The 71,544-nt window shown below is 46.3% G+C and overlaps 3 protein-coding genes across 3 annotated transcripts; all 3 read right to left on the bottom strand.

The window, feature by feature from the left end:
* Positions 1-15,646: 15,646 nt before the first annotated feature.
* Positions 15,647-17,943, bottom strand: LOC306752798 (thymosin beta-12). The gene is made up of 3 exons (XM_079236604.1): positions 17,853-17,943; positions 16,674-16,786; positions 15,647-16,531 (listed from the first exon to the last, which is right to left on the bottom strand). Exons 2-3 carry the CDS (start codon positions 16,771-16,773, stop codon positions 16,500-16,502), a joined length of 132 nt encoding a protein of 43 aa, XP_079092730.1. The 5' UTR covers positions 16,774-16,786; positions 17,853-17,943; the 3' UTR covers positions 15,647-16,499.
* A 1,046-nt stretch (positions 17,944-18,989) lies between these two features.
* Positions 18,990-26,214, bottom strand: LOC306753075 (ribose-phosphate pyrophosphokinase 2). The gene is made up of 7 exons (XM_079236909.1): positions 26,062-26,214; positions 22,732-22,915; positions 21,364-21,462; positions 20,914-21,038; positions 20,492-20,665; positions 20,196-20,355; positions 18,990-20,049 (listed from the first exon to the last, which is right to left on the bottom strand). The coding sequence occupies exons 1-7, from the start codon at positions 26,181-26,183 to the stop codon at positions 19,957-19,959; spliced, it is 957 nt and encodes a 318-aa protein (XP_079093035.1). The 5' UTR covers positions 26,184-26,214; the 3' UTR covers positions 18,990-19,956.
* A 5,196-nt stretch (positions 26,215-31,410) lies between these two features.
* On the bottom strand, positions 31,411-70,540 carry LOC306752888 (histone deacetylase 4-like; the record flags this gene model as incomplete). The annotated part of the gene is made up of 26 exons (XM_079236717.1): positions 31,411-31,542; positions 32,973-33,117; positions 33,200-33,284; positions 33,577-33,710; positions 33,863-33,981; positions 34,183-34,280; positions 34,669-34,788; positions 34,892-34,979; positions 35,212-35,267; positions 35,754-35,861; positions 35,994-36,040; positions 36,147-36,249; positions 36,419-36,552; positions 37,584-37,779; positions 38,244-38,477; positions 40,078-40,301; positions 41,972-42,164; positions 42,254-42,388; positions 42,864-42,973; positions 43,108-43,236; positions 47,890-48,008; positions 49,556-49,679; positions 50,960-51,110; positions 54,136-54,470; positions 61,438-61,506; positions 70,519-70,540. The coding sequence occupies 26 exons, from the start codon at positions 70,538-70,540 to the stop codon at positions 31,503-31,505; spliced, it is 3,318 nt and encodes a 1,105-aa protein (XP_079092843.1). The 3' UTR covers positions 31,411-31,502.
* Between the last annotated feature and the right edge of the window lie 1,004 nt (positions 70,541-71,544).

Here is a 71,544-nt window from a genome sequence, read left to right as displayed (position 1 = left end):
AATGTGCAGATCATTTTAATTTTAGCATGTGGGTCTCTTCACAATAATCTATAAAAGTGTGGTAAATTGAACAAACAATAAACCTTTCTGTGGGAATCAGTTACTTCTCATGCACTCAACTTCCTTCTAACAGTCAAAGCAAAGACACATTTACTTTATTTGCCAGCAGTTACATCAGCAGTTGAGAATTAGTCGATGGCCATTTTAGGCCTTTTTGCTTCTTGGTCTAAACACACCAAAAAGAAGTGCGGAGAATCTTGAGTTAATAGTGTGTGTTCTGATCCTGACAGTTAAACACAGCAGCTGTGGCCAGGGGTGAAAGAGGGGAAATGTTTTACTCTACTCTGGAGCAGTGGTGCACAATCTGGCTCTGGCTACCTCAACGGGGTTACATAACAGAGAACATGTGAAAGTGAAAAAAGGCAGGAGATGGAAAGAGGGGGGATAAGGCGAGGAGGGACATCGATGATGTCATGCATTTCATAGTAAATGAAGGGGATCAAGTCAGCAGGAAAAACACATTTACGTCACACTTTTTTTCTCTCACTCTTTTCATCAGATGCCGAAACTATGAGCGACAGCTTCGATGCAGACCTTCAATTTCGGCAATGTGGCCTTATTTGGCATCCGAGGAAAGGAAAAACTGGAAGGAAGGAAGGAGGCGAGGGCCAAAATTCCACATGAGGTTTTTATCAAATCAAGACTGATATGGAGTCAGGAGACTAAAGCGGTTTAACAATATCTAAAGGCTATCAGGTCAGCCGTTTAAAGGTCTGGAGACTCTAATCTAAGACGAGCTTCTCAACATATGATGAGTAGAAACACACATCCAAAGCAGCGTTGGAGCTCGTGTAGAGGTGTCTTTGTCTGCCACTGGTCCGGTGTGGAGACCTCTGAGCACAAACAGTTCATTTTGACACATAAAGACACATTCAGCCGCTCACATCTGACAAAACAACCAACAGGAAACAGAACAGACGCTTCCTTGTCTGCTCTCTGCTTTCAGAAATAGTCGCCCCCGCCGTTATCAAGCCAGGGTCACACTTCCTGCCTTTCTGCTGCTCAAATTCGCGCAAGGGATTCTGGGAAAGGACTGGAGGTACAGAGGGCCTCGACGCCCCCCCCGCCCCCTCCTCAACCTTCTCCGCCCACCTCTGCAGGCTGGCAGCAGGAAGTCAGCGCTCCCACTTCCTCCTTGGCAAAAGCAAATGCAGAAGTGGAGATGGTTTAGTTTGGAGGAAGGTCACTCTCAGTTCTCTATCGGAACCTTTTCTTTGTCCGCTATCGTCCCGGTTATCAGTGATCACAAATAAAGGGCTATTCCACGCACAAATACTCACAACCTCTTCAGAGGAAATAATCCAGTTTGTTCTTCTTTTGTGAACCAAAGAGTCCCAAACATTTTGTAACGTGAGTCACACAGAGAGATGTCAAAGCACTGATTATGACCTTTGCAATGCTGCTACAATGTTTCACCACAAAACATGTAGAGAACATAAAAAGAAACGGTACAATCATTCAAAATGCAGATAAGAAGCAAGGACTGGTGGGAAGTGCTGTGAAACAGGAAGTCAACAAGTGCAGCAGAAGAAAGATGAGCCAGGTTGAAGAAAGTAGGTGCACTGAAAACACATGTAACTCCCATGATGCACCGCTCGCCAGAAAATAATTGTATATATATATATATATATATATATATATATATATATATATATATATATATATATATATATATATATATATATATATATATAAAAGTATCCAAAGTATCCAAAGTGGTACACAGGATTTTAACTTCTCAGTCTCTCATTTTGTCATTTATTAAACCCTCTTTATGTCACACTCACACATTTTTTTTCCTTGTATTTCTGTTTTGTGCTGTATAATAAAAGTAGTAATATATTTTCAGTGATACAATAGATACATCCAGTGATCACATCATCTTAATACAAGGAGGAAATGCATCTAAATGCTGATAAAATATAGATGGAGAAAAGAGGTTAGATACTGCTGGGTTACTGCTGTTGTCGGGTTAATAAACACGGCATTCCCCCCACATTCCTGAAACAATGGCCGCTCTCTGTACCAAAAACAGTGTCTCTTCAGCTCAGGGAAGTGTGATGGAGTAAAAACAAAACACTTGATGTGGTAACATATTGTCTGTGTGTGTGAAGGTTGTCTGACTGGTTTCAGTGAAACGGAGGAAGGGGACGGCCCACATTCTTTAGAGCTGACCTCATGCTTGGGAACCATTATACCTGCCCAAAAAAAAAAAAAAAAAAACTAGCTGAGACTCTGAGATGGATTATTTGTTGCAACACCTACTTTCTCTAAGTATTGCTCCATGTTTCTGTGTGAAGAATGAAGGGAGTAAAAAAAATGCATGAGCAGTTTCGGCCTTTCTGCACTAAAGTTACATTGCTTGAAGTTTCTGGGGACTGAGTGGAGAGGGAAGTGCTTATTTCTTACTTTCTTCCTTTTTCTCTTTCCCTGAAAGACGCTATTACTGTTATCGTAGCTTCGATTACCGGAGATAAGAGGCCAAATTGGGAAATGCATCCACAGAGAATGCTCAATCGTGTCCAAATATGGTTGCATGCTGGCACTCGGCAAAAAGCTGAAAATGAGGTAAGAGCGACAGATTTGAGGCTGTGTGTGTGTGCGTGTGTATGTGTGTGTGTGTATGTTCCATGTGGACGTCCCAGGAGGAAAAAGCTTGTTTTTGGACGCCCACGCTGTGAAAACAAGCGACCGGACCCTTGAGCCCAGGTGGAGATTCAAAGCAGTGACCGATCAAACTTTGAAAAGAGCTGCGAAAGTCTCCGCCCGGTGCACCTGCTGTGCACAAAGAGCCATCTTGTTTTCAGTCACAAAGATGCCTTCACGCATCTTTTCTTCCTGGAGAGTCCAGGGAGCCTCATGCATATACATTTTTCTTCCTCTTACTATACCTGCCACAGTCAATTCATCAGCCATGTAACACACACACACACAACAAAGGCCGCTAATGAGCAGGAATGCCCACAGATCAGTGAAACAGCACGACAGCTACCGCCGCAGGGGGTCCCTCTTATTGGTCGGCTGTTGTTCGCAACTAACGGTGCCCCCCCCCCCCCCCGTACTCAGACAATGGCAGGGCTGGCTCTTCCCGCCACGTGTGTGTTGATACCGTACAGTGAGAGGAAAAATAACAGCGGGCCGAGTAGCTGCAGGTCACTTCAGCTGCCACAAGAAGAAACTTTCTCGAGAGGACCCACCTAAAATATTGGGAAAGTGGACAGAGACCATCGGGACAGTTGTCACTTCTCAAGATAACATGTTGCACGTTGTCGTTTTAAAGGCCGCGGTTTCATCCGTTTCCAAGACTTACGCTGAATGGGGACACACAACTCTATTCTTTGTAGGTAAATGGCATTTAAAGGTTGGAAAATAAGCCACATGAACTTCACAGTCTCTGTGCTAAAAGCATGCAGACACATCCAGAGAATTAGAGCAGCATGCTGGAAAACTGGGCTTCACATTTAACGTCACCAGAGGAATCTATTAAACAATTTACTGCCATAATGCCCCAGCTGTAAAATACATTTAAAAAAAGGTGTTACTTTCCACATATTTATACATTCTGGGCATCTGCGCATGGAGTGCCTCACAGTGTCAACGAAATTCAATCGTCATTCACAGCATCCCAAACATCCAGAGATGTAGACGTCACTCCCCATTTAATAACATAAATGGAACAGAAGCGGTCACAGTAATTCCCATCTGCTGCAGCGGCTCGGTCGAATGTCTGAGGAATGCACAACAGGGCACGTTGAGCTCGGGGAGGAGGAATGTTGGGAATTATGGCTGGTCTGAGTGGACTGTGTCTGTGTGTGTGTGTGTGTGTGTGTGTGTGTGTGTGTGTGTGTCCACATGCAAACCATTCCGCCACAATTTGTCTGCATTCAATGTGCTGCTAGATGGGTGCAGGGATTACATCAAACAGAGTCTGATTGGCTGCTTCTTAGCATGGCAGCGGGACTGGCCTGCACAGATACATCCCGGTGGATTATGGGTAAAATTAGAAAGTTGCATTAAGGGCAGGCTGTCTGTCCATTTGTCTATCTGTCTGTCTGTCAGCACTTTTTGATATTAATGCATTACAACAAAGAGAAAAACAATGAGATTAATCTGTATTTGTGCAGCAGATTTCAAAATAAAAGTCCTACAGTGGCGCTGAAAGCAGATTATATAAGATTGCGTCATTCTGCTGGCTAAAAGGCCGACTGTGACACATACTCACAGTCAGCTATATATATATATATATACATATATATATATATATATATATATATATATATATATATATATATATATATATATATATATATATATATGTTTTAAACAAAATGGTATCAATGTCTTTGAGGAACTGGGACACTTACCAGTAAGTGTTTTGCATATATTTGTAAGAACGAGAAAGAGGTGGCAAAACTTGCAAATTCGAGCGCTGATGGCAACTCGATGTCCACTTTTCTGTCTGTCAGCATGTTGTGTTTGTCACATACAGTATTTTTATAGAAATGAGGGGGTGCAGCGAATGTAGTTCGTGGCGACTGCAAATAGCCAGCCGGTGAAGACCTGACAGCAACATTCTCATGAGAGCCATCAGAGTGTGTTGCTCTCCACAGGTTAGGCCCTTTGTGTCGGGATATCCTGCCTCCGAGTTGCCTTCATGGTCTACACACACACACACACACACACACACACACACACACACACACACACACACACACACACACTGATTTAATTCACCTGAAACCACTGATAGTGGCAGGCCTGTGCATGTTTGTCCCCCATCTTACAAACTGCTAGGACACACACACACACACACACACACACACACACACACACACGGCCGGTGAAACACAAGCTGAGAGTCCAAACACTCTCCTCCAAATCAGCGGATCAGCTAGTTTGAGTCGCCGCCATCGATTGCTCGAGCCATCTGCTCCCTTTTGGCCCCGGCCAGCGTCTCCATGCCAACGCAGTGTTGATAAATGGAGGAGAGTTTTATTTAAGTCTGCAATCTGTTCGCGTTGTGAAGTAAATTCTCCGAGGCCTCCTTTGTGTGTCCATTAGAACGAGTGCCGTGGCCGCAGATCTGTGAGCTGTAATCCTGGATCAGCGTTTTCATAAGAGAGGGGAACTCGCTGGTGTATTGAAATCTTCTTTTATGAGCTTTTAAAGGAGGCATGGAAGTCACCAGAATATGATTTAAAGAAACAACAACCTGCTGTGATTCTGGTGAAACGTAAACCAGATCACAGGACGAGTTCAGCTCTGGAAGGCAGCAAACTAAACACAGCTGCTCCAGTTCCCATGAGAACAGGTCGCTCGCCTTTTGTCTGAAAGGAGATCCTCTTTCTTGTGACCTTTTTATTTCTCGCATTCTAACCACCGGGTTTTCAATTCCTCCGGCCCTTCCTATTTGCAGTGAAACCCGGCGGTGCTGCAAGCGGCTCAATGAGATGTTGCCCGCGTGTCGCAGTGAAGGCATTTGTGAAGTGTTAAAGACGCATCACACCGCGGTGTGTATTGTACCATTTACTTGGTAAATAAGCTTTGTGGCAGGGTTTTAAATAGTGTAAAACGTATGTTCAGTGAGATGTTTGCATCTAGATCTACTAGTTTTGAGGGATTCTATGTCATAACAATGCCCTGTTTCATTATATTTAAATTGTATTCAATTTAAAAAGCTTTGTATGCCAAGATATATCTGCATCATAAATATATGGAACTATTTCTTCAAACCAGGTCATATATGTATGTGTACTTTCATTCTAATTGACTTAGTATAAAGCTTCAGCAGGGGACAGTTTTCTTCAATGACAGTGGTATATTACTCTGGTAATTGTACTTCTACTTCAGTAAAATAGCAGAGTCACACTAGCTCCTCCTAAATTAGACATGTTCTTCCCCCCAGAGCTTCTTTGTGTCCTTGCAGGGACCCCTGATCTCTCAGCATACTTCTCAGTGGGTGACAATGTCAGATAAATGCTCTAAATGTTGGTACATGATGTCAACGTCAGCTTCATTGTGTAGCCCCGAGGTACCCGAAATGCCATCTTTGTGCCTGTTTATCTCTCAGTCTGTTTGTCATGAGTTATATAAGAGCCAGCCTGAGGACTCACACACACACACACACACACACACACACACACACACACACACACACACACACACACACACAAACACTCTGCTTGGGTTTGACAGGACCTCCACGTCGATCTGAAGTGTCTGGCGACGCTCTCCTCTCTCGGCTCAGCATCTTGTCGTGCCAGTGAAGACACATGCCTCTTCTTGAGAAGGTTCATCAGCACCAGCGCCGTGCAGACAGCGTCCCGACGTGCATCCTTTCTGTGGCTCCAAGCACCAGTTGTCCTATTTGTCGGCGCCGAGCACGAACCTCGCGATCCGACTAAAGCGCTTCGCCCCATGGCGACCGCGTGCCCCTGCTGCCCGGCCCTGACGTGAAGATGTGCAAAAGACGGGATCCATCTTGCGGCGCTGTGCAAATTGATGGGCTTCTAATGGCTTCAGGTGGCCGGTCCGTCTGGAGGAGGCAGGAATGTGAGCGGCTGCCAGTCGTTAATATCGGCCTATTGTTTCCATATCAGTTCATGAAGAGCTGACAGAGACGGCAAACTTCAGGTTTCACTTGACCGCTATCTAATCTCAGTTAGCTGGAATGTAAATCTGTCTAAATGGTGGTTTATCCGTCTTTAAAGGCCCTGCTTTACCTTCTGAGTTTGCCCACTTTAGCTGGAGGTTGTTTAATTAAAACTGCTCCCTCCGTCTCCATTTACGTCACAATGTCAACACACTCACCGAGCTGTTTATCGGCGTTGCTTTAACAAGGCACACGTGAGCTCAAAGGTAGTGTGTGCACTCTGGAATCACCAGCTAGATGCTTGTGTTTGAGTTCAGTAACTGACAGAACCATTTTGTTTGGCCAACAAAACGTCTAACTGGAGAGACAACGAGATTCAGACGTCCAAATCGTCAGAACAGCCGGATAATCGGCTGTTTATGACCAAATTATGGACCGGCGCCCTCAGAAATGCATTATGAGAAAGCAGCTCCACAGTAAAGACGCCCGGTCACACATGAACAGTGGAATATTTCAGTGGAATCGCAGCGCTTGAGCTCTCTAGCTACAGGAAATCACGACCTCTGCAGGGGGTCTCGGTACGTCACGAAGCCCGCGGCACCGCATGAGCTGCTTTCTCTGCTTTCCTTCAGTGTTGTTGAAGATGACTGAAGGACGGCGGGACCTCACGCAGACTACGAAACACTACAGCCGCCAAAACACTGGAGCCGCGTGAGCTTCCCCGCTCCTCGGGCGACTCTTGTGTTTGGGAAGATTTGTTATGGAAAGAGAAGGGATCCAGGGTGGGCCTGTTTCTGGGAAGTCACCCTACTCTGACCTCCGAGGAGAGGCTGGGGGATGGGGGTCGGATGAAGGAGGAGAGGAGGATTCTTTGGGATCTTTCTCTAAACCTTCCCTCTCTGTTTCTCCTGTTAATCCTCTGCTGTTTTGTCTCAAGTTTCTCACCACAGCTGAAGGCCTCAGCCTGAAGAAATGCTCCATTTTAATCAAATGAAAACAAGGGGCAGATTGAGGAGGGATTCACTCCGTTGGCTCTGGCTGCTGAATGTTTTGGCTACGGGAGTTTTGATTTGACACATACTCGTACTCTTTTTCAGGCTTCATTCAGCCGCTTCTATTAGAGCAACATTATTATGAAAGGAATGTTGCCTTTCCGACCATCATCTCTCTTGCTCAAGTTGTTCACAGCTGACATTCCCTACTCTCCCACATGAGTTATTTCCGCCCACATCCAGCGAGGTCCGAACTACATGGGAATGCCAATCTATTGTGTAACAGATGGGATGAAGCCTCAGTTTATCCCGTGCCAATCTAAACATGTACAATCCCATGAGAGCCACGTCAGAAGATGAGGCTTGTATCGGGGTTTCTCACATCTTCTCTGACTTTTTTTTTAAACACAAATCAGCTGTTTCTGGAGAGGCAAGATGTGCGGTTTATTAAAATATATTTTCAGGAATTTTCAGGAATAATAATCAAAATCCTGCACCCCTCCATACAGTACATTTACCCAAAAAAACAGCGGTAATCCAGACATGGTGACTATTCAAATCAACACACGAGCAATGACGGCATTACTGTTGTGGTGCCCGTCTTGGCGCCGTGCCTACGCTGGGGCGCTGGCAGTTTTATTCGGGGCCAGAATGGGGCACGGGGAACAATAGGGGCGTGGGTGGCGTGTTGGAACCGGGCCCACCAGTTGCCGGAGCAAGTCATGTGCCAGATCTGCAGACAAAGAGGCCGAGTCGGCGCTCATCTGGGCCGGAGTCCAGTCCGACTTGGATTGGGACGGTGGAGGTGTGGGGGTGGGGCGAGCGAGGGAATGTAGGCACACGTCTGAGTAAAGCCTTTATTTCAGGAGGGGGCCTCAGCGAACAAAAAGACACAGGGACCGGCTGTCTCCCCCTGCAAAGACGGAGGGGCACCCGGGCATCTGGGCTTCTATTCACCCAGCAACGGCTCACATCTTTAAACCGAGCATTTTGGGGGAATGACAGCAGCGTGCTGGAAGTCCATTGAACTGATTTACAGTACAAGCAGCATTAGCATGCGTTGTTCCCAGTGCTCCTCATTGCTCCTCATTGCTCCTCATTGCTCCTCTCTCATTGGTTCTTCTTCTCCCAAAGCCGTGTGTGTAACCTCTTCACATTTTGTCTCTTTGGCTTGTTTTCATGGGAACTATCTCCCCGCAAAACCTCAATGATTCATTAATCCAGACCTCAGAGCGACGCGGCTTGACCTTTCATACAAAGATGGAGGAAATTTGGCAGAGAAAAAGACTTGCACCCGAAAACAGGAAGAGCAATCAGCTCCTTGTTAGTCCAGCGGACTTTATTTTGAAGGACGGAAACCTGCAGAGGCCTTGATGCCTCGTTTCTTATCACAAAACACTTTCAAAATCAGAGACAGAAGGCTGTTATGATGTATTATTGTGTTGCACGTATTAAGGCATATCTGCAATAATCTGCTGCCTCACATACTAAAGCCATGTTAATCTCCGCAGATAACCAGCCTTGATAATAGTCTCTGACTGTGCTCTTATAATTGAGCTTACGATGTATACTGTTAATCAGGTCTTGTTATCTTTATTGATTGGGTGGTGACCTACATTGCCGACACACTATGGGTGAGTCACAGTCTGGGAAGTTGGTTTTCCTTTCAATCATTGCTGATAGTTGCTGGTGATAATTAGTTAATCATCTCTTGGGCGACTGAGCTAATTTGCAGGTAAAAATGAAGAGAGAGAATAATCTCGTTGCTGCTGCGGGTCGAGTTTCCACATCGGTTTCCCCTTTTGACACACGGCCTTCCACATTACGTGACAACGTTGTTTAGCGGCGACTATCAAACTGCACATCATTTTAGCCACGTATCCATGGTGAGGATGCATGTCTGTTGCCATGGAGACAGCTTATAGACTCGTGCCACATGAGAGTCACTGAGTAGTGTAAACGTCGGTGAAATCGTGTTGCACGGCCGTCTGACTGGGTTGGATATGTAATTTGTTGATGAACATTTTCCGCATATTTGACACCATTATTGCATGATCGGACAGGACGAGTTGCACCAAATGAGTATTTTACATTTAACCTTAAGGACACATGCACCTTCCTCCTGCTTATCAGCTCTGAAAAATCCTTCTTGAGATAGCGGCGCTCTCCTCAAAGATTATACACCCTGTGATATTTAAAACTGCAGGCGGAACTCTTCTGCATCTCATAAACTAATTGTGAAACTCTGCTACCAGAATAATAACTGATACAGTGTAAGAGGAAGTAAAGTGCAGCCAGAGTTCCCTTTTTGGACAGAGCAGGCACACAAAAGACCTTATTCATGAAAAAATTAATAAATAATAAAGAAACAGTGTTGGAAAAGGCATGCTGGGACATTCAGGAGGCCGAGGAAGCCGAGCAGATTTTGGCGGCGATCGGGGGTGAAAACCCAGGACCTCCTGAAGTGGACTAGAATGTATTTGAAATGTTGCGGGTTTGGGTTCAACTACCGACCTCTGGCAGCGTCTAGCGGGTCATGGACCGCATGCGACTGATCAGGCTCCAGATTAAGTGCAGGTTTGGCTGCTGAGACATGGACTCCAAATCAATTTTGCAAACTGCTACGGTGATAACAAATCTCATAGTCGGTTGATCCGTCGGGAAATTGGATTCCCTCGCTGCCAACAGCAAGGGTCAAAGGTCAGGCGCAGTGATGCGGGAGATTTAAAGAGATTCAAGGAAAGCGGGGCTTGAACATGAGACGCCTCGGGGGCAAGATCTCCTTACAACACCACGATGTCTTCACCAAACTATCGCTGTTGTTTCCAGCAGCTTCCTCTCAAAGAGCTCCAGGCGTGGAAACCTTTGATGCTTCAATAAGTCAGGCGGACAATGGGCTGTGTTCAACAACCCTTCTCATTGCGATAACATGCATGTTTTTGCCAAAGTAAGCGTTCTCATTTTGAGTATTCACTTCCTTTAGTTGAGACAAAACAACACGTGGTCGGTGCAAAATTCCTCGAATGCCTGAGACCGGTAAATAGAAGTTCTGTGTCCTGCACGTCTGTGTTAATGACCTTGAGTGTGCTGGGTTGTTGGCAGCGAAGGCCGCGGCTGAAAAATAAACTGATTAATCTAAAGGAACTTTTTTAGGGTTTAAGCAAATACGTCCGTAATGAGCGTCCAACTTGCAGACGTAGCAGAGAGAAAGTGAGCCAAGAGTTCGTCATTATATCTCTATGCACACGCCCCCCAGCGTCCAGATGGAAAAAGCCTCAATAAATCTCAGGAGGAGGCAAAACTTTCCGCTAACGAGGGTAAAATCTCTTGGCATTCGTGTGTGTTTGGGACTGCGGGCGTTGACGCAGGTGTGTGTGTGTGTGATGCTGTATGCAGTTTAATCTTTGCTTTTCTTTTGCCCAACCGACATATTGGGGTGTTCATAATAATCTATACCTTTTTTAACGGACTCTGGATCACCAAACAGTATATTCCCTAGACGTCGGCGATAACGATTTAATGGAGTTTACAATTATAGGGACTGATGCCGCGTGCACGCTCCCAACCTCTCGGAGGATGGCAGGAGTCCAGCTTCCCTTGTTGTCTTACCTCGCTCTGCAAGTGTGTCCGCTTTGCTGTTGTTGATACAGCTTCGGGGCCGACCTTGACACACTGAAACTCACCGGCGTGCCAGCAGGCGTTATCGCCGCTGCACCGACCTCGCCCCGCGCAGCATAGAAAATAAACACGGCGTCAAACAACCACGAGATTAAGTGGATTATGGGTGTAGTGTGGACGGAGCCGCGGGGCGTCTGTCTGTGAGATCCCTCCGTTAAACCTACAGTTGATACAGTTGCATCAACGTGCACGTGCAACTCACACCACTCATTAAGGCCCGCGGCGATTGCATCCTGTGTGTCAGAGCCCAGCGAGGCCTTTGAGCAACATCGTTTGAGCAACTCTGCGAGTCTCATGTCACATACTTATGATGCAACAGCATGAGGAAGCTTTACCGAAGCCCCGAGGACAGAATGAGATCTTACACGCTATCTGGAGCCCTCGACACATACATCATGAGCTGATAGAGAGCTTTTAATAACCCTTCCTTCAGGCGACGTGAGGAGAAGGCCAGAGAGGTGGCGATTATAATGCAATAATCACCAATGTGGGAAAATAACTATGGGTTTAAAAAGGTGCCCTTGGATATCCCGACCTTTGCTCTTGTGCTGATTAATAAGGACATGACACGGCAAAGCTCGTTATTAGCAAGGGGGCTGTAATTAAGCAGCTCTCTGCTGGGACTAGCGGGGTAATTAACACTCATGATCAACATTTCTTTCAACCACAACTCACAGTTTTTTAATCAAGGTGTCCTGCTCCTTGTAGTCCATCCTAAGCAGCATGTGTCTCCAGAGATGTGAAGAGAGGGACATTTGCATTCTTTTTGTGCTGCTGCATAACGACGTAGAGATAAAAAATTACGGTTTTAGCTTCAGGAAATTAGACTTTTTGGAGGGGGGGTCCATCGTTTTTTCTAATAGATGTTTTCATAGATAGTATAGTAAACCACCTGCTCTGCTCAGTATAATAGTATTTCCAAATGGATTGGGAGGGACAAATAAAGCTGCAAGGGGATTGTGCCGAGCGTTAACATTTGAAGCAGACATTTGCTCTGCTGCGTTTTGTAGCGGAGAAACCAGTCGTCTGCTGTGAGGAGGAGGAAGGGGAGATGCAGAGAGAGAGAGGGGCCTGCGGCGAGGGAGGGAGCGTCTGGTCTGCAGCCACTCTGCCTCTTCGCTTCGGAGGAAATGTCAGGGCTGTCGCTCTGCGTCAACCCTCAGGAGAGCAGCCACTGAGAGCTTCTCTGTGTTAGCACCTCGTGGACGCACATGCATCTGTTCACCGGGTCCTGTGTGATCATGCGTGCACGGCTGCGGAGGTCACACCCTTTTGCCGGCGCTCTCGGTCGTCGCCATCAGAGTAGAGGGTCTCTGGACCACCTCATCACGTCGCAATGAGTCCATCTGACACGTCGCTCTTCTGTCAGAGCATTGATTCTGCGCACCGCTCTGACTAATGCATTTACAAGCGATTTGAAACAGCATTTAGACGGCATCGATCAGGGCCCATCTGGGGCCACGCTAATGGAGCATGTCTGGGATAATCAACCCAAGCTATAGACAGGCAGCCTGCTGCTGTAATGCGGGACCACGCCCGCTCTCTGCACCACTGGTTCTTAACAAGCCAGCTGTGCGCTCAGGCATCAGTTTGATGGTGCAATTAGCGGTAAAACAACTGTTTAACGGACTTTTACCGATCCACAGGATCTGATGTAATTGTCATTGATGCAACAGGAGAGCGAGCGCTGACTTTATAGGTGGTTTGGAGCCGTTTCTGAGCCAACAGCGAGCGTCTGCTCTTTCTTACAGCTATAAGGGTGGGCTCTATTTCAGAGCACTTTGTTTCTTTGTTCACAAAAGTGCTATAAAAAGTTAGTTCCTGCTTCCTCCGGATGCCGAGCAGCACTTATCTGTAAACACATTGCACAAAGAGGACATGACTGGGGAAGCTGTCTGATGTGTGCACTTCGTATCTGAGCAATTCAACAACATTATTTCATCCAGTGCTTAAACGTGGACTAAAAACTCATACGGAATCATGCAGCTAGAAACTCCTCCAGCTGAGACAAATCCTTCCTTTGCTTCAGTTGAGTTTCATCTGTGAGGCGGTGTGGGAGTAACCCGAGCGCTTTCATTGCTGTGTTAAATTACACCCTATGAGCTAACGCACACATGGCCCTCAAACCATAAAGCATGGCTGCTCATACCTCACACGCTTGTCATTGCCATGTGTCCATACCAAGCGGCGGCAGCAGCTGAGTTAGCACAACGCTAAACAATGACACAAGACAATCTAGAGAGCGGTGGTTCGGACCGGAAACTGTGACGATGACATAATTATGCATGTTTTTTCCTGTTTGATCTTCTGTTTGTATCTCTGCGGTCAATGGCGCGGCGGAGATTTCCGAGCGCATTAAAGCTAATGGTCAGGCGTTGACGTGTGGCACATCCACGCTCCGCTGCAATGCTAAATGTGGCTCCTGGGCGGGTAGTTGCCATGGAAATGGAGAGCAGACCCAGTGTTTGTCTCTGCCAGCGAGTGATAGGAAGGTAATTGACTCGGGCGGCCGTCTCTGTGGAAAAGCAACCTGCGGATAATATATAGCACAGTCAACCGAGGCACGCTTGGGGAATGAGCTTCACTGATATGTGGCTGTTAATTTATTTCCCCTCCAACAATGGAGCTGCAGAGTGTGCAGCCATTCTCCTGGCACTGTGCGGATGCACTCGTTTACAGCTCATCGTGCTGTTTAGCAGGTACAATGTTTACAGTGTTCGCCATCTCAGTTGAGAATGTAGCAGGAAACACAAATGCTCCACCTCATTACTTGATGGTCAGAGCAGCTGATGTAGTGTATTAAGAGGATGCACGGGTCAAACAAACACAGGACTTTCACCCAGGAGGCCGATGTTGGGGCCCTTGTTGATTTATTTTGTTCTTAACAAACATACTTATTTGAAGTACTTTTTGTTTTGCGTACTTAGAATGTCATCGTTAGTTTTGGGAGTGAAATTCGTGGCAACTTTGGCTCATACTGCAGCAGCCGGCTCCTGGAACAATAACACGTGTCCATTGGGGAACCGTTAATCAACCCATCCCCTGGTTAATCAGGTCCTCCAGTCCCAAAGACAAAGAGCCAGACAACACAGACAACAGAGCCCAATGTGCTGCGTTCATAATCCCCTGCGTGTTTGGCACACGGCGACCGTACAGCTTTAATGACCCGCGCCTTTCCGAGGAGAAACGGTAACAAGCGTCCGACCGCCCGACTCCAGGAAGTGACTCAGCAGCAGCTGTTGCCATGGGTTACCGTGACTCCACCCCATCTGCCGCTCCAGCTCCAGATCCTTCGTCACTTTCTTCCTGGGGGAGGCTGTGCTGCAGGCCTGTGTGTGCAGCATGCAGAGGGCCGTAATCCCATCTGAGGGAGGATCTGCGAGGCTTTGGCTCGCTGCACCAATCCTCTAACCTCCGCGCCTCCCCCTCCTCCTCCACGCACATTAATGCCTTATTAAGAGCAACTGATTTAGCAACAATCCACTTACACTGACACACAGCGAGTTGCGGACTCTTCCGTGGCCTGAGATCAATCTCGGCAATCGGCCTGGGAAGAAATATCGGAGAAAACCTCGACGATGATGACGGAACACGCCCATGAGACACGCGTTGATTACTGCAACGTCTGACATGCTTAAAAGTGCCGATTCATGCCCCACGTGGTCGCAGTCATGGCTGATAGCATTAGCATTCAATGCTACATCCATGCTGAATAAACCAAAAGGGGAGGATGTCCTTCCCCAAAGCCCAGTCGCATCTGAATTACATAAAAGTAAGGACCATAACATGAAGGTATAAATACAGGAATGTCCACGATGTTCTGCTAATGACGTTAAGGCTTTGCAGGCGGTGGCTAATTTAGGACAAAGGGTTGTGCAAATCTCCTTCTGAGGCTGTATTCTGGGTCAAGGCCCGCTGTCCCATAAGCCACTTCTCTTCTCACCACATGAGAGATGAGCGATGCACTGTGAGTTTACTTCCTGGTTTCTAGCTTTGAAGTGAGCTTCGTGCTGACACTGAACCTCTTTGAGGAAGACCTTCGTTACCCTGCCTCGCTCCAGACACAGAGACAACATGCATCTCCTGTGCTGGTAAATCCCTGCAGGGCTTGAGACATTTAAGCCTTTTAATAGTGCACAGCCTCATCCCTTAAGTAATGCTAAAGGATGTTTGGCATCTGAAGAGTGTAAGTTGGTGTGAAATGTGGGTTAAAGCTAAGACGAGCAGTTTGGCTGTATTACGTTTTGCAAATGTGAAACTGCACTTCTAACAAGCTGTGCATGGGCGTGGATACATGTGTGAGGACGCCAGAAGAAGCACTCAATTCTTTAGTAACAAATTCTTTTTTATTACAACATTTCACGGTTTTCCCATTTCTGGTAATGGTTTGTGGCAGAGTAACATGACTGCTGGAGCTTTTGAGAATTCGGATCTACTGTTGAAAGCGAACAAATGGAATCAATTGCCGGTATATTTCTGTTTTCCCCCCATTTCCTCCTTTGAGACGATTCAGAGACAGATTGCAACACAGAAGCCATCTTGAATCGCTCTGGCAAACAAAAAAAAGGGCGTTAAAATGAAACCGTAAGTGAGGTCCCATTTGAGCGCCTCCCAGATCTACATGGAATCCGTCGCATTGTTATCCTCGTGAACATAGAAAATAAAATAAAAACATCGTGACAGAAAACAGTTTGAATTTTTGGGGGGTTGGGGGGCATTTACATTTTGGTCAGCGTACAAACAAAGTTGTGCATTTTCCGAAAATTAGAAGACGAAGAAACAATAATAACAAAAAAAAGCTTGATGACGCCTCAGCTGGGGGGCGAAAGCAGCCGCACAGGATGTTGGGTAACATGGTGATGTGTGTGAGACGCCGGTGAGCTTCCTGGGGGCCACGCCCCGTCCCCCTGGTCAGGTGGTGCTCCCCTCCTCTTCCTCACACAAATCCTGCCCATCCTTTAGGTGGTTGGACTCCGCTGAGGGGACGAGGCCCGGCCGCACCCGGGGGCGAAAGCGTCACCCGTCCACGGGGCTGTGCAGCTCGGTTATTGTTGTCGTTTCATACTTTCGGTTACAAAGTTATACATCTAGAAGAAGTGGCTGAAAACAAGGCAATGCGGGAGGAGGAGGAGGAGGAGGAAGAGGGGGTGTACAGTGCATGACGGGAGGGAGGGGCATCACGCAGTTGCAGCCTTCTCCTGTTCGATGGCTGTGGAAGAGAAGAGAGGGAAGGAGGCGTGAGATTCAAGCTCTACTTTTACACACTAGAGTCAGTCAAAAGCACAGAAAGTCACACACACACACACACACACACACACACACACACACACACGCAGGAATTAGAATCGTACCTTCTTGCGTAGGCAGGGGGTTCTTCTCTTGGGTCTCTGTCTTCTTCAGCTTGGTCTTGTCGAAGCTGCTCACTTCTGAAATGTCTGGCTTGTCACTCATTGTTGCAGGTAGTCTGAAACATCAGAGAGAGAGCAGCCACTTTAACAGAAGGCACAAAATGAAAATATAACCATCCGAGCTTTTACAATAACAATGATGCCGTAAAAAAAAAAGAAAGAAAAGTAGATCCCACCGGAGCATGAGGTTCACCCTGACTATTTTTTTTTTATCAGTCTAAGGGCGTTGCCTAAATCTCAGTGGCCGATAAACCGTTTGTTCACTCCAACTGCATGCGCACTCACACCGCGCACTACTTTGTGCGTCCGCCCCTCCTTTTGTTCGCCCGCGGCTGGACCCAGTGATCTGCCTCCCGTGCGTCCCGTTAGCAGACACTCAGCCCGGGATGGCGCACACAGAGGGGAACACGACGCTCCAGACAATGAAGCCAGTCCACAAGGGTTCAGACCGCGACATTTACATAACAACAGGAGTTCCCATACTGCGATGGCCGAGGGAAAAAAAGAGGAGAGGGGTCGGGAGGGGGGAGCCGCATGGCTTGTGTGCAAATATTATTTTAAGATTATGAAAAGGAGGGTTATAAATGAAGTAATCTAGCGGTAAAATATTGATTGAGGAGTGTCCACATGGAGGCTGTGCAACATTGTCACGTAGGTTGCTTTTCCTTTGGGTTGCAATGCGAGGGAACCACCGCCCGGATTGTCTTTTTGCACGTTCACGTCAGCCTTAAAATCCAAGTTCAACTCCGTTGGTTCAAAATATACCCCCTCCTCCCAAAAAAAACAGAAGAAAAAAAACAGCAGACACGTTTATGGCTGAATCAAGAGGGAACCGCTTGAATAACGGAACCATGCAGACGGCAACAAAGGGAATCGGCCGATATGCGTAAATGTGTTCTGAAAAAAAGATAAAGCCCTTGCCCTGTCGCCTCATTACACCCTTTAATTAGCTTTTTCAAAAGAACAAAATACAAATAAAGGAGCTGCATCCCCTCATAATGATCTCGTCCCTGGTTATGTATTTGGGAGCAGCATCTCTGCATCACATGTCCCGCATCAGACTCTTCTAGCTGCCGGCGGTGGAGCTCAAACAATAGAAAGGCTTTGTTGGAAGAGGCTTACCGAAGTGTTGGCGGATGGCTGGATGTCTCTTGGTCAGTGCGTTGCAGCAGTAGTGGCGCGTCTTTGCGCAAGCATCAGATATAGTCAGAAATATGCTAATGACATCTGACATCACCAGCTCGCATCCTCTCGTGTCCCCCTGCTGGAGAGGCGCGAGACCGACATCCTCCTCGTGCTGAAACCAAACACTGAAGAGGAAGAAAAGCCCTGAAAGGAGCCTCGTATCATCTCCCTCAGGGAAGACATGTCAATAAATGGATTTATTGGGTTTCTGAGCACGTAAAGCTGCGCAATCCCCTCCTCATCTTTTTGTGTTTTGACTGTTTTGCAGCAGCATGGCGCCCTGACACTTCTGTGTAGCACCACTGTAGATGTTTTACTTAATGTGCGGTTATTTCTACTGTATTTGATGTGAAAATGACTCTTTATTGATATCAATGGCACATTATTTCTCCTCTCTACTTCCATCTGCCTGCAGCTGCTCTGCCTGCACGCTGGTGGGGAAGGCGCGCCCCCTGGTGGCAGCTGGAGCTTCACACACGTCATGCATCGCTTCCTCAGAAGATGACGTCTCTATTGTCTCTTAGTTAGTACATGAGGTCATCGAGCATCAATATTGAGCCTCTGATTGAGTTAGACGGTTCATTAGTGGAAGAAGCGTTCAGATGCTTTAATCAAGTAAAACGAAAACAAATAAAATTATGTAATTACCGTCAAGTAAAACTCCTCATTCAAACTCCAGTTTTACTCAATTTAAATAAAACTAATGTTCATGTAAAAAGTAACCTATTTTGTAACATTCAAATACTCAAGGACAAGTATAACAAATACAATAAGTTTCAAGTGCAGTGATTTCCAGAATAACTTCAACATCTTTCCATAGATCAAAGGTTTTCCAGAGCTTACAGCCACATCTTCTCATTTCTTTAGTTTACCCTGAAGCTACAATGATTAATCAAAGCACAAGGGACACCAAAGGTAAACTATAATTGTATTTAACGCAATACTCTTACAACTTACCAGATGGGGGCGCTATTGAGTTGCATTAAAAGTCCTTCATCTTTTAAGAAACAAAATACTAAATTAATGTAATGTCACTTTAAATTAACTGATCGAGGAAAATAAAGACGAGCAAGCCATTGTCAAAGCTTTATTGTCAAAGAAACAGCTCAAAGTGTTACATATAAAAAAAAAAAAAAATTAAACCACGCCTTTTCACCAACTTTTCTTTATCCACTTGCAGGCAAACAGTGAAACCTGCCTCATTGGAATTAAGTGACCCATTACAGCCGTAATGACAATTGAAATCTTGACACTTTAAGAAGCTTCGGGCTCAATTTGTTTTCATGACCTTTTGGAACATGGGCGACACACCCACAGACACCTTGCATCAGACACTTTATCAACAACAGACCGTCGAGAGTTTGGAAAGATGTCTCTAAATCTTATAGTTCATAGCATAATTAATATAAGAAGAGGGTTGTCATACAGGTGAGCCACCACTGGGTGGCAGCAGCTTGTTGAGGCTCACGAAATTAAAAGGTTATTCATTAATTTTACTCCCGTTTGGTCAGATCAACACATTTGCACTTTAAACTGACCAAGCATGAACTATTACAATCAATATAGCTAGTAAAGGGTTAGGCTATATTACTTTAATACTTGTCGCAGTTGTTAAAGCAACACTGACGGGGAAAGGTACCTTATTTAATTTACCCATTATTATAACTTTGTGAAGCTGAAAGGGCCAACATATTTCTAGTCACATGATGTCGTGGAATGCTTCATTTCAAGTGAGTTCAATATAAGGTACAAATACATGTTTACAAAGTGAAGCCTTTGGTTAAAGTGAAGGCCAGGCCTCGGGCGACCAAGGTCGGCGAGAAGAGATGCTCATAAATAGAAACTTGGTCTTCTGAGAATGAAATGATATTTCTCTCCGTCTCCTGGGTGAGAATGTCAAAGACAATGCGAGGGCGTGACCTTTAAACAGTCACATGGGGGTGGCAAAAAACCATCAGGCCATTATTCTGGAGGATATGTGGCAAAAAGTGCCAGCCGAGCGGCCCAACAGGAGGAGAGGGACGGAGGAGGCCTTCTTTCTTTACAAGGGTACGTGGCTGAAGAGGTAGGACACAGACTCGCCGTTGTGGGTTCTCCGGATCGCCTCCGCCAGGATCATGGAGATGTCGATGACCTGGAGGAAACCAATCAAACCTATCATGTCTCAGGTAAACATGACGTCTAAAAGGAGAGAGAAACATAGTCCGACGCCCTCAAGTGGACGGTGCAGCCTTGGAAACAAACCCGTATTTAAAAAGGTCAGAGACTGTGTGTGTTTACCTGTATTTTCGGGCACGCCTTCATCTTCTCTTCCTGCGGGATGGTGTTGGTCACCACCACGGCCTCGAACGGGGCGCTGTTGATGCGCGAGATGGCTGGACCGGAGAAGATGCCGTGCGTGAGGATGGCGTAGACCTTCACCGCGCCAGCGTCAATCAGCCTAGAAGGAGAAACGGACGTTTATAAAAGGTTTAAAATTCACCAATTGAAAACGGTGAATTTGGAGGATCCCGTCACAACAGCGCCGCGTCCCTCTCACTGTTCAGACTCCATCAAAACATTGAAATGACACTGACTTGTCGGCGGCGTGGCAGATGGTTCCACAGGTGTCGGCCATGTCGTCCACCAGGATGGCCACGCGGTCCTTGACGTCACCCACCAGCACCATGCGGTCCACTTCGTTGGCCTTCTTCCTCTCTTTGTGGATGAGAGCAAAGTCCACGTTCAGGCGGTCGGCGATGGACGTCACGCTGGACAGAGGGACGCGAAGGAAGACCCATTAGACACGGACGAAACCTTTCACTGCTCGTCAAACAAGACCGCTTGTTGACTCTACTTGAGCTGGGGGAAGCAATGAGCTGGAGCAGGATGGGGAAACGTGCAAACCAGGCATTTATCGACAGGGACGTCTGCACAACAACAAGGTGCTGCAGGCGTCTTCTCATGTGAGCGCCAGAGAGGCTCAGAATGTAATCCTGAAATCTCTCAAGATTCGTACCGTTTTGCTCCGCCGGCATCCGGGGACACGATAATGCAGTTTTTCCATTCTGGGATATTTTCCCGTATCCATTGAAGCACGGCGGGCTCTGCGTAAAGGTTGTCTACGGCGATGTCGAAAAACCCCTGAAAGAAAGACACAACCGTTACGAACAAAGTATTGTGAAAAGTCAGGGCGGGAATATGTGCACGTCTTCGGATTGCATCATTAATAGGTCCTCATTAGGTCCTTTTTCTGACCCCAAAATAGTGTATTGTCAATGCTGTTTCTTGGGGCACTTTTGAAGCCTCTCTAACATAAGCTAGCACTTAAAAACGGCTCTAAATCTCCATTTTGGAAACAAAATCTCACCAAAATACTTAATATAAATGAACTTTTAGTAGGTTTAGCTATGCGTACCAGTGATGAGATGGAAACCTGCAGTAGTTTGAGAGACGGCTGCGTACTGACCTGGATCTGAGACGCGTGGAGGTCCATGGTGATGATGTGGTCGGCCCCGGCGACAGACAACATGTTTGCCACCAGCTTGGCTGATATGGGTGCTCGACTCTGGGACAAGCATCAAGACAAGGTCGCTTGAGGTAAGTAAGTAAGAAAAGAAATGTTGGAACTTTAAAAAAAAATAAGGACGATCAAAATAATTCGATGTGAAATAAAAAAATGGCACAGCCTCCGTTTTACTGAAAGACGTTTCGTCAGGACATCACCTGAGACCTTTACGGCCCGTCAGCGTAAACGTCTCGGCCTCGCTGCCGCCACAGGCGCTTTCACTCAAGGAAAGCAAACACAGCGCAGATGCACACGTCAGGCTTCAGGGCCTGTTGACAACACTCGACTACCTGGAGATGGTGGCTGAGCTGCGAGTGTCTCAAAGAAAATCCTGTTTGTTGCTTTGATAGTTTGAAATGCTTCACATTGACAGGATAATTAAATATGAAGTGGAATTATTGAGGGAATAATCTTGGTCCTGCAGGAAGCCTTCTGCATACCACTCAAATCAAAGTATGGATGTGGTAAATAAGTGTTTCCAGGGCTCTGACCCTCCCATGATCCACCGTAATGTGACTGAAATTAAATAAAGTATTGAATGACTTTGGGCAGACGGAGGTGCCGACTAGTGGAGCTCTTGTTGCATCATTTGGACCCGACGTGTTGTTGTTGCATAAATAACTGAGGCAACACCAGATAATGATTTACAAGATAAGCAGGTTGTGTGAACCAGTTTCTCAGCCTGCAGGAACGTCCGATGTGTCAATTTCATATTGTCAAGAGTAGCACACAAACCTCAAAACCGCAGACCGGTGCTCTGCAGCAACAGTGTGCGTTGACTACACTGTAAATGTGAGTTTTCCTATTAACACATGTAACCTGCAGCGCTGCAGTTCATTATTTATTTTCAAGGTGCAGACAGTGAAGTAAATAAACAGTTACTAAATGCTTTATAACTAATGTTAGCAGCTGGAAGGACATAATTGATCCCTCAAGTACAGTAGTTATAACATCTATGAGGACACATTATACATTACTACAGATGTGTTTTATGCGTTTATACAGTAGCCTCTACTTATGGGAGGAGTTATAGTTGTTGAAACATTGATAAACACTTTTATCTGCTTCCAGCAAAAGATCATTACAGTGTTGTAAATCATTTGTCAGATGTTAATAAATGCTAAATCAGGTGAGGTCAAAGTAAAGTGTGACCTATGCATGTATGTAATCAATAAAGTCTTTTGAAGGGGCATCATAGAGAGGATTAAACAGGACATTGGTTTCGTAGTGATGAAGAGGAGGATGATGATGCCGTGTCTGTGCGTCTACCTTGTCCTTTTTGTCCTGCCGGGCGTAGGGGAAGCAGGGGATGACGGCGGTGACGCGGGACGAGGAGGCGATCTTACAAGCGTTGATCATGATGAGCAGCTCCATCAGGTTGTCGTTGATTTCGCCACAGCCGCTCTGCACGATGTACACGTCCTCGCCGCGCACGCTCTCCCCGATTTCCACACTGCGTGAACGACAAAGAGAAACGTGACAGCTTTAGGGTTCGACCGGAGAGCAAAGCGCTCAGGCTGAGGCGAGCTGGGAAACGGCACATTTCATTGAAACTGATTCTTCAGCACTGCACATTTAAATGCAATACACTTTCTAATAAAGTCTGTTCACCACACGTATAAAGTTATGGACGACCGAATGTCAAGAAACAAGTTTGGGCCGACACCCTCGGCTCATCTGAGGCCCTTTGGAAAAAACCCTTAAGGGAAGTAAAAACTGCACTGCCAGATAGTCAACCAGCCACAGCATGTGTGTGAAACATTCCTCTGTGGGGGGATGACCACGTCGTCCCCGGCCTCAGTCATGTGATCACTGGACATGTACAGTCTATGCGGTCACAAGACATGGGCTGTTTTTAAGAGGCCAGCACGTACAAAGCAAATCTCATCTGTCGCTCATATCGTTTAAACGTGTATTACAGCGAGCTTGTAAGAGGCCAAAGTTTAAGACAACTAAAGTTAACAATGTGGCCAAGTAAGAGATCGTTTTGACACAACTAAAGATTATTTTACTGATCTGGTATTGTAATTAATAGTTGTGTCTGTGAAGGCAACAAGAAGCTGCAACAAGCTAATATTTGGCATTTATGATTATAAAGCTAAAAAATATTAAATTAGTCTGCAATACATTTTGAGTCTGTACTTATTGATCAATTGAAAAGTGTTTCAGCCCCATCTACAACATAGTGCCATCTTGAGTTTTGGTACCGATAATGCTTTCTGATACTGTACTATAAATATAAACTTCTTGCGAAAGCCTTTTTGTTCCTTTAATAGAAGATGACAGTTTTCAAATCATCACTAACCTGATCAGCAAGCAAGGCTAACTTTCTCTGTGCAACCAAGAGAGTGTTATGGATCAATACTTTGCCCCAACATTCGCTAATTTTTCCATTCTGGAGCTTTGGGGGTGCATTAAAATGTTCAAACTACATTTTGAGGAATTCAGGATGGACAGCCACCACCTTGACCAAAACATATCCTGCACAGATGCTGAAATTAAAAGTGCAGCTTCAGTGGCCCAACAGGAACAAAACAGGATGCAAAAGGTGGCAAAAGGCGTAAATACAGAGAGAAAAAAACGAAAAATCACCCACATCTGGAAAACATTACCAACTCCCACTGCTTTTTGATTCTCTCCTTTCAACCGTCTGCTTTAGTCACAGTCCTGCTATGTTTTAATGCAATTTTTTGATATCTACAATACATCTGCATCACTGTCCTTCACCAGGGCAAACAAGGCAGTGGCAATGAAGTCTTTATTTGCACATTGTCCCTGAGCTAACAAACAAAACGTCCTTCCCAGGAATTCACTCCCTCTGCAGTGGTCCTTGACCTCCGCGCGTCACCTGCTAAAACCGGTGTGGGCGCTGAGAGAGGAGCTGTAATTAGCGTATCGTTCTCACCTCCTTGCTAGTCTGTGAGAATGAGAAATTAATCTTTGTTTTGCACAGACCGTCGCCCAAACAGCTGTGTTCCCAAGAGACAAACCCAGAGTACGGCTAATCAGAGTTTTCCCTGGATTTTAGAGTTGCGGGTGTAAACATCAACTACAGAGAGTCTTTGGAGGCAAAGGGGTCAAGATAACTACACAAGGCGGGTTTTAACAGAGACCTTTTTGGTTTAATTCAAAAGAAAAGATTACAAAACAACGCATCCCGTCTGGTGGATGCTTTTATCCAGAGTGCATTACAATACAATGAGTGCATCTGTGAGCGACCCCAGAGGGAATTAAATCCAACCCCGACAGCCGTGCTCACTAAGCCACAAAACACACTAATGCAGTGCGTGGCTCCCTTTGACCGATGCAAAAAGAATAAAATGCACTCAGGCGAGATTGATAGAAAGCCACACGTGCATTTTAATGTATGCAAAGTCTAAAGCTGCACTGCTTAAGCGTTGTTGTGGCGAGTTCAGGTCCACTAAGAGAGCAAACAGGCCAGCATGCAGCCAGAAGGTCGTCCTGCAGAAGGGTTCAAACAAGCTGCATGACCTCAACAGCCTGTTCTAGGCCAGGCAGCAACAGTAGTAAAAGGGTAGTTTGCTATGCTAATGTTAAGCTGCGGTAGCTGCAGGCGTGCAGTTAGTAATTCAACTCATGTTGAGCTGGGCTGCTTTGGAAATGAGCACAAATGAAGTGCATGTGACTTCAGCTAACTTCCCTAGCAATACAGGCAGTAATGAGAGCAACACACACATGAGTTTATTCTTATTTAACTGCAAGGTATCCTCTCAGTTCAGAAACCACATTTGACATGCAACACCTGTTATGGTTAAAGTTCTGCTTCCACCCCGTCAGATGCGTATCACTGCAGTGAGCCACATGTTTTAGTGTGTAGTTAGCCAGCTAACCTCACGTTAACTCCATGTTTAATGACCTGCATTCTCTTCCCCGGCTTGATCTGCTTCTTTTCTGCAGAAATTGGACAACAACGGTGCCTAAACTAGTATTTAATCAGGTGTACCAACGACTGTATCCATTTTAATCACATCAACAGGTGGCATTGTTCCAGCTAGCTAGATTCCATCTAAAAAAGGTGTAACGTAAATTGCTGTATACCCGTGTCAATCTGTTCCCAATTCAAAACTAGCCCTATGTTTTAGCTCACAGTTGACGTTGTAACGCGTGCATTAAGCAAACAGCTCCTCGTATTTAAATAAAGTTACTTCACATAGTTGAGACGGAAGAAGGTGCTCGGGGAGAGACTCAAAACCTGGCCTCCTCTACTCACCCATCTCACGGACCGTTAGCGTAGCTAGCATCATACGCACCGAACAAAATACTAGGTTGCGTAATTTTATGGCAGCCGGTTTTATTTTAACGGTGAGAGTTTAAAACCCCCTCCGTTGTATAAGTACGTGTAATGATAGCGGAGAAAGCTGTCCGGTAAAGGACGGCACATGGTGTGTTTACATGTGGCTAGCTAGTCACGTGTGCACTTTACAGCCCGCTGAATAGTAAACTATTGTTAGCCTTAAGCTAACCGAACCCACATGGGGTAGTAGCTATAGCAACAAAAAACCTCGTTTCCTGATAATGTCGAAAAGTGAAAAAACGAGGTTTTAAAAGTCCACTTTTTATATGTTTTGCTCTACTTGCCATGTCTCCTGGTTGCTGAATTTTTTCGTGATCACTTTCCCCAGCTCCAGTCCGAGCCGATCGGCCACTTTCTGGGACAGGTCGTGGTGCGAGCTCCCGCTAAAAAGCACGATGTTCGGCATGTCGCGGAAGAAAAAACTAGCTCCCGCTGCAGCGCGTTAAAGGAAAAGAAAAGGAGAGTACGGAACAGCCCACGGGTCGCGGTCGCCCACTTAAGGGGTTTGTGAAAATGGGGGGAAATTAGCGAGCTAATGCTGCAGCCGTGGCATCGCAATGGTGCAGCGCTGGGGCCAGTGAGAGGAAATAGCAGGTCAGCGTTAGCATGGTGAAGGAAGTGCCCTCCTCTCATTGGCGGAGCAGTCCACTGACACATGTACACTTATTACGTGTGCGCGTGGGAGTGTGTGTGTGTGCGCGCGTGTGTGTTTTTATCGTTACTAAACACACACAGGTATATTTATAAGATTAGCAAATACTATTCAGCATTTTAATCTCCTTTTGCCATCTTAATTTATATTCCTGATGTCTCTATTTTATTATTTATGTTGTATTTTGTTGTATTATCATTTGTTTTCTTCCGTGAATATTTTCATTCTATTTTATTATTATTATTTACACTTTGGAGCTATATCGAAAATCTTAAGGATGTTGATTTGTTAAAAAACATCCAAAATGAATTTTCATTTAATATGTGTATGATTATTCATGATACACATTGTATTTAAACTAGTTTATTTGTTGATATATTCATTAATTAAAGCATTTTGTTATATTATTATCATACATTTGTATTACTATGTGATCCTGCACATGTTTCCTATACTTTATCCTTCTATTTATCCTCCTCCTCCTTTGCTTGTAGTTATTATTTTATGGGAGAAGAAATGCGTTGCTTGCATGTCTCTATTTGATAATTTATGTTGTATTCTTTTGTATTATAATTAGTTTTCTTCTTTTTATTTTACTTTCTTATTTTTATTTTTAACACTTTGGAGCTATTTTGAAAATCTCAAGGATGTTGATTTGTTAAAAAACATCCAAATGAATTGTTCATTTAATATTTTTGGGATTATTCATAATACACATTGTATTTAAACTGGTTGTGAAAATTGTGGAAACATTTCTATTTGTTGATATATTTATGAATTAAAGCATTTTGTTATATTATTTTCATTATTTGTTATTCATTTGTGATCCTGCACATTGTACCACTTTATCCTCATATTTATTTATCCTCCTCCTTTGCTTGTAATTATTATTTTATGGGAGAGGAAATGTATTACTGCTATGTGTTCTCATTTGTCTTCACAATTTCTTAATATTATTTTTTCTCAAACTCAATCTCCAGCTTCATAAAATACAACTTGCTGGTTTTCTTGTAGTCGTTTGTAACGAGGAACTAAACATCTTTGAGTTTTGGACAGTTGGTGGAACAAACCAAGCTGTTTGAATATTTCAGCTTGACCTTTCGGAGAGAATAATGTGAATTTGATTTACCATTTTGTGTGGTTCTAGAGAGGAGGTCACCTGATAGCTGCTGCTTTGAACACTTGTGATATTGGCTCTTGTAATTAGATTTTCCACTCAGCGAGAAGTCAGCTGAGACTCGAAGCCCGGTCGTCTCAGTGGTGGCACACTTTCTACCATCATCGCTGTCATGTGCCGGGCAGCTAACTGTCCTTCAGATGCAGCTCCGCTCACAAAGTCGAAGGTTTGTATCGGAGACGTCCTCGAAAAACAAGGAGGGTTTCTCAGAGGAGATAATGGCGAAGCAGCTGTCCTGTCTTTCAAAATACAGTTCAGGAATTCAACTACAAGCAGCACTCTTGATTATTTGCACATTCGCTCACATGGACTTTGATCAATCATTCACCTGAAGAGACAGAATGCCAAAACTCAGCCATCGTGTTAGGAATTAAGAGGAGATACTTAACTTTAAATGTCCTCACAAGTGATTAGAAAATCTTTTAATTGTGAGTGTATCTGCTACCGGACGGCTTTGTTATTGATGTGAAAACTCCCTGAAATGTCACCAAAAGTTGTATTTTCTTAACCCTTTGGAACGCTTTTACGAGACCAACAAGAAAGAACACATCTGCAGATCGTTGTATTTTTCAGAAATATATTTTATAGATGATGTCAGAGATGAAATGTCCAAAGCGTAGGTCCCAAAGAAAGATAACATTTTTCATCAATAGAGACAAACAACAAACAAAAAAATAACGTTTTTATCCATTTACATGTAAACCAAGAATTGCTCTTGAGCCACAGTGGTTATATATATATAGAACTGGCCGAGGTGTGTGTGACAATCAAACGACGATGCCCTTTTCTCCAAACCTTTCCAAAACCAATATCCGCCCCATCATCTCTACCGTAACAGCGCCCGTTCAAAGATCTTTGAAAGAGGAACATTCTTTGGGAGTCTTGTGAAGTTGTGGATGTGTAGCAGAGGTTCGTCAGAGCGTGTTTCTCTCTTACACAGTCCATACATGTTGGAAGTGCTGAATCGTGTTCAAATCACTTATTGGAAACGATATTCAATCAGAACAATATCAAATGATTTATCAGTGGAGTCGTTTTGGACAAAGTTTCTTGAATTGTTTTCGCGCCAGAGAGGAAGAAAACCGCCCGGTGCTCTTGGGAGTTGTCATGGGAGGTTGTTTTTTCTTCTTCTTCTTCTTCTTCTTCTTCTTCTTCTTCTTTTTCTTAAAAGTCCTCCAGTGTTCTTCTTCTGTTGTGCAAATACATTTTTGTTAAATAGACAAGCAGGCATGCTGACTCACAAACCATGCAAAGAGTTAAAGTTGGTGCGAGCAGATGGCGAAAAAGAAAAAAGATAAAAGAAAGAGTAGTGTTAAAATGTCAACAAAAGAAATAAAATAAAAAGACATTAAAATAAAAAAGACAAGTTAAGCCAAATTAAACGAGTAACAAGTGGAATGTTTTGTTAAGACATGGAAAAATAAATCTAAAATTGTACAAGTTTCTAAAATGATAATTTAAACATGACAGTTGTCTTTAATCGGGTGAAACAAAGCAGTTGACAGATGGAGGTCATTTCAATGTCGTCTGATAAACTACTGGTGTCAGATCAGTTGAATTGAAGCGGGGAAAAGAGAAGAAGGAGACACTGATGTTATGGACAGTTAAACATTATAGTGCAACACATGCTCAGAAAGAGATATCTAAATTATCGGCTGATGTTTCTTCATCCTCATACTCGTTCAAACTCCCCTCCTTCTCTTTTCCCGCAGAGGAAAACTCAGCTAGCTACATAAAACGGCCTCGAAACCTCTTTTTTTGGGATGTCTGATGTTGTCACAGTCGAAAGGTAAGTGCATTATCACCCACGCACGAGAGGGAAATGTATCAATTAGGCAACAAAGTGATCAAACGTTTTACTCTGAAGGCGTTCAAAAGTCAATTGCAGTGCCGCTTAATGACCCCGCTCCCCCTTGAGGGCAACTTGAAAACTGCAGTCGATGACGAGTTAAATATGCTGCTTTTTTCTTCTTCTTGTGTTTAAGTTCATGGAGTAATATCGTACGCCATACTGTTTTTCGCTCACAATATCATAGCTGTCATTAGTTAGAGTACATTTATAAATTTTCCATATACAAATCTTCTATAAACAGTACATGTTATAAATACACGATTGATGAAAATGCAGAAAGGCCGAGAGCGCCGTAGAAAGAAAGAAAGAAAGAAAGAAAGAAAGAAAGAAAGAAAGAGTTGCTCCTTATTTTTGATAAATACAAGAAAGAAAGAAAGTTTTTGAAGAAGTGACAATAGTACTAAGTTTGTGAATGGCAGCCCTATAACTATCCAGAAAACGGATAAAAACACAGAACAAAATCTATGGATGAAAAAAAAAAAAAAGTTAGAAAAATAATCTTATACAATAAAAAATAAAAAGTGGACACGCTTACCAAACACATTTTTTGATATTGTAAAATCGACAACTTGATGTAGAAATCATACATGTAGATACAAACGGGCAATACTCGATCACCGCCCCTCAAAATATATTCAATTCAATATACATGACCGATGTTGAGCTCACACCAGCAACCAAGGTAGTTGCCAAACCGGCAAATCATGGGAGGCCGATCGGCACGCGTCAGGAAATGCTCACTTTGATGCGTGAGGATTAAATCAGTAAACATTGAACTGGGTACTGGGAGCCTTTTCTGAAAGGGCCAATACGAGAAATGTCTGTGGAGCGAAGGTATTACTGTAAATGCAAACTCATGCTTTGGCTTTTCTTGCTCGGCTTTCCTCTTTTGGATAACATTCAAAAAAATCTTGCAAAAGAAACGTCCGGTCTCTCCGCTCAAACGCATGCTTTATGTGTTTCCAAAGCAATGACTTCGGTTAAAGGGAAGCTACATCAAAGGCTGAGCCTTTTTGACCGTTTTTCAATCTAATTTCCTTGTTTGAAGGTCTCTCCATGTTTGCGCCGGTTTCTACTGAAGCTGGCAACTACCTTTTACAAAGCGGGTTTTATTTTTGTCCTTTTTTACAGAAAAATAGATCCATCCAAAAGTAAAGTAACTCTTCAAGAGAGGCTGTGAGAGACATAAAGGTTGTCTTCGTCACGTTCCAAGTAAACATGCTGAAAGATTGTTCGCTTTATTTTTGTCATTCTCGCCCCCGAAAGGGCCGGGAACTCCCCGTCCCCTCCTCCCCCTCTTCCCCTCGCTCCTCGATTCCTCGGCGAGAGAAATCTTTTTTTTTTTACTTAAGGCAATCTTTTCCTGAACAATCCTGAAATCCAGCGGACCCTCACCAAGGCACTCCTCTCACTCGTCAACCCCCCCCAACGGCAGGCCGGTCCGGCGAGGTGACAGTCTCCTCATCAAATCTTTGCAAAGGCCGACTCAAACATTCGGCCAACCAAAATCCACAGTGAACGCATCGTATCGTAAAATAGTATCTCGGTTGCCGCGACGCTCCTTAGAAAAAAATAGTCGAGAAAGGAGGAAAAAGAAACTCCCGAGCTGTGATTGGCGGCTGGGAACGTCCGCTGTCCCCGGTGTCCTTGTGGCCGTGTGTTTCTGCGGTTCATCGCACCTTTGAGGCCAGATCTCGCCCCCGACTCCAAATACGCTCGCCCTCCCCCCGCCGCCTCGGCCACGTGGTTAGCCGCTGTGGGCTACGACGGCTAACAGAAAAAAAATGAGTGTCTCTGAGCGAGTGCCGCCAAGCAGCGCTGTTATGTTTAATTTTTTTTCCAATTCAGTCCTCTGTCTCCTGATTGGCTCCCTACTCTGAGGCTGAGCCCACCCCCTCTCCCTCGTTTTTTTTGGCCGAGGGACCGCCAATCAATGTGACTGACGTGGTGAGTGGGGTTAGGGGGACTAAATGAAGGGAAGCAGTCGAGACTCTTCTCCGGAGAGGTCAATGGTAACAGTGTGACACCCTCGTGTTTCCCTCAGTTACAGCGGTTCCTCCTCTTCCATGGGTTCCTCCTCTGGCCTGGTGGACACAAAGACATGAGATGAGACCTCAAGCGGCTTGCCATCCAAACGTCTCGCAGCTCAGCTCTGCTTTAGATGCAGATACGTCCCGCCGCTGTTTGTAGAGCTCAGACAGCAACGCAGACATATTCCACTAGTTAAGACTTTTATTTGGGGTTTTGAGAGGACTCTTTCTCAGTGTAGGTGTCGGTACAAACCTCTAATAACATCGGCTATGTTTGTGAAAATGATTGTCCAATAGACTAAACGCTAGAGGACTTCTTTGACGAAATCGCCTCTTGGCAAACTCTCTAGCATGTACAGTAATGTATGTGCACAGACCCTGTTAAACTAAAACCACACTTGATTTATCTTTTTATTTTATCACCTTGTCAACTAATGATTTAAAAAAACTGGGGTGAGACACATTCCAGTGTCAGGATTGGGATTACCTGGGGACTTCTAGTAATTTATGATCATCGCGTGTGTCATCTGTGATGTTTACTGCCGTGCAAATGTCTGGAATTTGTCAAAATTCTACCGCAATTTACCGTCCTAATACGGTCATGTGACCCATTAGTCCTGTGGGAAACAACGTTTCTGTGATTTGGGGTTGTGTTTTTTAGCTTTCTCCCCAATTTCCTCTTCCCGGTCGTCGGTAAACGTTTTGACAGCTTTTGGGGTTAAAGTTCTGGAGGTTCAGAGCAAGAGGTCTATGTGAATAATAAATAAACATAAGAAATACCGTGTTTTATCATAATATATAGTTTGTTTTTTTTCGATACACAGAGCCACGACATCATGTTTGACATCATATTTGGGGAATAATGTCAGCATTACGGCTTTATCATAAGTCACCGCTTGCCAGATCCTCTGACTGATTAATTGTACATGTTTATGTTTATCCACACTTCACATATTACATACATAACTTGCATTTTTGCACTCTCCTATTGTTTGTTATTGATTGTTTATTTACACCTCACACACTTAATATACACATACATACATACTTGCACCTTTGCACTTGTACTGTTTAAGTTTAATTTAATTCCTAAATTAATACTGTGCTTTTCTTTCATTCCAGATATTTTTATTTTATTAGTATTATTATTATATATATATTTCATCCCTGCTGTTGATATCTTATTTTCTGTCTTTAAATGGCTGCTACTCAACACCAAATTTCCCCTTGGGGATTAATAAAGTATATATTCATTCATTCATAAAGCTTAGACGGAGGGGACAGTATGTTCTTAATCACATGAGGTCTTCTAGGGATACTGGTCCCGTGCTAACAGGGCTTAAGTTGGATAATTTATTGCCATGTGACAATTCAGTAGTCTTGCTTCCTCAATATACAATATACATGTACAGTCGTAGAAGGAGGAGTGAGGTAAAAGCTTATCAATGTACTCAGATCACTCTCCCAGGAAGCAGTGACTTCACCTTTGATCCATGGCGTTGGTGTTGGCCACAGACAGAGAGGCCATGGCGCTGACGGCTTCGGCCTCCTCCGAGTCTCCTCGCTTGGCCTCCAGCAGAGAAAGCCCCACCAGCGGCGAGCAGCGCTGCACCGAGCTCCAGTACTTGCCTGATGGGTCATCAAAGTGCATCGTTATAAACGGAGATACTACTGGTGCAGACGTCTCCGTGTGTGTCAGTGCTGCACTCACTGTGAGTCTCCAGAACTTTCTCCAGGGAACGAACAGCGTTGGCGTTGGGCCTCTGCTCCAGGACGGCCTTCGGCAGCGGGTCCAGCTGTTTGCAGAAAAAGGAAAACGGTGTGGAACAGGCTGCGTTGTCAACACTCTCCACAAGGGGGTTGATCGGGAAATAATAATCAATTCCTCCGACTCATTAACATATCACCACAAAACACTGAAACTAATCAAATGGGCGTTTTTAAAATCCTCCGAGAGAAGGAAAGCTCCTGGCTGACAAGCAGACAAACATGCCACACTTTGCCAAGTCCACTTTCCTCCCTTTGATATAACATAAGGGACGTTCATTAGGATGCAGAGGCTGTGAGTTGTCAAAGCGACCTCCTTACCTCCTGGCCGAGCAGGGCGGCCACGCAGGCCTCAGAGGCGTCGCAGATGGCGGTGAGGTCGTGACCCCCCTCCAGAGCCAAGACCACCCGGCTTCCAGCGAGGGTCATCAGCTGCCTGGTCAGATAGCCAAAACCTGAGGAAAAAGGTCACCGGCAACGTGTGAACGCATGCAAATTGAATTTCACTTTCGTTTGTCAGCTCCAGAAACACAACTCTCAACCTTCCTCCGAGGTCGACTGCTGCGGCGCGAGATAAGAAACATTCTTCAGATAATCTTGGACTCACATTTAGACGTCAGAGTGTAGCCGCCCAGCGGGGAAGGGTGTCCCTCCACAGCGTCGAAGCCAGAGGAGACCAGCACAATGTCCGGGGCAAACTCGTTGGCGATGGGCATCACCACGGACCTGAGAGTGGGAGGGTGGAGTGTTAAGAACATGCAGAATAACAACGTATGTGAGCTAATAGACTGAATCAGTTGCTTCTGTTGCTGAACATTTCCCCGAGGATTTTTCTTGCCATTTCGTCCAATTAAATGTATTTGGCTGGTTTTCCACACACGGGATGAGCGTGATGCGGTCTGTGTGTGACTGGTTGGTACTGTGTACCTGAAGGCAGCCAGGTACTCCACATCTCCCATGGGGGGATCCAGGCCTCCGGTGAAGGCAACGTTGACGTTGAACCCGACTCCGGGCCCGCTGCCCACCTGCAGAGAGAAGCACCTGTGTGACTCACAGTCATACGTACGGGACACAGATAAAATACTCTATTTGCTGTTTAGTTTGCCCACGTTTTTCAATACCACTCCATATTTACTTTAACTGGAATATTGCTGAGTATTCAGACTAGTGTTTATTCATCTACTTTGTCTGTAATTCACCAAAAGTTAGAATTAGATAATGCAACTGTGAAGGTCTCATGGTTCTATCTATTAGTGAGTTAAATCATTTAATTAAATTCTTGTTTTAAAACGGAATCTTGTGCAAAAAGTTTCCCACAATGCACTTTCTTTTCCTTTTTTTTCTTTCTCAAGACTGACGACACAAAAACACACACACACACACACACACACACACACACACACACGCACTTACCTCGTCAGGCGCTCCGCTTCCAGGGAAGAAGTTTCCGTCGTCGTAGCGATGAATGGACAAGTAGAGGACATTGGGGTCGTCGTAGAACGCTTGCTGGGTTCCGTTGCCGTGGTGAACGTCCTGCGGTCAGAGAGCACACATGGTTTGATCACAAAGTGTAAAGACATGTGACGTGTCCTCGTTCACGCAGACTAAGGCGTCACGTGACAGACAGGAGACTGACCCAGTCCACGATGAGGATCTTGCTGACGCTGAGTCTCTGCTGCAGCAGCTTGGCTGCGATGGCCACGGAGTTAAAGTAGCAGAAGCCCCTGAAACAGCAGCAGAGAGATGAAAAATCAGCTTTATATTCATCTTTATAGAGCCTTCTAAACACGTTCTGAGACGGATATGAAAAATAAATAAAGCGGTATTGGAGCAGCTGGCAGATTGAAGGCGTTCGGTGCTTTATGTGCAAATAAACAAGAGGGTTTGTGAGACTTCTGCTCCAACGCTGGTGTTTGTATATGCAGAGATGAAGTGTGGTGACGGCTGAGGCCTTACATGGGAGTGCTCTCCTCGGCGTGGTGTCCGGGGGGGCGGACCACGGCGAACCCGTTCTGCAGAGACAGACAGGAGCGACAGCAGTCTGTTAGCCACTGAGCGTATAGAGCGCTGTCATGCCGCCAGAAACTCACTCAAAACACAAAGACACCTGGTTAGGGAACGTTTTTGACATTTTTCCAGACCAAATTTCTAATTGGTTCAAATAAACTAGATAGTGAAAAGGAGTCTAATTATTCACTTACAGTCAAAACATTACATTCAATCTTAGTGGAACTATTTTCTTGGACCTATTTTTCTCAGAAAAACTAACTTTCAAGCATTTTAAAAGCTGGCAGGAACCCCATAATGTCTTTAAATAAATAGCTCACCCACAAAACAACCATTTCTATTTCTTTTCTCTCATGCATTGAAATCTTTTCTAAGGTAACCCACTGTAAGTAATTGATATAGAAATGGTAATTTTGTGGACAAAGTATTCCTTTAAGATGATTCAGAAGCGCATTTGTGGCGCTGGGGGAAGGGAAGAAACCAGTGGTTACCTTCAGCTCTCCAGTGGCCACTTTGAAAACCAGTTCCACCACAGAGCCGACGGCCAGCCGCGCCGCGCTGGAGGAGTGGACCTCGTTCCAAATGGTATCGCTGTCCACCTGGAAGCACAACCAACAGGTGTGTTATGCTCACACTTATGACTTATTACAGACTTTTTAGTCTATTAACTTGAAGATTAAAATATGCAAGATTTAAATATGCATATTATTATTGTTATAACGGCTACTTACCCCCACCCCTCCACACGGTAGACGCACAAACATGGGAGTGACTGAACCTGGGGAACAGGTAATACACAATAAATCCATGACAGTTAGTGAACTTTAGTCAACTGGATATTAACAGGTGTGTGTGTGTGTGTGTGTGTGTGTGTGTGAGCTTACAATCAAGTTTCTGCCGGAGAGGGTTGGTCCCGTACAGCAGGACGTGGGCTTCAGAGTGAACCGTCTGCAGCTCCTCCAGAGTGGCCTTCCTCCCACGGATACACTACACACACACACACACACACACACACACACACACACACACACACACACACACACACACACACACACACACACACACACACACACACACGCAGAGGGATACAGCTCTCGTATACGGTTCTCTTCTTCGTGAGACGCTCCCCGTGGAGTCTTCTCCTCTCGTAACGTACCTCACACTGCGCTCGGAGTCCGGTCTCCTGCAGCCGAGACCAGATGCTCTGGATCCGGCCCGCGTGCTCCGGGTGGCTGTTGGTGTTTCCACACATACACTGGTGCTTCTGCATCAGAGAGTCGTACACCAGGCCTGGGGGAACACACACTCAGTCACTGTGTGATTATTCAGCGATTGGACAAACGTTTTTATAATCGACTAATTTTTACTTTCAAAAACGACGAATATTCTCTAGTTTCAGCTTCTCAATGGTGAGAATTTACCACTTGTGTGTTTTATGTTTGCTTGAATTGAGTGTCTTTGTTTTTGTTTTGCTTTTGCTTTTTGAAATATACAGAATCAGAAATTCTTTATTGATCCCCGGAGAAAAACTTTTATGTCACTGTTGCTCTTAAATATAAGAAAAATAGAAATAAAGGACTACGTAATATGTAAATGATGTACATCATGCACAATATATATTTTAAAAATATATGCAGATAACACAGGTAAATAATAAGGAATGAGAAGTACAATAAATATGTGCATCAAACACACATTTCATAATAGTGTTTTAATTGATGTTAATGTGACTAGAGGGACAAGAGGAGAGCGCAAAACCAGGACAAAAGCCCTATGTTGCAATGATAATGCAAGGCCTAAAATAATGTGTGTACCTGTGCTCCACCTTTCCACCAAGTTTCATGAAAATCAGGCGGTTTTATAGTTGCCTAAATGTTGATAATTCCTGCTGAAGAAACTGCTTTATTCTCTATTTCACTCCGACGGACATCTGACAGTCAGCTATTTGTTCATGATATTAATTGAGCAGAAGACTGTCTGAGTATATGAAGCGCTGCCTTTGTTATTTCCATCTCTGTTTTAAAGAGTCAGATGTCTTGGAGGAAGAAAAAGCGACGAGAGAAATTCTTTTTTGGCAAGAGCCGCTCCTCCGCTGTGACCAGATGGATGCCGGAATCATTACACCGTTTTTCTGGCATATTCACCTGCTTTTTTGGAGGGAGATGTCTCCTTTCAGTCCCGAGTTTCTGCGTTAGGAAGCGAGTGAAACATAACCTCTCAAAGGAGTGCTCGGGGCAGACCAGAGGGAGGCCACAGTTGTGGACATAAACATGACTGGCAGCTTGACAGAGGCACTTGAACAAGCTCAAGGTGATGCCGACCTGTGGTGAAGCGGGGCTTGACGAGAGGCTCGGGGGCCGGGACGCTGATGGGGAAGGAGGAGGCTGAGGCCGGAGACGACTGGGCCCTGGACAGGGGCCGGTGTCCTGGGAAGGAGATGGACAGGCCAGCAGCCTCCATGGAGGCCTGGTAGTTTCTCAGCTGATGAATCCGCTGCTGCTCCAATAACAGGGCCTGCTGCTCACACACACACACACACACACACACACACACACACACACACACACACACACACACACACACACACACACACAGAGAGGAATATAAATAAAGAAGATTAATTCTCCAGTCGGGGCGAGCTGTTCAGTGAAACGCCTTAAATGTAAATACATCAGGGGACTAGCGGGGAAGAAAAACCGCTTCAACGTACTCTATATTGCAAGTGCAACTTATGGCCAAAAGATGGCAGCCAAAACAAATTATTCAGCTTTGATTTTCACTTAGCAGTTAATCACAGAGACGTCATAGGACAAAGAGTCCCAAATACAGTTTCATGCCTGTTTTATGTGTTTTCACCTCTCAAGGACTTTCCCAGGAAAAGCCACAATACATCAGTGCCAAGCAAATCAATTCCCCGAACCTTCATATTGATTCTCTCAAGCCTCCGTTTGATGTCTCACTTTGAACTCCCCATCCTCTACCTGTCTGAAGAGCAGCTCCTGCTCCGCCTGCATCTCCCGCACCCTGAGCTGCTGCTGCTGCAGCGCCTCCTCCTGCAGCTCCTGCAGCTCCTGCGGGTCGGGGGGCTCCTGCTTGACGGTGACCCCCGGCAGCAGGCCTCCTCCGTCCTGGTGCTCCCTCAGCTCCTCCTCCGTCTCCTCCGGGTGGCTCTGGTGCTGGCGGCCCACGGGCGACTCGCTGGGCTTGTTCATCATCTGCAGGGAGCGGGGTGGCGGGGAATTGGAGAAAAAAGGCAGGATGATGCTCTGATGTGAAATTAATTTCACAATCAAAACAGCAGGATGTGACAAATCCCCTCTCCGACGCGTGAGGCTGCATTCAGACAAACGGGCGCTCTACTCTGAATCAAATTCCTGGCAAATCACTCTTTTCTCTGGAGTATTCTTCCTTTAACGAGCTTAATTTGGATTACTCAGTCAGATTGGTGGCTTGCTCATTTCAAACCCGGCCGCTCTAATTGAATGTGAGCGGCCTCTCTGCCGTCTGTACTCCGGGGCAAAATGTGTCTGTTGGAACAGAGACATTCCTCACTCCCCGCTGCGCTGCTTTTCATCGACTCATTCTGGGGCCTGCTGTTAACCGAGTAGTGATTCAGTTGTCTATTCATTCACTCTCACTGACACGGACCATTCAGAAGTGCCATTCAAGGCTGTGGAATTGTGTGTGTGTTTATGATGTGAAGACAAAAACAGCAGCGAGAAAGAGAAGTGTTTGCTGGAAGTCTCAAGAGTGAGTTACAGGTGTGTGTGTGTGTGTGTGTGTGTGTCCTGGCAGAGAGCTGGTGCAGCATTGACGTCAAAGCATTCACCGGCTCTCCCTCTCTCCCCCCCTCCTGCTCCCCTGTTCTTGTCTTCTCTGCATCCAAACAAACTTCTCTTTTCACCTCCATTTTTTTTTTCAACCCCCTTCCTATGCTCCACTTTCCCAGAAGCCTCCTCTATATCGGATCTGTCCTCACCGATCACAAGTGCAGCGAGCGTTTACACACACATTGTGGTTTGATGAAGCAGATACCATACAAGATGATAAAGGAAAGAGCAAATCCAACATTTCTTCAACTATTCTTTGACAAAGAGAGCTATTTAGCCCTCGAACCAGAGCTGGTGATTGTTGGAACAGTGGAAAGACAAAACAGAGACGATTTCAATCAGTTTTACTTTGTTTCGATCGCGTTTTAAATATGTGTGATGTGATGATCACCGAGGTAAAAAGCCAGGTGTTCATGGGTGTTCGTTTTTTGTTGTCCAGCAAGAAAGGGGCTTTAAATAATATCAATACATTTTCTGTTAATCAAGTAAGTCATTAATTGACTAAATTGACGCCACCAGATTTTCATTTTTTGTCCTGCCGGAGGCTGCTGGAGAGATATTTGCGTGAAGAGCTGCTGCTGGAGAGCGATGCAACATATGGAGTGAGAGAGAGGAGGAGAGGTGGAGGAGGAGGAGAGGAAATCCCTTGTTTCATCCGCCCACCTCTCCTCCAGCGAGTACTCTGCTCGAATAGGTAAAGCCGTCCAGAGCGGCGGCGGCGGCGTTATTGACTGAGTTGCCGGCCGCCGCCATCGCAAACAACCACACTGCAGCTGCTGTGCAGGCCCACGGCGGCTTATCGGCCCAATTAGTTACCAGCTCATTTGAATGTGTCATCACCTGCCTCCATTACGCAGCGAGCAAACTGCTTCCTGGTGACACGATCGTTTGCGTTCAACTAGAAGAGAAATACGAGTTGAGGATTTGCTATTTTTAGCCGGAAAGCAGCGGAGGGAAAGGGAAGTAGGAGATGTCCGCCCCTCACCTTGCTGAGGTGGAGCTGCTGCTGCTGGAACTGCTGCTTGTGCTTCTCCAGGAACTGCTGGTGCTGCTGCTGGACCACCAGCTGCTGCAGGGCCAGGGCCTGGGCGTGAGCCTGCGCCGCGCTCCCCTGGGGCAGCGGGGCCGACTGGGTCCGCCCCAGGGGCCGGTGCTGCCGCTGCAGCTTGGCCATGGACGCCGCCGGCGACATCGACAGGCCGCTCACACCTGGGACATGAGACGAGGAAGACTTCGGTTACAAGGGGAGGCGGTGACTCATAGCGGGAGACCGCTCGCCTCTCAAGAACAGAGGGTGCATTGTTTTAATCGAACACAGGCTTCATGCTGGACGTCCCATTAGGTCACAAAGGCTTTCATTTTCTGCACTTGGTCTGTGCTATTTAGGGATGGCAGCGTTTCGACATGAGGCATCCGTCTTTCTAGAACATTTTCAGTGCCCTATACGTCATGAAGGACACAACAAACAAGGACTGTTTTCCACTGTGAACCTGGAACAAACACACTTTGTACTCAGGGTCAGTGTGATATATCCCACATCATACCAGTGAGCCTGAGAGTTCAACTCCATTGTAAAGGAATACTTCACCCTTAAAATGAACATTTGTATATATTTCTCGCATGCCTCCGAGGCAAACGGAGAAAATAACCAAAAATGTAAATCCTTGAAAATCCAAGTCTCATTTATCCACATGCATTTTCACCAAAATCTAACAGATACAGGTTCATGTTGTGGCTGAAGTATTCCTTTAACTCGCTGCATCTTAGTTTCGGTGAGGTAGAAACCCACAGTGAGTGTTTTGAAGATGACCTGCCGCCACTCCAACAACCCAGAACATTATGAAGTATTTAGACTGGGTGTCATAATGATGCATGGGCCTCTGTCTGCAAGGCCTAATTTGGTGACTCCTTTGAAGACACGCGACACAAGGTCTTTTTTGTCGTCTTTTTTCGAGCCTCGTCAGCAGACCCCGACTTTTTGTGCTGCATTAATGGGACTTCCGGCTGAATTCTTAAAATAAAAGATAAATATATGGCGTGTTCACATCGACACATGGACTCCTAACTCCGCTCTTACTGGTGTTGGACCTAAGATTAGTCAGCAGATGTATTTGTGAACCAAATAAAAAACTACCATCTGTGCTATTGTGATGACTCTCGCAGGGGAAAGTGAACAGATCAGTTAATTAACATTAACAGCGTATCATCCGGGTGAGGAAAGTAAAAAAAAAAACTGATGATCTAGGGGGAATATCAGAGAAGACGACTTAACAACCAGAGTGTTTTCAAATTGTGCCTGAAAGAGCTTTTTCTGAAGCATTTCTTCCCTGGGCGTCAGAAGGAGGTCGGAGCTAATATGCAGAGCGGAGCTTCATATCAGAGAGCTAAAAACATGACTTTCCCTCGCCTGAGCTGAGAAATAAATGACTGCATCTGTTAAAATTCTCCCTCGGCTGCAGTGCGTGGGCGTGGGCGTGGGCGTGGGCGTGGGCGTGGGCGTGCGTCCCTCGACTGTACGTTCCCGAGCGTGCATACGCACCATGCATGTGTCTGTGTGTGCGTCATTGCCCATTCAGCACCCGGCTGAAAATAGCAGCAAAGTGGTAGTCAATGAATGAGCGGATGGGAAAGGGCACACAATGCGACCATGTCACACTCTCACAGCGCGCGCCGACGTATGAAAAGGAGCTCATTAGTCTGAGCTATTGAATGGTCGGCTGTCAGTGTGAGCGGCCAAACAGCGTATTCAAAAAGAGGAATACTTGTAGTTGGCGATTTGAGGTCTTTCAAGCAATTTGACCAAAACGGCCACCACGAATAGAGCAACTTTTATGCCTCATCATTCACCGGCTTCATTCAGCATCCATTACTACCCTTACCTGTCACCAGGGGGCTCTGTGCCGGGCTCTGCTCCATGAGCACCATGTGTTGAAGCAGTGGACTGTGGGCGCCGTGCCCGCCCGTTACGGCTCCGGCCTCCACCAGGTAGGGGGTCAGGTGGCCGCCGGAGAGGAAGGGAGGGCTGAGGGAGAGGGCCGGCTGCAGACTTCCATCCTGCTGCGCCGAGGTCACCTTGAAAGGAGGGGAGAGCGTAACCGGTCACAGACGGCACGCCGACAAATTCACCGATAAACAGTCTGCAGAAGTTCCCCCCCCCTTACGTTGGAAGCAGCGGTGGACGTGGCAGTGGCGGGCAGCCCCAGGGTGATGTTGGGCAAGGACGGCGAAGTGTAGAGGGACAGCTGGTTAACGGAGCCCCGCTCAGCACCGCTGCACAGCCTCTGGGCCAGAGACGCCTGGGAAGCACATTCAAATGATTTATCTGTGTTTGAATCACGAGGAAAAAGAACAGCACTGGGGGGGCAAACACTGCAGCAGTGGAAGTCCGCACCCGATATGAAACCGTCACGGCCATCGGCCTCCTCCACACTGCCTGAGTGTCCCTAATGGCTGCTTCAAATAGCATCTCGCCGACTCCTCGGCTGTCTTCCTCCTCTGCAGACCCATCACCTGAACATCCCTCACTCAAGAGCTTTCGTACACGCTACAGGCTGCAGAGTTTAAAAGCTAATAACAAGCACCTGTAGCCCAGCACCCACACAAAAGAGCAAAGCTACTCGGTCAGGAAGAAATGCAGAATGTGAATATAAGCCGTCTACAGCTCAGGTGTTGTGCCACGATGTATAACATCATATTGTGAATATGTCATAAATGTTGTGAATGTTGGTCTCAACCTAGGACGCACTAAAGTGACTTGTGTGTGTGCGGTACCTCCGTGTTGTTGGAGACTGACACGGTGATGCCGTTCTCATTGGGGATGTTGTTGGAGCTGTTATTCGGGGAGCTTGGGCCCGAGCCGGGGGCGCTGCTACACGCAGAGTCTGAAACACACACACACACACACACACACACACACACACACACAAATCAAACACAGGCTCAAAAAAAGCAGGGGCCTGAAAATACATTTTTGTTTTGTTTGTTTCTTTTTCACGCCGAGCGCCGCGCCGCTCACCTGCCATGTCCAGGGAGCGCTTCTTGGCGGTGGTGATGGGACTGTCCCGGCGCCGCAGCAGCGGACTGCTCCGCCGCTCGCTCACCTTCTGCTTCAGCCGCGAGCGCAGCTTCAGGTTGGGCTCCGAGGCTGAGGGGCGGATGGAGAGAGAGGAACCAGACGTTGTGATTCGTTCATTCATTTGTTCACAATCCACACATACACCTTTCCTCGTTTCCCATTTACCACGTCTTTGATACCTGCCGTTCCCCACTTTCTGTGGTCGTCTCCACCAAAGGCTAAATGTAGTCCCGCCTAATGATCGCTCCTCGGCAGCCACGCCTGTGTCTGATTATCTGCTGTACTCATAGCGAGGCGTGTCACTGGTTCTTGTTGCAGCCTGACGAAAGTCAAACGCTGCAGTGTTGTTGTGAGCCTCTCTGTGGAAGTCACCTTTGGCATTTTTATACAACTTACTCTCATTTCTTCGTTTCCGACGTGCCGATTCAAACCATTAAATAACACGCCGCCTTCGACTTCTGCTTCCACCATCAGACGGGTGGGAGCGTTACCTGAACTACAGTCTCACAGCTTGAACTGGGAGCACTGGTCTGCTGTTGGGCGCCTTCCACAGAGCCGCTCTGTTGTGAAACCTGCGACACGATTCCCCCCCCATCCCATCCCATTTACATGCTTTCTGAACATGCCAAATTCTGAGCCATTTTCCCAACGACACTGCAGCTAAAAAGCAATTAGCTGCAATTTGGGAGCCATGTCTGATTGCCTCGAGGCCTTTTGGTCTTTTGTGAGCGCTGTCACAGAGTTGTGAATGGAGACAGGGAGAAGGGAACGGCATGTCACCTTGGCTCCAGCCATGGAGGCTAATGCTCTGTTTACTCTGCCCTGCCAATCAGCAGCCTCGGATAATTTCACTATTCATTATCCAATTTTTAATCATCAAAGGAGAGCTAAATCCAACCGTGGTGCACCACCGGCCCTGATTATGACATAACACGCTGAAACGCTTCTTCACCTGCAGCAAAAGTCCCTTGAATTCTTTTGGAATCATTTTAGGAAACAAGTCATCAAACACTTGTTCCCGTTTACAGTGTCAGGTAAAAATAAACGTGTGGAAATAAGTGTGAACGACAAAGTGTGAAGGTACGGAGCACAGCGTGGGTGGGAGAGCTCGTCCAGATGGAGTGCAACCAGAAAAAGTTTGTGGAGCCAATTTACTACAATTTTACTACAAATGAACATTTCTGAGGCTCTCCGAATTGAGGAAATATAATGAAAACTAAAGTATTGTGCACAAGGGCCACAAACATCTAGGTCATCGTGGTATAATGGACATTTCTGCCATCTGTGTATCCAGTTAAAAACTGTTATGGCAAAAAAATAAAAACAACAACAGGTATGGCATCTTACGTCTCACCCTTTTTCATAACTTCACTGTTTCTGCAGTCTGCTCTCGTAAAAATCAAAAATTAAAAAGCTTCAAGTTTGATAGAAGCGTTTTTAATAATTCACTGTCTGTCCACCCTGTGTGGAGGAAAGAAGTTGACGTGTGCTTTATTTGGTTTATCTCAACTTTCATCCTCCAATGATTCCCTCTGCCTGACGGATTAAAAACATTCAAAAGGGATTTTGTTTTAATGATTTAAAGAATAAACTTAGCGATATATCTCACCAAGACTGAATACCATAACAACACTAAAGCCATTAGAAATAAGGCATTTGTTAAGATATATAGTGGTGCTCAGGGAAGGAAACCATGTGTCCGTCACATTGAAGTGTGTCTTGGAGCCATCTTCTCTAATTCTCTGAGATTTACAGATCATTGCAATGAGTTATTTCCATTTTTGGTGGATTAATTAACTCTGGAAATTACACCAAGCACATAGCCTCTACATGATTCTATCACCGGCCATTTTCTCCATGCAAAATGAAAGGCTTTGTTACAGGCTGTAGGGGAGCATGAGTACATACAATCCCATATGGTATCAATGCACAGACGGGGCATTGTCAACGTCTTGCAAATGGGCCTCATAGCCAAGGTGAAAGGTGACGTTGGTGAGAGGCATCCCGCATTCAGGCGGCCGCATGTTGCTTTGCATTCATGGGTGAGCTGTGTGCCATGTTCGGTACCAGCCTGCCTGTGTGCTATTGTGTCCATGTGAAGGGCTGGCTGCCCCAGTTAGGCTCCAAAACACATAATAATACACACACATATTTGCTCATCAGGGAAAAGACAAGGACAGTATGCTTTGCTCTGCTTGCATCAAAGGGCACAGTGAGTCTGAGGGGCTCCAACTTTCCCACCCTGTCGCCGTCTTTCAGAGGCATCCATGTGCCTGTGAGAACATGCAATGCTCTCTCACCCCTGAGTGTTCAGCGCATAAGAGGAGTTATTGATTTTAAAGGCGCCCGTTTGGCTGAAGCTCAGCGTCTCTTGTCACGCAACTCTTCTCCCACCACACATTTAGACGATCCCCCTGTATCACCAGTTTTAGGATTCATACGAAATCAAACCCCCCTTTTTCTGTCCTTTCTGGGGAACCATTCAATGTATTTACACTCTGTAATTACCTCTCTATAAAGCATTACTGTTAACACCGTATCAGAGCCAATTACTCTCATAATACAATTTTGACATCAATCTGTTGTCGTACTGCTCTCATTGTGTCGCGGATAAGAGTATCGTCGACGCTGAATGTCTAAAAAGTGAAAGAGGAGATGCACAAAAGAGCGCTGTTGCCTCCCTGGGTGCCAGTCCTCTACTTTATGGCCAGGCGGTGATATAAAAGAGCCTCTAACCTCTCCCGAGCTGGCATTACCATAAGTAAACCCCGCAAAGCACGTCATCGCTGTGGGCAAATATCAGGGTGGCACAGGTTCTCTGCTCTCCAACACAATCCTCAGCCTTATAGAAATCAAGGAGACGAACTGACACTCCAGGGACGATCCTTTCACTTCCCGCCATTTTCCGAACCCTTTCCCCCTCCTCTTTCTCTACATGAAGCAGTGTGGTATCCCTGTGCCACTCGCAGGATTCAGGTTAAATCCTGCTCTTCTACTGCTGTAAAGAAACCAACACTCCCTCCATCCTCCACCTCAAACGTTTTTCCAGACAAGAAACGGTCAGTGAAGCCGCTCTCGTCTTCCTCGATCGATCGTTCTGATTGCCGCGGTTCTCCCTTCTCGCCCTCTCTTCGTCTTCGTCTTCGTCTCTCCGCGGGTGGAATGCGTCCGTGTGGGCCAGCGTCAACTCAACTATGTCGTCGCCAGCAGCCCGGAGGCTCAGAGTCGCCTGCCGCCGCGCTAAGTGAATAATTGCACTGTAAGACGACCGCTGCATCACGACTACACCACCGCACACACCACTCACAATCCACACACACAGCGCTGAACACACACACACACCTGGTACAAAAAAAAGCACACTGCAAACAGCTGGTTTTACTCTGGAAAGACTTCTTGACTTTGAGCACAAAAGCTTGAAGACGTTAAGATTGTAGGCCACGAGGAAACTTTACTTCACTCTGCTGCGCCTCCCAGTTAAAATAAAACATGGTGCTACTGTTTCTGGAGTAAACAACACAGTATAACTTAGAAGCCAATAACAAATCTGATGCTGTAATGAGCTGAGTGTTGTGGACCTAAGGGTGGTCAATTCATTTCTTGGAAAAAAACAGAAAATTATTAAAAGTTACGTGGCTGGGCATAAAAAAAAGCATGAATACAATTTAAAATTAAAGAATTGGATTAATTCTTACACCTGAGTAAACCATTGGCATGTTTTGTGAAATTCCAATCAAGGATTTATGGCCTCCAGTTGGAATATAAATTGAAATGCGTTTTTAACAAGATGAGATCCGTTCTTAGAAAGTACAACACTGAGTTAAATGTTTGGACACAAAGACATAAATAAAGGTTTGTGTGTGCCAAAATAATTCATTTTTAAAGCATAAACCCAATGGAGGCAGATCTTGTTCTATATTTCTTTTCCACCCAAAGGTTTTATCAAAACATTATTGGATGTGAATGATTGGACATCTGTGAGACAGAGTAGCCAGAGGACAGGTCTGAAGGGTTTACTTTGAGCGCATCATCAGCATAACAGTGAAAATAAATATTGCAGTTGTGAATTACTTGACCCAGAGCAGAAGTAGCATGCAAATGGAAAACAATAAAGGGCCGAGAATCAAGCCCTGGGGAACCCCAAAAGTAATTGTTGCACTGCTCGAGGAGATGTTCCCAACTGACACAGCCCTCAAATCAGATCTCTGAGCGACAGTTAGTTTTAATGTGCAATCATCTAACAATTTAAAGGCAGCAGAAAAGTCCGGCAACACAAAATAGTCCAACAGCAAGCATCAGAGTGATGCTGAGAGCCTCAAATCTGAACATGAGTTATATATATATAATGCTCTTTCTTAAGCCGCTGATGAACAACAGCTGATTTTAGACAACGCCTGAGGAAAAGGAACTATTAAAAACTAATAAAACGTGCTTAAATGTTCAAAACCTCTCTCACTCCATTGAACTCTTGAACCACCTACGCTTCTGCTCTCGCTAACCGTCTCATGTGGGGAATGCTGGGAGATCCTGACAGCCTAATGTGCATGTGATTAATGGTGCAGAGCTCTGATGCCATCTAAATTATGCCAGACGTGAGTCTGCATAGCAGCTACTGGACGTTACAGATACGAGTGTGTGTGGCTGTGTAATCCTGCATAGGAGCAAACAGACTGCTCTGCACCGCCAAAGCTAAGTGCGTGTGTCTGAGTGCGTGTTATGTACCAGTCTTTCGCAGTGGGAAGTCGTCCCGGGGGTTGTAGACACCCAGCACAGGGTGGTTGTAGGTGGACACACCAGTCTGTGGTGGCGAGCTCTGGTCCAGAGAGCTGTGCTGGGTTTTGCTATAGAACAAAACAAAAAACACACACACAGTGTTAAAGGTGTCACCAAGATCACAGAACCATGTGAAACGCTCATAACTCAAGCAAAGTGACTGACTTCATGGCTGTCAAAGATCTGTATGATTAACGCCTCATCCAAATCCCTTGGCACGGCTGCAGACATGCGCTGCCATCTGTTCCCTCACTGCCGACAGAATAAAGTGGCGTCTGTAGGCAAAGTTAAGCCGAGTTGGCCTCGGACCAAATGCATGTTCCTGACAGACATCTCTTCCAAAAGCGAGGGGGCCGACGAGTCCAATGAGTGGAGACAGAACGGCATCGGAAAAGGATATAGAACGAGAGAGTTGGTCTCACTTTGAGCTGCGGAGTCGACGCTTGTGGGCGTTTCATTGGGTCACACATCCAGATTATGTAACGTTGTTTGGTTATGTATTTGCATTGTGTGGTTTTAGTGGTTGTAATGTGCCAAATGGAATACATAATCATGGAGAAAAGGGTTTGTAAATGACACCTAGCGCTCCACTACAGTGTTATTCCATATACCATTATTCTTCTTTTTGTTATTGTTGCCTTTTGTGTTCAGTTCAATGTTCAATTTGTTCAATAAAAGAATGAAATATATGATTTATGTATATATTTATTTGTTTATTCTTTACTATTTATTATTTAAATATATAACTGTATTTTTATTTTTATTTTTTTCACTTATATTTACTTGCACCTTATCATTCACCTGCACCTTTTATTTATCATAGAACCTCCTCATCTTTGCGTGTGTGTATAATTCTTTCCTATCCTTGTCTTCATCCATTATTGTTTGTTTCTTAATTTCTTTATTTGTTTCTTAATCTCTTTATATGCCGCTCTTTGCCTTCTTAATTACCCCTCGGGGATAAATAAAGTTTTTCTGATTCTGATTTCCTTTAATTTTTATACAAAACACATACTCAGCTTCTAAAAGCTATGATGTTTTTTTGCTGCATTTCCATTAAAAACCAGCAAGAACAATAATATTTCCAATCAAAACGACACAAATACTAAAAGAGATATTTAATTCAGGTAACTTCCATTCAAAACCTATAAAGAGTAGAAAACGACCGATATAAATCGGTTTGCATAACCATGTTTCCGTGTTTCTCAGACAATGAAAGGGACTACCAGAGCAAACAAGAGGAAACAGCAAGTGTACACACCTGCAAAGGGCTCCAGAGACGCTACACTAAACATTCAAGGCCGAGCCTTCAGTGTAAGAGCCCCTATCATCAGGCTTCAATATCCTGCTCTTGTGTGTGTGTGTGTGTGTGTTTTCCCATCATTGTTTTATAACCCTGCTCGGCCCGTCTTCTCAGTCAGGCTCATACAGTGTGGCAGGTGAGGAAGAGGAGAGGCTCGCTGACAGATTAAGACACAATCCAATACATAATTCAGCTGCAGTCAGAGAGAGAAACACCACCCGAACTCATAATGATCCGCTTCTACTGCAATCGAGTAGAAATGCACCAGCCGAGGCATTCAAAGCTCGCATGGAAGCATTAACGGCGCCTCACCGGTACCAGTAGGGCGCGTCATTGTGGAGGCCTCCTTGGTTGAGGCTCCGCTGGGCCAGGGCCTTCTTCTTGTTCAGGACGAACTCCTGGAGCCGCATCTTCACCTCCGTGCTCGCCACGGCACCTACGGAGTAAGGGGGAGAAGAAAGTGAGATCTATATTTTTTTTTTAAAGTCCCTGCAGAGAAGGTGTGTGCTGGTCTGTGAAGAAGAGAGTTGTTATTGACAGTTGGCACGATTTAAATGTCTCACCAGAAGTATATTTAACTAAATACATTTTAACATCCAGTTTTCACTTTCAAATTTGACATAAATCAAAAGCCAAAAAGGAAACTTTTCTTCCAAAATGTGCCAGCACAGCACGACTGTGCTGGATATCGCATGCCAACGTACTGCATACTTTACTCGATCAGTACGCACTGAATACTGTCTGCTAAATGACTGAAGTCCCGTAAGCTCATGAGGCGCGTCTCCTCTGCAGCATCACCTCGTCCACTTTCTCATCTAGTTCACATGCGGGCAAAGACAAAATCCACTCCTTTTTACATCAGTATGAATATTCTTGTTGTGCATAGACAATACAGCACAGTGTCAGCTGATGATGTGAGAAATCTGTACTTTTTCTCTGTTTCTAATGTTATTGAAAATTTATTTTTGGGGTTCTGAACTGTTGGTTGCACAAAACCAAATAAAGGGCTTAATAAAAAACATTTTCCACTATGTTCGGACTTTTTTCGAACCAAACAATTAACCAATCATTGACAAAGCCTTGAGCAGATTAACCGACAAAGAGAATAAAGGTCAGCCCTACCCCGCCTCATGAGGACTTTATATATAGCCTTCGAGGAGTAACATCTCTGCCACAAACACACCGACTCTCTCCCACTCGACGCCCACGGGTGCAGCCTCGATCTGTAACCGCTTTCCATATAGTGTAAACTGCTCTCAAGGACTCCTATCCACTGGCTTTCAATGAACTGTTGAGAGACATCCAGCAGGCAGCGGTAATAACCTGGCTTAGCCCCCGCCAAGGCCACCGGCTAACGCAGCTCGTTTAACCACAGTAAACACACAGGTTCTCCAAGCAAAATGGAAACACACACACTGTGGAGCTCAACGTTTTCAACCTGGCAGATGCCACCAAAACGGGAGGAGCCGGGGACTATTTTGTCTATCGTCTGCGGAGGTCCCAAAAAAACATTCACGAACATACTTCTATCTTCAGTGCAAGTGAGGCAACTGGATATCTGCTGCTGCTCTTTAATGTGTGAAATGCATGTTGCACAGTTGAGAGAAAAACTGGATTAGGGTTTGTACTTTTGGATATGTGCAGTAAAAAAAACAGTGTGAGCTTTTCCACAAGATGTCTGCTGGACACACTCCATCTCCTGCATGTGCTACTTACTCTCCTGTCCTCGCTCCTTGTTCTTCAGCAGCAGCAGTTTCTGCTCCCTCTGCTGTTTCTCCAGCTCCTGCTCCAGACGGTGGTTCTCCATCTTCCTCTGATGCTCCAGCAGCTCCTGCTGGTGCTTCAACGCCAGAAGCTCTTGTTGCTGCTGCAGGGAGAAGCATCAGAACAAGGTCTTCAACATCCGGCCATATATATTCAAACTTTACGCGAACTCGGCACAACAGGAGACCCTTCTGCGCCTCAGCTGCGAGATAAGATCCTTCGAGTTTTCTAATCTAAGTGTAATTAATTCATTACTTTTTCCTCTTTAAACATCAATTTACATTCCACTCCTGGTAAGTTACCATCTGAAATAATTAAGTCTGACAGCTGTTTGAAGCAATAAAATAAAAACCTTTGCAATCCTATAAAAACCTCATGCCCCAAGCGTGAGCCTTTAAATAAACATAAACAATTTAACTGGGGCTGAGGCTTTAGCAAGACACATAATCCAATCTGCTCACTTCCTCATAACTCCGGGAGAGAAAGAGAGGAGAATCTGTTCATCACTCAGGCCTTTTCAATGAAGTAAAAAAAAAAAAACCTGCCTGTGACTCGTAGGTTCATCCTGTAACCAAAAAGGTCACAAATAATACACCTCTTCGTCTCACTGAAGTGTCTTGAATGAGTCACTGTGCATAAGAGCATCAATTAAATGCCGCTGATGCAAACTGAAAGCTGCTTTCACCGTCTTAATACATTCCTCGACTCAAGGCACCAAATCAAGAGTCCCAATTACTCTTTAATGCCACTGTAATATAGAATAAATAGGCAAGCTGTCTGTGCTTGCACTCAGCCAGCTCCATAATGACCTCTTTCTGACGCGCCAAGGACCCGTCGCTCTGCCCTCCTCTTCCCCTTATCATCACACACCCAATGGCAATATTTGATCAGTTCGCCGTAACTGCATGTAATCAACTTTTTCAAACGCAGTAAACAGACGCTCCTGTGTTTACAGTGAGGGCAAAATCAAATGTTGGAGACAAGTCTGTGAATAAATCAGTGGCTGAAGGTGAGAGGAAGGTGAGGAGGGGCGCGTGAGAAAAGCACATCGGCTCTCTGGCCGGCATCCAACACGGGGGCCTCCATTTTTTATTTTATTTTGTCTTTCAATCAACGTTGGAGATTGAGTGAGTGGGGAAGCTCAAAGTAACTTCCTAGCCCACACACACACACACACACACACACACACACACACAAACACACACACAAAACCCCTGTGGCTCAGTGGACCAGAGATGAACACACAGATGACTAATACTCCGAAGAGCTTCATGATAGCTCTCACTTTCTGAGGGTTCCCTGTTGTCAACATGCAAGAAATGTGTTTGCAGACATTTAAGTGTGTGTGTGTGTGTGTGTGTGTGTGTGTGTGTGTGTGTGTGTGTGTGTGTGTGTGTGTGTGTGTGTGTGTGTATGCAAGTGTGTGTGGCTCTAAACTGGGCATCGTGTGAGTGTGTGTTTGCTGACATTTGAGAGGATGTGTATGTTTTTGAGCGCTTGTGAGTGTGTGTGTGTGTGTGTGTGTGTGTGTCCACAGGGGCAGTGAATGGGGCTGATTGAGGCCGGGCCTCCCTGCTCAGGCTGTGCGTCACTGGGCTCCACCTGAGTGGTCCTGCAGCCCCACCACAGGCCAGACGGCCCTTCAGACGGCATCACTCATCCCTCAGTGTCTCAAGACCCAACAGACGGGACGCAGCAAGAGGAACAAAAACATTTAGGAGAGGAGAGGAAAAGACAAAGAGAGCAAGGGGGAAAGGAAAGGAGGACAAGAAGGACAGGGAGGAAAGAAACAAGAAAGCAAGGGAGACACAGTTAAAGGAAGGAAGAGAATATGACAGTAAGAAAGATAAGAAGGGTGACAGGAGACAGAAGATAAGACAGAAAGGAGACAGGAAGGAATGAAGGAGGATACAAATGTAGAAAAGCAAAAAGGGGGGCAGACGAGAAAGAAGACAGAGAGAAGCAATACAGAAAGACAGTCAGGAAGAGAGGAGGAAACGGAAAACAGTTAAGGAGAGAAAGGAGGGAAGAGAAGGAGGAAATAGAGGAAAGAAAGGGCAGTTAGAAAAAATGAGACAAGGAGGAAGACAGGAAGTAATGAAGGAAGAGAAAGGGGGAGAAGAAAGAAGACAGGAAAGAAGTACAAGAGTAGGAGAGGAAAGAAGGAGGACAGACAAGGAGACAGTAAGGAGGAAAGACAAGATGCTAGAAAGATGACAATAAAGGAATCAAAGAAAGACGCTAGACGGTATGAACCAAGTTGCACAGGAGGAATTAAAACCATTACACTCAAAGTAATGTAATCCTGCACACTGCGATCTAATCTCCTGCCCCCACAATCCATTTTTAGTCCTTTTATTCTAAGTCCTGAAAAAAGAAGAAGAAGTAGTTCAGCTGAATCTGCGTGTGTTGCAATTCATAGTACGAGCAGTAATATTCTACAAACACTGGAATATTTTTATGTGACATTTAAGCCCCACAGGAGCTGTCGGGGGCCCCCAATGAATTACTCCTCCCCGAGTGGGCGTGCTGATCTAGATTCACTTTGTATTTCCAGGTCACTTCGATAGCGATGATCCCGCCTTAATCATCCGGCGCTCAACATGTACAGCAAGTCTGACTCAAAGAGCCAAACACCTCTTCATCAAATGAGGCTTCTGAAGGCGCTCTACGTATTATTGGGATGCTTGCATTTAAAGTAAGGCTACGTAAGTTCGTCTTGCACACGGGTCCTGGGTCTAAACGCGTCCTTGTACGGCTGATATCCGTCTCTCGGCTGCCTCCCCGCTCAGAGCGAGTGATTTTAAGCTGACGGAGCGGTCTGTTAATGAAGAAGAAGGCTAAATCAAGAGCTGCCTCTGCTTTGTTTAGTCAAGTTTTAAATAGGTCTGGGCCGCGTGCCTGCTGCTCCTGCTGCTCCTGCTGCTCCTGCTGCTTACTCTTTACTTTAATTGTATTTGCTGTTGGCTGCTGTTAATCTACAGCTTTAATGATTGATGATGCTATTTTCCTTCCAAATGAAGGTCAAATGAACTCAACGCTGAACCTTTGAGGAGGCGGATGGAAGGAGAAAGTAGCGTAAGATGGTCGCACCTCAGGATTACACTACAGTACGGTCACTGACATACCTTAATATGCTCCTGGAGCTGGACCTCGTGCTGGCGGGACAGCTGCTCGTGCTGCCGCTGGAACTCAGCGATAAGGATCTGCCGCTGGATCTGCTGCTTCTGCTTCAGGGTGAGCAGCTCCTGCTGCAGCTGCTGCTCGCGCACGCCGCCGCCGCCGGCCTGGCACGTGCCTCCCAGCAGCCCGGGGCCGGGCGACTGCTGACCGGGCGGGGAGAGCGAGCACACCTGCTGCTGCTGCTGCTGCTGCTGCTGCTGCTGGTGGTGATGGTCCACGCGCAGGTCCATGGGGATGGCGGCCGGAGGGAGACGCAGGGGCAGCGCCGAGTTGATGTCCACTGCGGGGGAGACGCACAGACGTTGGCACAGACGCTGCGATCGCGTGAAGCTACAGATCAGTGATTCTAAAAAGCACCTCGGCGTTTACAACCGCGAGGAGACGCATTGTGCAGCTGAATGGGATTACATTAAAGCGCTTCAAAATGCTCGGGGATGAGCGATATGAAGACGATACCTGTTGACACCAATCAGCATCAAAGGGTTTCAACGCTTTGGAGTTCGAATCAATTAGTTTTAGTGAAGGGAAACACACGGCTGCATAGAAACTACTGTGTGCACATTTATTCGACACATGCTTTCAATTGACAGCGTGAAGGTCAATAATCAAAACTGACCGATGTATCATGTGTCAAGAATTGACTGTTATTCGATCAAACAAAAGGTCTAAATCTTTGGTTTCTGTGGCGCTCACGGCAGCTTTGAATCCCCCGTGGTGGTGGCCATCTTCTATTTCTTTTGTTTAAGTGATAGCAGAGTGTTTTTCCAAAGCTAACCCTGACCTCTGACCTCTTTGTCGGAGAGGTGATGACATCATCTTCTTATGGGAATCAATAAAGCTTCACATCCGTAGCTACACACGGAGCCCGCCGGCACCTGACAAAGATTGCATTGACCCGGCGAGGTGCGGGCCTTGAGCCACCCACAAATCACTGCACAGGAAGCCCTCCAATCACGCGGCTTCCTCCCCATTAAATCCGAATAAACAGAGAGCCGATTGGCTGATTATTTACCTACATGTTTGCAGAGTGCACGGCGAGAGCCAGAGATACTTGCCCCGAACTTTGTGTTAATAAAGAGGCAAACACGCCGCCGCTGGCACACTTCATGGCATCGGGGTTACGGAGCCACACGACCAACCAAACCGCTCACATGAGGGGAGTACAGAGCGAGCATTATGCGGCAAATTGACATTTATGCCTAAGAACCTGGAGGGGTTTCTCAGGATTCTTTTTTTAGGGACATTGCGCTTGAACTTTAACTCAACCCACTCGAACACAATCGCACAAATTAAAGCGTGTGAGGAGGCCTCGGTGATCGTGAATCCACTTTTTATTGGAATCTTCTACCTTTCCGCTCCCGAGTTCCCTGCATCTGTTGATCTACGACGCATCCCCTCTCTGAGACGGGCCACGTTTGAAAAGTGAAGCATTCATAGAGGATCCTCTGCGTGGAAACAGCTTCCTCTTCTTCCTCTTCTTCATCTACACGCAAACAGCAGGTTGAACGCACCCAGAGTAACGACATGCAACGGGTCCCGGAGGGTCTCCCGTCATGTGGCGGATGACAACAGCATGTGAGGCGGGAGCCGGCACTCTCTCTTAATCTGCTTACGAAGTCTCCAAAGTGAGAATTAGTCTCTCTGTTACAACCCGTGGGACATGAGGTTTGACATTTCCCTCGTCATAAGATGCCTTCTTTCATTCCCCGCTTTTTTTTCACCTCAGTCTTCTTCTTTCTTCCACTATTAAGTCTCCTTCCACGAAAAGGAGCCAGGAGTGTTTCGCTATTTGTGAATCTGACTAACAAGGTGCCCAATCTTTAGTGAAGCGCAGCGACGCCCTCGGCGGCGGCTGATCCGTCTCATTCAGAGGCGACGGCGAGAAGAGAGGAAAGAGTGACTCCTCCACGTCGTGAATCATCATTTCACAGCATGAAAAGAGAGTTTTGACAGCAAGATGCTGGATTCCGAAAAGAAAAAAAGAAAAATCAAAATATTACAGAAAACTTATTCTCCGGAGACATTTCGATTTCTGACTTGGATCCGTATGAGTCACTCTGCAGTTTGAGATCCCTGCTGACGGTTAAAGAGTCTGTCGGCTGCAAAGAGCCAAGGACTCCGTGTTAAGTCTTCAAGCTGACGTCAAAGGTAAACATGCACCATTTTTTTTAAATCTAAGAGCAGTTTTATCAAGTGAAAGAGGACGCCGGTCGTTTACCATCGGAGGTGATAGGAAAGTAAAAAGAAAGAAAGGACCGGGGCGATGTGACCGTGACAGAAACGCTGCACTCGTCAAAGGCTCCAATCTTGGCTCATGCAAATCCATAACTCATGCGCACCAGCGGGTGCACGCACGCACACACACACACACACACACACACACACACACACACACACACACACACACACACACACACACACACACACACACACACCCCGGACAAAATGTTCCTCTTTGGGTATTGAATCCCTGACACAACACAAACAACGATGGTGACGCGCACAAACGCGCCGCGTCTCTGCCGGAGTTGCAGAAAGAGAGACGGGGAATCGGCGGTGTGGTTGAACGTACCCATCGGTGCTCTCCTCCTCTTCCTCCTCCTCCTCTTCCTCTTTTCAGCAGCCTCCTCTCTCCTCCTTATCGCTGCACCTCCTCAGTGTATTGCGGCGAATGACAGCTCGCTCCCTTTGCTGCTCATCTGACTTCTCCTCTTCACCTCCGACACTTTTTGCTTCTCGTTCATCCCTTCTCCCGGTAAACCCGATGGGCGTCTCTCTCTCCTCTCCCCCCTCTCTCTCTCTCTCTACCTCCTCCCCTCGTCCCTCGCTTGCCCAGTGGTGACATCACGGGGCAGTCTCAGGCATGCAGCCTGTTTATTCTGCAGCCCTCTGCTTTTCCAGGAACCAACGTCACACACACACACACACACACACACACACACACACACACACACACACACACACACACACACACACACACAGCACTCTCTCCCTCACTCTGTCTCCCCCCCCTCGACCTGCTTCCCTAGCTTCTAAAGGCAAAGGAAAAGCCTCCACGCCGGTTGTAGTGCATCAAATATGTCCTGCCTCCTTCTCCTCGCAGGCGTCCCATTCGGCTGCATGTGTCCTTTCCCCCCTCATCCTCCCCCATAATAACCATGTGGTTTTAATACCCAGTGCTCAAATTCCTGGCCTGGAATTTGCCAACATTTCCCAAACAAATAAAACCACAAGATGGAGGATCATAAAAAAAACAAGAAAATTATGCAGGATTAGTGTTAGATAATGGTTTGTTATTGTTTTTTAAACACAACTCTGCTACTGTAGTCCTGCATCCCATTATTAGAGTACAGGTCTCGTATTTTGACATTTGCAGGCTTTTTATCATTTACTTTTTTTTATATCTTTATATTGCATTAGCTGAATATTTTTTGATTCATCAGTTCACTGCTGTTTCTTTTGTCGCTTTACTTTTCCTCCCTTTCCTGTCTGTTTTATTTTGTGTTTTCAGTTTTTTGTGAGTCCTAAGAAAAGTCCTTCATGCAAATGTTCAAGATATATAACATATAATATATATAATATTTCAAGAAAACCATCAGCAATAAATGGTTCAGCAAAATGAGAATAACTGTGAGACAATATTTGAGTTGTTCAATTCGTTAGTCGAGCAACAGACATATTTATCACCACTATTGTAATTACCAATGAATCATTTCAGTATTTTTTCAAGCAAAAGTGCAACATTTGTCAGATTGTTCTTTATCATAAACTGATTATCTTTGGATAAGCTGGACACATTTGAGCAATTTGAATGTGCTTTTTTCACTTTCTTGTAACGCTTCTTGACCAAACAATTGAAAAAGTAATCTAGAATAAAATTACGAGACGAATCAATGGTGAAAACAATCATTGATTGCAGAGCTATAACAGGTCAAGCTCAATAAAAGGCTCCACGGCTGCAGTACGGTCCCTCAAAGGTCAAAACACACACTAAACTACCCGGTAACACGCATGTAAACTCAGCATCTTCGCGTACGAGCGGTGCTTTCAGACACGTACCTCGGCTCACAGATGTGTGCCGGATAGCAGCCAGTATGAGGGCACTCAGAGGAACAACCAAAACAAAGAGGAACCGTCTCGTCTGGCGGGGGACCGGAGGAGCTTCCGGGAGTCGTACACTGACAATCTCACCTGGAGCCAACACTAGTTTGACAGGTACTTTGTCTGCGTCTGTTCCTGTTCGCTCCTTTCCTTTGAGCGCTTCAAAGTTTCCTTTCGGTTTGATATGGAACATATTTGAGGCATGAGGTTGGATCTCCACTTGCGATGCGAGTGTTTTTTCATTCCCATTCTCTAGAACCTTTTTTTCTTCTTCTTCCCTCAGCCGAACCTTTACTCCTTGACCTCTCTCCCTCCCAGCAGGTACCTCTCCTCCCTGCCTCCCTCCCTCCTTCGCGCCCTGTCCTCCGGCCCCGCTCGGCACCCTTCCCCGTTCAGCGGCTCCCTCCCACCTTCCTTCCCTCCATCTCCCTGCAACGGATCACAATCTGTTTACAACCCCTCCGGCGCACTCCACAACTCTTCTGGCTCCAATTGCAGATCTATTAATACCAGACAATGCAGAGGCCTGGCGTCTCTGATTTGAGGCTCGGTTCGCCGAGTGTATATCCCGCGGTCCGACTGCCTGAGCTCCACACTCGTTAGGCTTTATAGACGTCACACTGAGGCGAGCCGAGCTGTTTAGAGCGGCAGATCTTCTTCCTTCTTTTTATGCATGCAAAGCAATGACAGAGGAGGAGATATTCTGCACAGGGTTTCACAGTGAATTTAGCAGCGGGGCGAGATGAGTGGCAACAAGTAGCACATCTGTTGACGGTGGAAAATAGCTGCGGTCGGCTTACTGATTGGTCTCTGAGGGTGGGTTGCGTAGAACATCCGCCTACGTTACTTTCTTGCCTCCGTGCAAACTCTTGGTTTTCGACAAGCGCGTCCTGGTTATGAGCTTGCAGCAAAAGCCCGACTGCGATCGCTGTGACCTCTTGAGGAGCGAGAACGAGACGCTGACGGGGGTGGAGGAGGGAGGGGGAGGGCCGTGCGAGCTCCGACATGTCGCGGCCCCCGCTGACGTCACGCAAATGTCTGGAGCGCCGCAGCTTGACGGGCGGAGGTTGAGATTGAGGTGCAGTACGTGCAGGAACGTGTCCAGGCCTGTGAGTGTTTATACTGTATACGCTCACGTCCCGGAGCCCAGCGCTGGCTGCAACATTTCCAATCTTGAGTCTTGTCAAATAGACACAAAAAAAAAAGTTTTTTGTCTATTGGTTCCTGCTTTGGTTTTGGACTGCTGCTCAGGCAAAATATGAAGACATTATCTTAAATTATTCACAGTTCTATGACATTTTAGAGACTACCTCCAAAGCTCTTGCACTCCAGACGAGACATTTTATTGACCGAACGGTTAAGAACATTATCAGCTGACCAGTTGGCCAGTTAATCTGCTGTAGCTCTCCAGTTTTGCATCAGTGAGGGAAATGGGGCCTTCCCAGGAGCGCCGTGGTCGCCGAGTGGTTCACACGGCATCGACACGCGTCCCCGATTCGATTCTAGCTGCGGAACATTTGTTGCACGTCACCCCTCTCTCTCTCTCTCTCTCTCTCTCTCTCTCTCTCTCTCTCTCTCTCTCTCCCCTTCAGTTTGCTTCTCCACTTTCCTCTGTCCATTCACCAACAGCCCAACCCCAAACATTTACAACGGAGAAGACTTTTGCATGTTTGCTCAATAAATGAGTTCAACGATTCAACGGACAGTCGATCATTTGTTTATTCTCCGTTGCTGTTTCAGCACCAGTTCTTCTCCTCCCTCTCTCCTCTCGTCGCGAGGTCAAAGGTTAATGATCGGCGCGTCGTGAGCGCAGTTATTGCAAACGACCGACGCTGCTTTGCGTGAAAAACCAAACCCGGGTGTTTGCTTTGAGCTACGAAGCTCCCGGCAGACCACTGCTTTGCATCCCAAAAGAAAGCGCCGCACGCTTTGCGCTCCAAGACAACAGATTTCGAGAATATCCGATGAAGTCACTCCAGTGAATTTCAATATTTCATCCGCCTCGCCTGAGGCGCACAGAACATAACCCCCGACAACAAGGTTTCGGGAGGAGAGAAAAAGGTACTTTGGGTCAAAGTGAGGAAGAAGTTGTCATTCGCTTGTTCTTCCAGAGCAACAGAGTGCTGAACAGCAGCTTCCTGCTTCCCGCCGCTCCGTGGCATCATAGGAGCTAAAGAGCAGCATGGGCAGTAAATTATGAATCGCACTTCTACTATTTCCATTATTTTTGAAGGGGGGCGGGGGGAAATCAAAAATGGTTTCTCCGCGGTGATAAATGAAAAGAACAGAGCAATTTAAGCTCCCTCATTATGGAATCAGAAAATGCATTATGCATATATTACCTCAGACTCGTTTCTCCTTCAGATTACCTCATCTCCATCTGGGCTCCTTTCATTGCTGTGCTCTCGCCTCGGCACAGCTTCGCCTCTGCTCCCTCCTCGTCCGCCCTGCCAGTGTTTGTATGGACTGGAGGTGGAGGAAGCTACTGTAAATACGGTGCAACACTTTGTGATGTTTTGACAGCGTCCTTTGCAAAGGAGGCAGAACGCTTGCGGCAGATGGGGATTTGGAGAGAGAAGCCTATTTGCACCTTTTTTTATTTATAGATGTATATTTTCAGTCCACAAGCTCAAAAAAAAGGAAAGCTCCGATTTGTTTTGGGACTATCTCCGCTCCCGCCTCGGTGACTCTTGCAGCAAACACATCACCAAGACAGTCACAATTTACTTGTTTTGTTTCGCTTCACATTTTTGGCAGCCATTCCTCTCGAGTCGTTCGACAACAATTTCACATGAGCTCACAAGCGGAGCGCCAACATTCAGGCGGCTGTATTTCCATTCAACAAAATGGCACTGCATAAATCAAAACGCACAGGAGTCAGCGTGGACTCTTCTTTGGACTTATTAAAAACCAACGAGCAAATAGGGTCAGCCATGAACGGATGCTATTTAAAGTGAGGACACTTTGATAATCGGAACTGGAAAGGAAATCCGACACATTCTAGGAACAACATCTATGCATGCAAAGTTGCACAGGATGTGGTTAATAGTGAAATCACGTAGGTGCACACACACACGCACACATGCACTGTCTTTGGTTTACAGAAGCTCATGCACACACACACACACACACACACAGTGTCCAACCTGTTGGGATGTGGTTGAGCGCCGACGTCTTCAGAACCTCCAGCGGCTGCTCCTTCCCCAGGATCCCCTCTGTGGGAGAGAGAGCACACTCCGCTTCAAATATGGTCCGCAACATTGAGGCGGGCTTCCGGCGACAAAGCGTGCTAATTCAGGCGGTTGAGACCACAGTCCGGGGCGGGCGGGCGGGCTTCAGGTCATCTGCAAGGCTGCGAGCACATGCCGCGCCGCGGCTACCGCCACCTGAGCGACTGCCCGCTGCATGACCAGCGAAAAGAGCAAGCTGCTGAATTAGTCGGAGCGGCTCGGCTGCAGAGGGACGAAATCGGAGGGACGCCTGAAGGGAGCAGCCTTCATCAGCTCCCGTGTGCTTGTGTGCGAGTTCGGTGTGAGAGAGGAGGGATGGTGGGGCTCGACTGATACTGCCTGTGCTCAGCATAGCAAATGTGGCTGGCAGCAGCAGCGGAGAGGGATGAAGGGGAGGTGGGGGGGGGATGGAGACGAGGGGTGGGAGGGAGAGAGGTAAAAATAGCTCACCCTTTTGTGTATAACAGCACATGCGGGGAGCGCACACCCAACGCACACACATGCAGACACAAAGACACACTGCTGCCTTTGCCGCTCTCCTGTGTTTGTGTGCGCGTGTGTGTGCGTGTGTGTGTGCGTGCGTGTGTGTGTGTGCAAGTGTGTAGGCTGTAATTATAGTGGCAACATGAAAAGGCTTTTGTAGCTGCCGAGCCCTGGGAAGACATGGCTATAAAAAGCAGAGCGACAGAGAGGGGTGGTGGAGGAGGAGGAGAAGGAGAAGGAGGAGGAGAAGGAGGAGGAGGAGGAGGAGGAGGAAGGGGAGAGGGGGGAGACAGAGGTAAGGAGGGGAGAGAAAGAGAGAGAGAGGTGATGAGGATGAGGCGATGGAGGAAAAACAACGAAAAAAAGGCGCAAAAAAAGGGAGGAGAGAGGAAGGGATGGAATTGACATGCATCGCAGCTCCACACCAATCTGCGACTACTGACACACACATTCTCTATATGTGCATGTATTTTTAGTAATTTTTAGTAATCATGGGCACCTGATCCATGTGTGTGTGTGTGTGTGTGTGTGTGTGTTATATATATATATTCTGAGCACAAGGCTGAAAGACATCTGAGGCGCTCAAACATGCAATTATTCCTTTGGATGGGAGATGAAAACCAATGTAAAATCCCTTTGGAGGAATAAAAGAGAGGAAAACAGGCGAGCGTCTCACTGTGCATGATCTATTTCTGGAATTCTCCCTGGACCAGACTAGCACACACACACACACACACACACACACACACACACACACACATACACACACACGCACACTTAATTAGCCATGAAGCTGGAGGACACGTTGTGCGCTGATTACGTGTGTGTGTGTGTGTGTGTGTGTGTGTGTGTGTGTGTATTCGTCTCGCACCACCTTGCATGAATGGCTGCACCCATGATGCACCAATCCCTCTGAGGACTTGGGTGTGGACTCATCACGTTTGGTCCTGTTCACACGAATGTCAACCCACTTTAGTTCACCGCTATCCTCTCACCGCCAGATATTGCTGCCCTACCTATCATAATGAATCAATAAAAAAGCAAAACCGACACTGGAGACAGGTCAAATCTGCGGCCTCCTCCACACGCGTGTCAGAATGTATGTAAATAAAGCAGACGGGCGGTCACGCCACCTCGCACGTCCCTGCCTCCCCAAAACAAACACACCCATGACAGCGGATATCTCTGCACGAGGATATTCAAATGAAAGCAGGTTTTGCGATGTAAACTGATGACACTTGTGGCTCGGAGTCATCCTACTCCTGGATGCTGGTCGGCGCTTTACGGGGGGGGGGGGGGGAAGACGTCTTTGTCTGCGGTTAGTTGTGACAAACAGCGTATAAGCTTTCAGTCCGGGCCGCGCGGTTGGAACCCGAGACGCACGTGGAGGCAGGTGTGACACACACACGTCAAACACAACCGCCACACACTTGCAGAGAAGTGCCCCTTACCGAGGCAACGGGGCCCATCAAGCTTGAATGTAGCCTAGTTACCCAGAAGCCCCCCTTCCCCTGCCCTCCCTCCAGCGCCTTCTTTCCTCCCTCTCTCCATCCTCCTCTCTCCTCTAGGTCCCACTGGGCAAGCATCGGGAGACAGGGAGCTATAAATAGCCTCGGCTCGCCTCAGGCAGAGAGTCAGTCGGCTCGAGCTAATGCAGCTACCGCTCGCTGAAAAACATGCATGTTATGATCTGCGCTCTGAATGGGGAGGGGGAGCGCGGAGCTAAATGGTGGAGCGCCCCGTCTGCTGCATTGCTGAGCGTAGTTTTGTGACAGTAAAAGAGAGACAGGATGGGGGGCGGGAGGGGGGGCTCCACTCCGGCCTGCATGCTCCGTGTTGACAGAGGCCTTTGTTGTGCGGGAGAAACGAGATGTGTGTCTGTGCCACAAAGAGCGACAGAGCCCGAGAGAAAGGGAGGAAGGATGCTCCGGCCTCATTACATTCAGCGCACTTCCGTTCTGGCTGCTCCGTCCAGGGGTGACTCCGGCGCGCAAGGTGAACCCGACAGGAACAATACGATTAATCAAACACGCCTCTCCTTGAAGAGCCTGTTTTCCCCTCTGGGTCGCACATTTGCTTCCCCGAGGGCACGGCTGACGTCACGGCGACTGATAAAAGAGAACGGGCGACCCCTGCGTGAGCCTCCGACGGTTTGCGTCCCGCGAACAGTCGGAAACGACCGTCTGACCCCCATTTCATGCCGGGAGAGTCGGGGGGGGGGGGGGGGGGGGGGGTGTTTCACTGAGTTGTGTCTGCAGTTCAGATTCATGCATTTGATATGACATTTGTATGTGATTTATTAGCTCCTTTATAATTGATTATATTCAGGAAGCACCAAAGGTATGGGACTAAGCTGCATCTTGATGACTTGACTATTGGTGTTTTATCGCAACTTTGACAATCAGGTATGATGAAAGTTTACTTTTAAGTCATGTGCATTGCAACATTAATAAACAATGCCACAACACACACGCCCAGGCGGCCATATTGGAGGTCCAATATTGGTTTCTAACCATGTGCGTTGAGTGTGCTTCCCTGACTTTTGCATTCTGGGATGGACTGCAGACCTTTGCAGTGACCCAGTGCAGCAATAATTAAGGATAAAGAAAATGCATAAAAGCAATTATTGAACTGACCCGCACACATCACCTTCGACATACACCACTCAGAACGCTTTCCGTATATTTCCTGATTATTTGCACTCGGACGATTCTTAATGGACGTCCACGCCCGGTTGCTAGGAGATTCGTGATGCAACTGTAAAGCCTCAGCAGCCGGGGCTAATGCCTTAGACCAACAAACACCCACAGTATGTGAGATGACAGTTGCTCTGCAGCCACTATGCATACAGAGTAACAGGTGCACCATTTCATATTTGGTGTTTGGCACTGTGGCGCTGCATGTCAGAAGGCAAAGACAGGGCTCCGAGGAGGCAGTGTAAACCGTAATTGCCGCTGACAGCTCGTTGGCGGGACACAGTGTATCCCGTTTCTCGGCTGGGACGGGACAAAAGACAAGGGGACAAAAGACGCGTCCCGTTCATTGCTCCCTCTCCGCTGTCTCTGTCCCGATACCAATTAAAAACAGAGCTTTTCTAATGTAACCCGCACATAAAACCCGTCTAAAGGCCACGATTGGGTGTTTGTTATTGGAGGGGGATGGGTGTGGCGGGACGGGACGGGTGCTGCGCTCCATTTGCACAAGGACAAAGCAGGGCTTGTGCATGTAGGGGGTCGCTCGTTGCACAAGAGACACCCTCCCCGCTCCCTCCCTCCCTCCTCCCCCCCGGGGTTTGTTCTGGGATGGAGTGTTTGTCGTGTTCAGCCAAGTTGGTGGCACATGGGAGGGCCGGCGATCTGTCTGGCTGGCAGCAGCCTCGGCTCTGCTCACCGGGGTTCACCGAGGGCGGGAACACGCCGCCGGAGTGCGTTTTGCAATCTGCCACAGTTATTTTACGTAATTCGTTTTTTGCAGGACGGGAAACAACATCAGCACGAGTAGACGGGCCGGACAAACGCCACAACGGGGCCCCGAAATAGCCCTCTGAGCCCTCTAGCGCTCGTGTCCCGCCGCACAGAAAGCGCGGCAACAAACGGCGGCAACAAACGGCTCAGTCGTGAAGAGGAGAAGCAACACGGGAGACCAAATGTAATGATTGTTTGTCCGCCGTGCACGCACGTGTGCTTATCTTGTGTGTGTGTGTGTGTGTGTTTGTTTCTAAAAATAGACGCAGGGATAAGCCGGGCCCTCTTTATTGCAGCGAAAACTTTTAACCCCTTCACCCCTTTGAGCAGCGTGATATGCGATTGCGTGCGTTTGGATAAGAGGATGAACAAAGGGGGTCACTCTGGGAGAGTGCACGCGATGAGAGAAATGTAAATTTAATGCATGAACCATCATGCACTTTGGCCTTTTGTTCATATCTCATATAGGCAGCCACTGCAGAGGGAGTACTTTTTTTGAGAAGGTGATTGCTGTGGAAGCTTCCTTCTTCACAGCTTTGTGTCTGTGCTCCTGTGGACCAGTTAGGAATGATGTGTCTGTCTCAAGGACACCTTCCTTACTTTCTCTTACTGGGGGGAAGGGAAAGTGCTTTTCATTCACTTTTTCACAAGCCGGTGATCTTCCCGTCCCAAGTCTGTTCCTTAAATCTCCGTGCCGCTGCTGCCCCGTTAATAGTATCTGGCAGGTGTAATAAAAAGAAAATCCATAATATGGATTTATAGGCGTCCAGAGATCCGGAGTGCTGCAGTGTTTATCAAATACAGGCGTGAGACCCGACGATGGGCCGTCAAATTACTCCCACAAAGCGAGAAAAACATGAACATACAGAGTGAAAATTAAGCTTTTCCGTCTCTGCCGTGTACAAAAATGTGACACACGCACAGTGACGGTGCAGAGGTTTTATCAGAGCCCTATTTTTTTTTATTAGAACGCCGTGTGTCTGCGACTACATGCATGCGTGTGCTGCGCAGTGTGTCCCAGCGTCCCTTGGGTCGGGGAACAACCCGACCCCGGGGTGTGTAAACACATTTACACATGTGTGTATCACTACCTCGTCAGCAGCAACCCCTCGCCAAAGACAACATGCAGCAGAAAGCGGTTACTTAAAGGAATAGTTCCACATTTTTTATGTAAAAAGGAGCAACAGGAGCTTGAAAACAGTCTGTTACAATTGTATTATTTGTAATGTTCACATGTTTTGAATAAAGGAGTGCATGTTGAAGGAATAAAAGCGTAGTTACAACGATCTCACTATCTTTTTCTGGAGCTACTGTTCCCTGCTTTTGAACAGTTGTCTACTTAATATTTCACATTATTGCACAAATTGAGGGTTTGTGTTTTCAAGTCCCATCACAGTCTTTCAGGAAATCAACGTGTGGCCATAAAACACTATAAAACTATATGAAAGTTGCGATTGTAACTTCGGATATTGCCGAGCCTTCGAGGAAGGGAGCGCTGTGTCAAGTTCGCCGTCTCAGAGCCATAAAAAGCGCTGGCGCCCACACACACACACACACACACACACACACACACACACACACACACACACACACACACACACACCCTGCACAGTGAAGCAGGAGAAATGAGATCTGAACAGTTTCGATATCCTGATGCCTGCTTGCTTTTTTACAAATCTGAATAAAACAACTGAAAGTTCAAACCTCTCATTCATTGATAATTACTTGCAGTACCTGCGTGTGTGTGTGTGTGTGTGTGTGTGTGTGTGTGTGTGTGTGTGTGGATGACTCATTTACACACCCTGTTCTTGCTCCAATGGTGAAAGCTGCAGAATTTCCTGGAAAAACGGTGCACTTTTGAGTAAAATTAAAAAACTAATCGTTGCCAGCAAGCAACCCCTTCCTTCTTTAACAAGTCACTGAAACCCGTGAAGGAGGCCGCCTGCTCTCCTGAGACTCTTCACCCGGCCCTCATGGTGCCGACAGGCCGACATGAGCGATGAATACGGACCTATCCGCTACAGAAAATAGAAGGATGTGCAGGTGACCCCAACTGCCGAGTCGCCCCAGAGACTCGTGGGAAACACTTGAGGATAAACCCTGAGCTCAAACTTTTCTGAGTAAAGGATGACGAGCAGCTACATTAACCTTGAAGTGAATCACAAAGACAGGCTTTCATTGACAAAGTAACACACTGTCTGTGTTTGGGATCCGCTCAGCAGCACGCCTCAGTTTTCATTGTCTTGTACTCCATATTCAGATCAGCTGCGGATCTGTAGCAATTCATCGTGAGCGTGTCTGGTTACGGAAACCGCGTGCTCAACACGTTAGCTCAACACGTTAGCTCAACACGTTAGCTCAACACGTTAGCTCCTCCCTAAGCACAAGTGTAAAACAAATGTCTCCGGCTAATATGCTAAAGCTCTCCGCACACAGAGTAATCACTCCTGAGCAAACACTCGGGCTTATTTGCTGAAATGCCCGAAAAAGAAAAGAAAAGGTGCTGTTGCGAGCCTGACCCCCCTCCTCCTTTTGTTCTGGAAAAATATAAACCCGACAAAGCGTTTTACATTTCACTTTTCTAGGAAGAGCATTATGGTAAATGTGTAATCTTAAAAAAAAATCCTGCTGCCGTTGTAATAAAGAAAATGAGTAAGTCCTGGATCAAAAGCATGCGTGCTGGTAAGCTCATTTGCAGATTACAGAAATGGCACACAAGCGGGAACGCACGCACACACACTGGCAAACACCACACACACACACACACACACACACAGGGCTTTACACTTTGAGACCTGGTACATGATTGGAAAAAAGTGCAAAGTAACCTCAGAAAAGAAAAGTTGGCAGCTTGGATCGCAGATACAGGAGCACAACAAACGCCGCGGAGGTGAAAAGTCTCGCCGTTCGTCCCCGAGAACAAAGCCGACGTTGTTTGATGACACTCGTTCAAAAACAAACTCAATTGAACAGTTTAAGCAGACGAGCTCTGACCTGAAGCAGCGGGATCAATTCCCCATGCATCTTTTTGTCTTTAAGAGAACAATTATACCCGAGGAATCAAACTGACACCTGACCCCGCTCATTCTCACTTCTGAAAAATATCGCTGACAAGCGCCACAAGGCCGCACAGCGTTGCACATTTTCTTCACATTTCATATCGTACCGACATCCAACGACATGCGTCTCCGAGCTGTCGTTCAAGCAGGAGGAGAAGCAACACCTCAAATTGACGCCCACACTTGGCAGCACTCGGAGGACCGAGACCGTCTCCTCTGAAGGCTCAAAGGCAAACAAGACAGAGAGAAACAGCAGCTGCTGGGAGGAAGCGTCTCTCCCGGAAAGATCGCTGCTATTTTTGGGGGGTTTTGGGGAGAGGTGAGAGATTGTGGGGTTTGGCGCACCTGAGGAGATGAGGGGTAGAAGAGGTGCAGCGTGGGAAATTAAAATGATTGTGTTTTGACAGGAGCTGCTTAGTTTATCTGCTCCATCAGCTGCTGAAGTTTCCTGCCTTGGCTGTGTTCAGATCTGGGCATTGATTCAATATCAATGTTTGTCTTCTTCCAGCAGAATCGGCACTGTGATTAAATGATGATGGACAGTGTTTTTTTTTGTGGAAAATAAGAACACGTATTGATCCGTAGAAACACCCTGCGAGTCCGAGTGACTGGGTACACACTTTTTTGTGGCTTTGACACAGTTTCCTCGTCGAGGTTCATGGACGCGTGAAGAGAGCTCGGTGGCTGTAAAATGACTCCGGCTCGTTCCCAAAAATAGTAACAGCGAGATAAATCGGCTATTAGTGCATTTTACAACTCTTAGGATCTATTGATTTAAATAAAGGCTATTTCAGTTTTCAGAAGTTGATTTATCGCTACAGTTTGGCCACCCTGAAGGCTTTAGTGGGTCAAATGAAAGACGCCATTGAGTTGCATTGTGGGAAATGTAGGATCCGTATCTCGGCCACTGCTGCTTTTATTTTGACCTTTTTATTACATTTTTAAATCCATCTCTACAGAAGTGCGACACTAAATCAAATGATAAATTAAACAAAATTAGTCAGAAACAATTTGAATTTTGTTCAGTAGTGAAAACACGGAAGATTTCTGGATATCACGTGAATATGTCATCCTGCTTGAATGTCTATTACCGTATATTTCAAGGCGGTGAACCCACCTCTGACAACTGAACACTTTGCATATGTGAGCGGATATCGCCGTCTAAATCATCTCATCTCTTCACTTTGTCAGCCCTGTTTGAAGAAGAGATGAGTGTAATGGGTCGTCTAATGATAGCGGTTGAGCCGCGCTAATCCGAGGTTGATTTAACAAGCCAGGTGTCACATACACCTGAGTACCAAGCGCCCTCTCGTAGCGGCGGCGGTGTGCTCAGACGTGTCCGTGAGGGAGATGCTGCAGGGCCGGGGGCGCCGGCTGAGGCTGCAGCCCGTCCACGTCCCCCGGGGGCGCCGCTGGTTACCTCGGCTGTGGTATTTATAGTGCACGCACTCCCAGGTGTACGAGGTAAACACGGTCGACACCGCCAGGTACCACGGCGACCGATGCAGGGGGCTAACCTAGTTTTCCATCTGCTAGCTGCTTCCCGAATAATTCATCAGCTCGCTAAAACAGGAGCTTCTAAACTGAGCTTTGATTGGGCGTCAAAGAGGAGAGTAGACTCTCTTAATGAGCCCGGTTATGGACTTGTTCTCTCGTCCTCTGGAGCTCATTCATATTGAATCAAGCCAATTAACAGTCATACAGCCAGATTAAAAATGTTTTATTGCGTTTTAGCGATAAATGCTCCCGTATATCAATGTGGCAGATGGAGCTGCGGGGAGAGTTTTCCAAATCGAGGAGCGAAACTCTCATTAGTCCTCACGTGAAAGCTGCAAAACGTCACCTCCTTTCTGCCTCTCTGTCACCTGTGAACATGATTTTTCTCCTGATATTGTCACTTCATCCTTCTAACGGCAAGTCAAACGTTTTGATTTTCCACCTTGAGCAAATGCTGATTCATGCTGAAAAGATTTAACGTAACGACATCTTACCTTGGTGGCTGTGTGATGTCATCGCTGACAGGTCGGTGTGTGTATTTGCAGGAGCAGGTGTGATTTACGAGATAGCAATCAGGAAGCTGTAATCATGCCAAAACTGTGGCTGTCCAGGAGTGTGTGTGTGTGTGTGTGTGTGTGTGTGTGTTTAAATGAGTGTTTGTGTGTTCAGGTTGATCCAACGCTCTCTCAAGGCTGGAAACAGGAAGCAAATGTCCGGCGGCAGCAGCCAATCCCCATGAGGCTTCTGATTTGGCTGCTCCAATCAAAGAGCCGGCTCGTTGTCTGGCAACCTATCAGAGAGGACGAAAAGGACGAGGCGGTTAGAAAAGGTAAAAAATAAATAAAGACAGCACGAGTTGAGGGATCAGAGAAAAAGCTGCTCACACCCAGCTCATTTTCCAAGTTATTCATAGTATTGATCTCTCAGTGACACTAATGATGACTGACGTCTTGGATTCCACTTACAGTATAGCACTGATATGGCGTGGTCATCTATACATTATGCAATGATATTCCCTTTGCCTGCATTTAAATGCTGAATAAGCAACCACAGCCTCTAACAGCTGTCTTCTGACAATGTTAAGAGTGTTTTACAACATTTATCTCTTGCTTTCTAATCCGTATGATTGTAGGATCCTGCTCTTTGAAACACGCCTTTGTTTTTACTTGTTTTTTTAAGTAAATGACTGTTGCTGTGCAGATCCAAGACCACCGCCGAAAACTCAATACGACCTCAAGTTGGACCTCGTGCTTACACTGCAAGAAACCTGTAAACCAATACCAGTTTCTTTTTGACTGGAGCGCTCCGACGTCAAAGAAAAAAACATGGAAAAAAGTATGATGCATTACTTTCACTGTAGAAAAGGGTGGAACCGCCCCGCTAGTCTCGTGAACATGCGCACTTTACAGAGCAGAAACCTTTGATTCTTGTTTGTTTTGGAGATGAATTATCTTTTGTTTGTTTTTGCAAGTAAGTATTTGGTCTTTCAGCTGTTCCTGGAAATAAATAATTGTTCTTTT

This window comes from Taurulus bubalis (genome assembly GCF_910589615.1).
Source record: "Taurulus bubalis genome assembly, chromosome: 21".
Classification (NCBI taxonomy): Eukaryota; Metazoa; Chordata; class Actinopteri; order Perciformes; family Cottidae; genus Taurulus; species Taurulus bubalis.
The sequence above is the reverse complement of the archived record's forward strand: the minus strand, read 5'-3'. Positions and strand labels throughout refer to the sequence as shown.

What these genes read in the sequence shown, in the direction of transcription:
- LOC306752798 (XM_079236604.1), bottom strand. Translation starts at nt 16,773, where the DNA reads ATGAGTGACAAGCCAGACATTTCAGAAGTGAGCAGCTTCGACAAGACC. An exon ending in CCCCCTGCCTACGCAAGAAG is followed by an intron (nt 16,532 to 16,673) that starts GTACGATTCTAA and finishes TCTCTTCCACAG; the next exon opens with CCATCGAACAGGAGAAGGCT.
- LOC306753075 (XM_079236909.1), bottom strand. Translation starts at nt 26,183, where the DNA reads ATGCCGAACATCGTGCTTTTTAGCGGGAGCTCGCACCACGACCTGTCC. An exon ending in ATCTGCCACGCCGCCGACAA is followed by an intron (nt 20,356 to 20,491) that starts GTCAGTGTCATT and finishes TTCTCCTTCTAG; the next exon opens with GCTGATTGACGCTGGCGCGG. An exon ending in AGGCGTGCCCGAAAATACAG is followed by an intron (nt 20,050 to 20,195) that starts GTAAACACACAC and finishes GGTTTCCTCCAG; the next exon opens with GTCATCGACATCTCCATGAT.